Source organism: Dipodomys spectabilis, unplaced genomic scaffold (genome assembly GCF_019054845.1).
Source record: "Dipodomys spectabilis isolate Male_0828 unplaced genomic scaffold, ASM1905484v1 ptg000089l, whole genome shotgun sequence".
Taxonomy (NCBI): Eukaryota; Metazoa; Chordata; class Mammalia; order Rodentia; family Heteromyidae; genus Dipodomys; species Dipodomys spectabilis.
In genome coordinates this window covers 20,738,782-20,810,870 of record NW_024870766.1, presented here as the reverse complement: position 1 = coordinate 20,810,870, position 72,089 = coordinate 20,738,782, and positions in this window count along the sequence as shown.

Genomic DNA, 72,089 nt, shown 5'->3' with positions numbered 1-72,089 from the left:
GCAAGGTACAGGGAATGATTAGATTACTGTGTAGAGAATGTGATGAGGATACATTATTTTTGACCTGGTTGTTGGAACAGACTCTCTGAGAAGCTGTCAAGAAATATTTTATCAGAGAAAAGGAAGTAGGCAAGAAAGACTTTATTCATGACTATAACATGAGGTCAAGACTATAAAAACTGGACAAAGAAATTGAACCCAATTTTGCTGAAAGAAATACAGAAGAAATTTTTAGCAGTAGAATATGTTGGTGGAAACACCTATGTGAATGTAGGGTATATTTGGGGAAGTCATGAGGCCTTTTGTGTTTTGTTCATTATTCTTCATTGAAGTTAGGCTTTTATCTTCCCATTGAGTCTCAGATAGCTTCCAGATCCTTGAGAAACACATTCCTGGAGTATAAAATTGAAGAGGCTTGACAGACTCATGTTTTAAATGGGTCAGAGAAAAAATTTACAATTGCAAATTTACTAACGTGAATGTTCTGAGAAAGGGAAGGTCAAGGGCCATTTTGATCAAAGGTGGCATTGGAGCAGAAACTTCAGAAAAATAAGAGTTGTGAAGAGATTCCAAGCAAGAGCACTGTAGGCCGAGGTGAACTTATACTTATTTTCTGAACCATCTGAGCAACCCTTAGCACAATCTAGCTGTCACCTAAAATTATCTATAACATTTAACATAAAAGAAGTTGTGTATGTCTAGCTAGAAAATCAGCATCAGATTAAAATAGGAGTGAACCTAGTAACTAGGTGAATAAAATTTTACTACCACATATTGGAGAAGTAGGTGTAAAGGTCTATAGGCTTTTGAGGAGAATAAAGATGTCACGGTTGGACAAGATACACAGAGTCAATTGGTGTATTGTGTAGCAGTTGCATTTATAGTCATTTATCAATTAAGAACCAGACTGTGTCTGAGAAATATTTAGTTGGGTAATTTTACTGTTATATAAACATCTCAGCATATATTTACACAAAATAAGAGGGTCATTGTGGATGAATGCCATTTTTTTTTAAGTAAACTCTTTATTTTCCTGAATAGAATATGCTCTAAGAAAATAACAAAAATTTATCCTTAATTTATAAATCAATTGTTAGGTCTCCTCAAGAGAACAGCCCCTCCCCTCCCTCTTCACCTGACTGAAACCAATAATCACCTGACTGTCAATCACCTGACTGTGAATCAGCAAAGGATCCCAGATTCTGAGGTCACTTCCTCATCCACTGAGGTCACTTTCTGAACTGCCCCCGTGACACCTCCCTCAGACAGTGAGAGGTTCCCCAGGCTCTGAGATCACTTCCACATCTGCTATGGTCCAGCCTCCTACCTTTCCTTATATAATCTGGTTTAACATGAGACCCCCTCCTCTTTTTTTCTATTTCCTTTCTCTCTCTCTCTCTGCATGACTCCATCTTGTGTGAGTTGGCAGTTTGTTCACCCCCCAATAAACTCTTTTCTGCCTGAATAATATTTCCTGAAAGGAAACCAAGGCAGTTTCCTTTAGGTGAACCTTACAACAATAACTATGTTATTAATATTAATCACCAAATATTATGTGTTGTGCATACTGTATGTATTATACTTTTATACAACTGGCATCAAAAGTTTGCTAACACCATTATCACAAAACACACAAATAATGGTGTATTACTGTTATGAGAGATAAGACATCATTAGCTGAAAGAGGTATTTTAATTTTGTTAATATTATTATAGGACTAAATGGCAGTGTGTTATTGATTGAAATATTGTTCTGTGGAGCTACATTTTCCTGAAGTTCAGGAGATACATCATAGATAAAGAAACTTAAAAGTCTTCGGAGTATACCTAGCACTTGGAGCTTGGCTGTTTAATATCTACAGTATGAAAATGAAAAGAATAGCATTTATTTTCCTATTTATTTTTGACAGGCTCTGTTTAAACCCAATATTCTAATTACTTGAATTATCAGCTACTCAGTTTTTCTTGTAGTAAAACATTCTTGCAATTCATTCAGGATTGGATTACAAAACTGAACAAGTAAAAAAAGTACAAAATGAACTCTATAGTAACAGAAGAACCAAGGTGCTGAATTTGTTTTCAATAATACATTTAAAATTTCAAAAATATATATGAGATTCTAATAATTGGAAAATGTAGATTTGGGGGGTTATTAACCTCATTTCAAGGGGTATAAGACACTATATATTTTTCTTTTGTTTTACATTTACTGCTTAGACTAAGACTCATGCTTGGTAGTGGCTCCTATAAGAAATGTCAGCTGACTTGTTTGATATCTTTCCATGTATTTTTAATCTCTTCTTAGCATTAAATAAAGCAAAAGTGACTAGGCATAAATGAGTAATGACACTTTGCATTAACTGGCAGTGCTTTTTAGTTCTTTATTAACTTTAATCAGTGGTAGATGAAACTCAAGGGATTTAAAAAATAAATCAAACACACTCAGATGAGCTTTACAAAGAGAACATTTCCAACTGGTACTCTATTATTTGATCTTCTGATACTTATTCCATATCTTTTACCTGCATAATGAAAAGTTATCAAATATAAGGTCAGATAGGGATATTGTGTGTCTACTGTGTACTTAGCCTGGTTCTAAGTGCTGGTATTGCAATTGCTTACAAAATAGATAAAAGCCTCTGCTATCATCAAAGCAAATGGGCAATAAATAAAATAAATACAATAAGTGCTATAGATAAAAGTAAATAAAGCCGGCTTGGGGACATAGGTAGTGCTGGGTTAAGGATGTTTGTAACCAAATTTATAGAAAAGTGATAGAGAGGTCTTACTGGAAGGACTTGGAGCACAGATGTGAAGGAGGTAAAGGAGCAAGCCCTTCAGTTGTGCCTAAGGACAACATTGCAAGTGACAGGAGCAGGGAGAGCTGACATGTTTAGGCAGAAGTATGACTGGGGTGATCAGGGATCATCAAGGAGACCAGTGTGTCTGGATCCAAGTGAAAAACAGAGAGGGGATAGGGACAGAGAGAGAAAGAGAGGAGGGGGAAAGAAGAGAGAGAGGAGAAGGGGAAGACAGGAAAGACGGAGGGGGAGAGGGAAAAAGAGGGCAAGGGGAAGAGGGGGGAGAAAGAATGTCATTATTATGAGACCAGATTTTGAGAAACCTTAGGTCATTATGACAATTTGGCATTGTATTCGGTGGAAAAAACCCAAACACTGGAGATGTTAAACCAGAGATGTGACACCAGTGGACTAGGACTCACACTTTGAAAAGGACACTTTCCCTTCCGTGCTTAAAGCAGGCAGTGGAGGCAGGCAGGAAGATAAGCAGGAAGAAAACCAAGTGGTTGATATAGTGAGACAGGTGGAGGGATTATTAGAGATGGATATGTATCATAAGGTTAGCGGTGAAGATTAAAGGATTAGAACAGAAATGCCTTGAAAGTATGTGTAGTGGCATTTGCTGACTGTGGATAAAGAAACCAAAGATGGCCTTAAGGTACCTGACCTGTAGAATGGAGGAATGGGAGAATGGAATTCCCATCAGTTGAGAAATGCAGCTGTTTCCAACTGCAAGTGAGGTGAGTTTGAGGGTGAAGATTCCAAATTTGTTTTAGGTATATTATAGTTAAATGTGAGAAGTGGAAGTTCAGGGAAAGGTCTAGGAATATCTGGAGTTCATCTGCATATATTTTATATTAAATGAATAAGTAAAAATAAGTGAGTTTCCAAATAGTTGAAGTGCTCTATCTGTGTGATGAGGCTGGAAAGCCAACGAAGCATCAGTAAAGGGGACAAAGCAGAGACAGAGGTGAGAGTCTAGCAGACTATGGTGTTCTGGGACCAAGAGAAGGAGACATGAAGAAGAGGAACCAATTCTTCCAAGCCACACTGATGGGCCAGAAGCAATGACCCCTGAGGACAATCACTTGCATTTAGCATGTAGCTGCCACTAGCAATTTCATTGAAGGAAGTCCAAGGAAATCCAAACCTGGGCTTTGGAGTGATTTATAGAAGAGGATACATTGGCATCAGTGAATATAGAAACTTCCTTGCTATAAAGGAGAGCAGTGGAAAATGTTTTCAACTAATGATAGTAAGATTTATTTTTCAAGTATTTAAGGAAAGTTTTAATATCCAGCAAGTAATTCTTCATAGCATTTTGAAAAGGTAGGAGGACATAGGAACCTATCCTGGTAATTTAGAATTTCTTTTATTTTTATTTATTTTTTATTGTGAAAATACTGTATAGAGGGGTTACAATTAGATGGACAAGATAATGAGTACATTTCTTATCAAGCATTGTAGCTTCCTCCTTTGTTTCCCCTTCCTATCCCTTCCCAGCCCTCCCCCCTACCAAAGTTGTAAAGTTCGTTTTCAACATGACAACTTGTACTTCTCATTGTTGCGAAGGGTCCACCTGTATCCTTATTTACATGACTTGTTTTTCCCCTTCCCCTCCACAAATTATACCGACATCAAATACAGTGAAAGCATGGGTTGGGTTATACTGTGGGGGGGGACATACAAAGCAACAAAGAAATAATCTTATAAATGCGTTAGAAACAAATGCATGAAAGAAGAAAAAACATTTGAATACATATCTTAGGGTTCATTTTCCTAACATCACCTTATCTGACCTTTTCTGCTTGACTCATACATATACTAGATATTGCAAATAAGGGAAACCATAGGACCTATGTTTCTTTGGGCTTGGCTTACTTCACTTAATATAATTTTTTCCAAGTCTTTCCATTTCCTAACAAATGGGGCAATGTCATTCTTTCTGATGGAGGCATAGAATTCCATTGTGTGTGTGTACCACATTTTCTTGATTTCTTTTTGTAAAGCCATGTTGACTAATACTGAATGTCAAATCAGAATTTTGAGCCTCATGCCACAAATAGGAAATACAAGACATCCAGTATTAACAGCCATTAATGCTGCTCAGAAAAGTGCTTTGCTTGTATTCTCAACTTCACTTTAACCACTTGACATATAATTTAATATTTAAAGACAGTAGCTAAATTATTTAATAATATTTATAGAATGCTCTCTCTCTGGGTAGACATACTTCACACAATAGTTTTCAATTAAGTAGAACTCATTTCCTACAGTTCATGATAATTTACAATTAACTAATTAACAATTCAGCAATGTAGATGACATAAGGAGGAATAACCTGATAATTTCTCAGTGTGCAATTATACCCATTAGTAATACTAAACCAACTATATGCCAGATATCCTGCTTAGTTGGTTTACATGTCTCTATGTTATGGATAAAGGAAAAACATTGAGATAATATGAAGTTTTTCTTGTATATTTTTATTTTTTTCAAAGTAAAGCTCAAAGATTATTTCTTTTGTTAGGTAGTGGGAGTGGCATGCTTGGTAAAATGCAAAGAACTCAGAAGAAAGTCCCAGACAGCAATGAACAGCATTAAACACTAATGCTTGGACTCAAAAGATTACCATAATTTTCTTTCACTTGTTTTTCTTTAGGACATAGATCAAAGCCATAATCTGAAATATATGTCTGTATGTGTGCACTATATATCACAGTATATATATATATATATATATATATCATAATTTACATATATATAACATAGATGACCCAGTGCAAAATATATTTAAAAACCTGAAAGCAATACCATGCTGATTTTTATTTTGACTTAACAGAATAAGAAAAGAACAATGCTCAACTAGGAAGGATCATACTGATAATAAGAATTCTTAAAAATCAAAATACTTCCATTCCTCTTTCTCCTTACCCAGAGGCTAAATATACAATATCCTGAGAGGATTCATTATGAGAAAATGTCAATCACAGTTTTAATAATATACTTTAGAGGGAACTAACTAGGAAGCAAATTGGAAGATAAGACTTCATCTTCATTTTCAAATATGTGGTCTTTTATCTTCTTACAGAAAAAGTATTAATCAGTTTATTGTAAATATATCTGAACCACTAATTTTGCAGCATCCATGTATAGTCCAGGATTTTGTGTATATATGGTTATGAGACCATCTTGTCCTAAACTGTGACATCATCTCTTCAAGATGGTGACATAATTGCTTCCAGTAAGAGTACCATAGGCCCTGATGTAGCATTGATAGACTTTAATAGAAGTTAGTTTCACAATACCCATGAATCCTTTAACATCTTACTTTTTATAAACATTTTCAATTCAGCCTGATTTAACCAAAGTTTTGGAATTCACTAGCTGCAGAAATCTTTGTTTGTAACATTACTTTCATTGCAAATGCTAGGTTGTACAGTAAGTAGTACACACAAGAAGACCCAAGAAATTCTTGGCTACCTGTATCTCCCTTGAGGATATATTCCTTATTAATCAGTCTCTCCTCTTCATTAATTCTTACTGTAGGAGAGTCACAAATAACTTTAAACATAGAATATTGGTGAAAGAATGGTAGTTTACCCTAGCAATGGTGACCTAGTGCTTCTAGTGATTGATTGAATAGTATCCATATTTTGGTAAAGAGATTTCTCATTTGGGGCCCCTATTCCCTGGAGCGGGCTTCCTAGCCTGGGCTAAGGGGGAGAAAGATGTGCTAAGCTTCCTCTGCTGCAACCATTTCTGTAGGCTACCTGTTTTCAGGGATTCCCAGGGATATAGCTCCTGCTAGGAGCACTGCCCTTCCATTCCCTTCTGTTCCCTCCCTTTCCCTCCCCTCCCCTTCTTTTCCCTTCTCTTCCGTGCCCTGCCCTACCCTGTCCCTCTTCCTCCCTTCCTTCCTTTCTCTTTCTTTTTGTTTTCCTTTTCCTTTCTCTTTCTTTCTCTCCCTCCCTCCCTCTTTTCTTTCTTTCTTTCTTTCTTTCTTTCTTTCTTTCTTTCTTTCTTTCTTTCTTTCTTTCTTTCTTTCTTTCTCTTTCTTTCCCTCCCTCCCTCCGTTCCTCCCTTCCTTCCTTCCTTTCTTTCTTTCTTTTTCTTTCTTTTCTTTTGCTTGTTCACTCTTCCTTCCTTTCTTTCTCCCCTCCTCTTCCCTTCCCTTCCTTCTTACTTTTCTTTATTTCTTTCTCTCCTTTTATTAAGATGAAAATTATGCTTACTAATGACTTTTTAAAAGGTATATTGATATTTTAGAATAGGGGAGAAGAGAACTATCAGAGTTAAATCCTAGAGTAGTCGGTAAGATCTATAGTTCAGTGCTGAAGAGACCAGGAGATGTTGCTCTTGGCTACAATATGAAATGGATAGTCTCTTTCTCCCTGCTTCATTACCCCACAGTTTTTCTTATCTTCTCATCTCTACCTCTGTTTCTGTATACCTAGCTATACCTTTACCCCTCAGAAAATGGGTTAAGGTCTTCTACTAGAAATCAGAAAATATAAGCATAAATAGAATTAGAATATCTTAATGTAAAAAAAAGTTAGAATAAAAGTAGTGAGCTGGCTGCCAACAGCTCACACCTATCATTCCAGATATTCTTGGAGGCTGTGATCTAGGAGCTGGAGATAAGAAACCAGCCCAGGAAGAAAAGTTCATGAGACTCTGTTTCCAAAATAACCAGCAAAAAGCTGAGCTGAAGGCATGGCTCAAGTTATAGAGCCCCAGCCAAGCAAAGAGAGCAAGCTTTGTGTTCGAATCCTGCTAATAGCAAAATAGAAATAGATATAGAAATGACTTGGAAAATCATCTAACTGAGTATTTTAAAATATTTAAGTAGTCCTAGGGTAAACAGAAATTTCCTTTTATCCCAGCTCTGATTGTTTAATTTTAGTCAAATTTCATAACCTATTAGTAGTTTAATTTCTTCAGCAGTAAAATTAAAGTTGTGAGCTCAGTATCTAAAAAATCTAAATTCCATGTATTTGCAATGGATTAGCTAAATGTCTTCATTTTGTCCTATAAATTATTTACTATTTCACTAATAACTAATTTACTTTTTGTAAAGTTGTCTCAGGTATGTAATCGTTGATTCTGCTTGTTTTGTGTAAACTGCTCTTAACTTTTAGAATGCATCAGGTGAATACGTTTGATAATGTGTCATAGTATAACTTACAGATGACTAAGAATTTATAGATTTACACAAGAGTTAAAAATCTTTTTTTAGGGCTGGGAAGGTGGCTCAGTGGTAGAGTGCTTGCCTTGCATGCATGAGGCCCTGGGTTTGATTCCTCAGCACCACATTAGCAGAAAAAGCTGGAAGTGGCACTGTGGCTCAAGTGGTAGAGTGCTAGCCTTGAGCTGAAGAGCTGAGGGTCAGCACCCAGGCCCAGAGTTCAGGCCCCACGACTAGCAAAAAAAAAAAAAATCTTTTTTTTACTGTCCAACTAACTTTTCTAAAAACAATCAAATACACAAAATAGGGATAGTTATGAAAGGGAACTATTTGCACATACATAAAATTATTATACATGGAAAGTTAAAATAGTCTCTTAGTTGTTTACATACAATTATGTATGTAAAGATACATACATAAAGAAAAGAAAATAAATAGATAAAGAAAATAAATATTCAAATGACATAGCTAGCAAGATCAATAGAAAGCCCACGGATTGGGAGAAGATCTTTACTAGCCATACAACGGACAAGGGTCTCATATCTAAAATATACTTGGAACTCAAAAAATTAAACCCCCCAACAACAAATCCTCAAAGAAACAACTGCCCAGTAAATAAGTGGGTGAAAGACTTAAAGAGAAACTTCTCTGAAGAAGAAAGTAGGATGGCCAATAGACACATGAAGAAATGTTCAACATCCCTAGCCATAAAAGAAATGCAAATCAAAACAACATTGAGATATCACCTCACCCCAGTTAGAATGGCAAAAATCAAGAACTCTAACAACAACAGATGCTGGAGGGGATGTGGACAGAAAGGAACCTTACTTCATTGTTGTTGGGAATGTAAACTTGTTCAACCACTTTGGAAAGCAGTATGGAGGTTCCTCAAAAGACTTTACATAGAGCTCCCCTATGACCCAGCAATCCCACTTTTGGGCATTTACCCTAATGTTTACAAACAAGACCACACTAAAGCTACCAGCACAACAATGTTTATTGCAGCATTATTTACCATAGCTAAGATCTGGAACCAACCCAGATGCCCCTCAGTAGATGAATGGATCAAGAAAATGTGGTATATATACACAATGGAATTCTATGCCTCCATCAGAAAGAATGACATTGCTCCATTTGTTAGGAAATGGAAAAACTTGGAAAAAATTATATTAAGTGAAGTAAGCCAGGCCCAGAGAAACATAGGTCCCATGGTTTCCCTTATTTGCAATATCTAGTATATTTATGAGTCAAGCGGAAAAGGTCAGATAATGTGATGTCAGGAAAATGAACCCTTAGATATATATTTTAATGTTTTTTTCTTTCATGCATGTGTTTCTAACGCATTTATAAGATTATCTCTTTGTTGCTTTGTATGTCCCTCCCCCACAGTGTAACCCCTGCTTTCACTATATTTAATGTCAGTATAACATGTGGAGGAGATGGGGAAAAACCAGTTGTTTAAGGATACAGGTGGACCTGTTGCAACAATGAGAAGTACAAGTTGTCATGTCCAAAACGAGCTTTACAACGTCGGTGCGGAGGGGGGAGGGGAGGGGGAAGGAGAAGGATTGGGATTGGGGAGGGGGGAGGCTGGGAAGGGATGTGAAGGGTAAACCAAAGGAGGAGGCTGCAATGCTTGGTAAGAAATGTACGCATTATCCTGCCCATGTAATTGTAACCCCTCACAAATAAAATAAAATTAAATTTAAAAAAAAAAAAGAAAAAAAGAAAATAAATATTCATAATATTGGAGTGTAAGTTCTTTTCCTTACCAGAGTGAATATAGTGACTATTCATTATGTTCTAAAATATAAAATGGATGAAAATTTAATATTCAGATGATTCTCCAAATATTCTTATTGATCTCTCTGAAGATCTTTCTCTTATTCCAAATCAGCTATTAGTCTTTAAAAATCTTTTTTTTTTTTCTTTTTTTGGTCCGGTCATGGGGCCTGAACTCTGGGCCTGGGTGCTGTCCCTTAGCTCTTCAGCTCAAGGCTAATGCTCTACCACTTGAGCCACAGCACCACTTCCGGCTTTTTTCTTTTTGCTTATGTGGTGCTGAGAAATCGAACCCAGGGCCTCATGCATGCAAGGCAAGTACTCTACCACTGAGCCACCTTCCCAGCCCCTAAAAATCATTTTACTGCTAACTTTCTTACAAAGTCACAACCTTCTTGATCGTCTCAGAGCATAAAAATTAACTTTCTATTTTATTGATGACAACTCAGCTTTATCTCTAATACCTGAGTCTATATATCTTTGCATGTGCACTTTAAAGGATGACTGGACAGTGATCTTAGTGAGTGCAGTATATGGAAACTAAAAAAAGTTAATTTCATAGAAACATAGAGAAAATATGTGTTAACTAGAAGCCAGGGTCCTTGGAGAAAGGGGAACTGTTGGTCAAACTTTCATTTTGAAGGGATAACTATTAAAAAAATAAGGCATTATATTTGAGGGATCATTCTACTATAGAGTTCTGAAAATAAGAACACTTCTTCCTAATGATCAATTGATTTTTGAAAATTTTCTCTGAGGAATAACCTAAAAATAAGGCATGAAAAAAAGCCAAACAAACAAAAATGTTTACCTGAATTAGGAAAGGGAAGGGGAACAACAAAATGGTGAGACAAAGGGGAAAGGGCAAACCAAAGCAACAGCGATACTCACAAGACAATATGGTAGACATGAACTGTACAACTTGAGGGGGGGTTAGGAGACAGGGTAGGTGGGAGAAAATTGAGGGAAGGGGTAACAAGTTTGACAAGAAATGTACTCACTAACTTATGTATGTAACTGTAACCGCTCTGTACATCACCTTGACAATAAAATCAAATTTTAAAAAAACCCAAAAAACCATAAAAATAAAGCAACAGACGAACAAAAAACTTCTGACTGACTAGCTTGGTTAGACAGCAAGAGACTTTGTTAAATAATCATAGCATCTAATATACTTTTTCTAGCTTAAAGCCTTAAGTATATCAGTTTGGTTTTTGTTCACTAAGCATGTAAATGCCCAATAGCTACTGCAATCACTCTCAGTCTGGACTAGATTTTTGATTGGATCTTAAAATGTATTATTAGGTATTTATGCTCAGTGATCTGTCATTAAAGATAACCCAGCCCAAATCACATGAAAAAATCCTCTCAAAATTATGTTTTAATCTACCCGTCTTTCCTTTTCTCTCTTAAGAGCCAGCCTTCCTTTCTGTATTCTCTTCTAAATGGATTCCTTCCTCATTGACTTCTGGAAGGCTAACAATTGAGGATACTTCCTTTTAATCTGGCATTTAATTCATGGCATAATTGTCTCCAGCTGCATTCCTGTATTTGCTGCTTCTCTATGATTAGATCCTTTAATTCTCTTTCCTGAAACAGCAACATTACTTAGAGTTCTTACTGATCTGTCAGAAGAATGACTCACTACAGGTCAGTAGATAATAGATCTAGGAGGTGTTAATACTTTAATTGACTTTTAGTATATTTTGCATATAATAGGATAAAATTAAAGTAATTGTAAGATAACAAAGAAATAAATAGATCTGAAGTTAAGCCTACAGTATGATCATAGGGTGATAGACACTATCATGGTATCAAATTAAGTAACAATTTTCTGGAAAATCACTATATATTAGACCCTCGTTCTCTTAGATTCTGGTATTCATGGTATAACAAGTACAAAATATGTCCTAGGTGAGATCAAATGATAAACATCTCACTAATAGGTATTATTAAACTTTGACAATGTGCAAAATTAATAGAAATATGAAGATCAAAATTAGAAGGTATTTTGCACTGTAATGTTTTGTGTTTTATAGTATCTATGATAAATAAGAGTATTTGTCATATTTTAATGGTAGCACGGATTTAAGTTGCTATTTAAAATGGATTAGTAATTGTTTCAAGTTTTCAAGTTGTGGTTTTAAGTCTAAATTGATGGCAGAAATTAGGCTTGATTCATTCACTATGCATCCTAAATCCATTCTACAGTACAAACAGGAGAAAGTGAAAGCTATATTTTTTCAAACATCTTGTCTCTGTGGCTCTACATGTAAAGTAGCTGTACTTGACTGTGACGAGAGATTCCTAACTTGGCCTTACAAAAAAAGCATTTACTACCTGTATACAGAAGTCACTGAGGCACAGTAGTTTGGGACCAATAGCTACAGAGGAGGCTTCCAGATCCAGCAAGTGATAGCTTTCTAATTAGATATTTGCTAGTGGAATACTGGGTCTCTTTAAGAGATGGCAGTGTCCAGCCACTTCCTCATTCTGTACCAAACATTTGTGAAAGAAGCAGAAGCTCTCCATTTTCCATCCTGCTCTGTATTTGAATGTGCTGCCCTCTCCCTAGGAGACATTGATAGAAAAAGCTGAGGATAGTGGCCATAGTAGAGCAGTTGTACTGTGACCCTCTCTCAGGGGGCCAATTATCATTCCTCAAAGTCTCCAGGGGCCCAATTATCATTCTTGGAAACGAATCAGCCCCCCCCCCCCCCCACACACACAACCAGACATCTCAGGAGTAGGCTGGAAAACTCCAGACTACATGCCTACAGAGCCCTCTGGTATGTCTCTGATTATGTGCCTAACCTTAGCCCTGTAAAAACTGATCCTTCCCCTCCTAATCCCCAAAGGAAGGGATAAAAGGAGACCAGCCAAAGCAGACCACTGACTTCCCGGTCTAGCTACCCACTCCTCTGGATAGCCTTTCCTTTTCAGTTCACAATAAACTGTACGCTCGGGTTTTTAGTCTCATTTCTATACTGTCCCAAAGAACATGTACCCAGTCAGCCTCCTTCCTCCTGCCTGATCTATGTACTTTAGTTGACAGCTGCCATTCAGGACTACATAGTCCTGAATAAGTTTGGTCACCTTCCTATGTGTTCTTTTTCATACATTATTTTCAATGTATAACATACTCCATGATATTTCTTGGTTTGTCTATGTCTTCATCATCCCTTAAGAGCCTTATGGAAAACTGGGGAGGTGATGGCTGAAGTGATAGATCACCTGCCTGACAAGCATGAGGCCTTGAGTACAATCAAACTCCAGTACAATCCATTCAACATCCATCCATCCATCCATCCATCCATCCATCCATCCATCCATCCATCCATCCATCCATCCAAACCAATGAATTAGTTAAAAATGAAACATTGTAGGCTGAAACTTTGTATTTGTCTTCAACTGTGAAATTTCAGCCCTAAAAACCATAGCCTACTATGTGGAGAAAAGCCCAAATAAGTGAGCTCTGAGTGCCAATATGAGGCCTCAAACAACAGTTTGGCCTTTCCATAAAAAGACTACACATATATGTGAAGCCAGTCCCAAAGGGAGAAACCTAATTACTCTGCAATTCAAATGAAGTAGCAATCTAACTCACTCTCATACATAGCTTTCAAGAATATCAGGCCTATAAAGCACCATCAAATTCCCTCATTCTTTCTTTCCTAAGAGCCCATTAACTTAACAGAAAGGAGGGCTTGTTGTCCAGCTCTGTCTTTGGGTGACGGAAACATTTTGCTAACTAAATATTTTAAAAGGGCATAGCTAAATTAAAATGATGAAGCAGAATGATCTCTCTCGTGGCTTTTCCCCTTGTAATTGTCCTGCTTTCCTGTTCGGTTATGACTAGAGAGGGAGCAGAATATGGACTCTAGTGGTTGGGAGATTTCTAACTTTAAAAGTTAGAATTAGGAAATGGACATTCTGGATTTCTAGTATAACCATGATACAAATTTTCACTGCAATCAATTCTTGTGTCAGCAATAGTTATAGGTTTTAATATCAACAGTTTTGCTGCAAAGAAAGAAAAAAAATGTAACACCTTGGAAAACTTGGCTGTTACATGCTCATGAAAATACTTGGCAAATGAATTATGAGTGGCTCTTTCCGTCTGAATCAATTCAGTTTGTCTTCTATATACCTATTTGCACAGCTAAAGATAATTTGCAGTGTCTTCTTTTTCTCATGAAATAGAATATAAGTGCTAATTTATATATCATGATAGAATAGTTAAGATGATATCTACCTGTTGTCTCAGAACTTGGAACAAAACATAATTGTGGCTGGGAAGGTGCGTCAGTGGTAGAGTGCTTTTGCCTCATATGCATGAGGCCCTGGGTTCGATTCCCCAGCACCACATAAACAGAAAAAGCTGGAAGTGGCACTGTGACTTAAGTTGTAGAGCACTAGCCTTTAGCTGAGGAGCTGAAGGACAGCACCCAGGCCCAGAGTTCAAGCCCCATGACTGACCCAAAATAAAAATGAGTAAATAAAAACATAGTTGTTAGGATATAGAAAAATCTTTTTTTTAAAAAAATTGGTCTTTTCTCATGTTTCTTAATTGGATTATCTTAGATTTATCTTGCATATTGACAGAACAAAGTGCCAGAGCCTCTTACTGCATATATTCTAATTCTTGTCCCTGGGTCACTTGTGTCCTGACTGGATTGGATTGCCTAGCATGGCTCTGAGAATCATTCAGTTATTCAATAATCACGGTTTGTTTGTGTTTCTTCCAAATCCAGCACTGTTTCAGACACCAGAGAACCAGTGATGGAAGCCAAAGATACAGTGCTGATCCTTGCCTTTTTGTAGCTTATGAACTTGAAAAGCAATATGCATACCTAAGTTAAATAAAGAAAGGTGCATAATTATTCTGAAAGATACTGGTGAGGTATTATGAGTTTTACCATACACACGGTGCTTTCTGATCTCATGGGTTTCAGTATCCCCAAGTGTAACTGGGCTGCTCCAGGGTCTCCTGAATTTTTGCTGAGGTGGACAGTGTCCAAGACAGTTCCCACCCTGTGCTGATAAGGTTACACCCCATTTCCAAACATGTTTTGGTACTATAATGTTCTTTTTCCTCTCAAAGGACTCTTTATTATTGAAAGAGTAGTACATACCTTAATCAGAAGTTTGTATTTGGCTGAATTTTATTCTCTTATGTTTCTGGAGAATACACAAAAATATTTACCCTCTTAACATACATGATTAAGTCATGGTGGTTTTGTCTTAGATTGAGAAAAGAGCTCTATACCAAAGTGATGAACCTAGCACTTGCTTTGAATGGACAAAAATTAGAAAACTGGGCAAGTAATTTAGATTTTCTGGATGATTTACAAAAACAGTAGCAGCAGTATAGATAGTTATCTCAAAAAGTGCAACAGTACTTGGGGTTTATCTTAGGGAACATGGGTTCTAATCCAGGCGCGGCCACACACCAACATTGTGCAAGGTATGATTGACTCCTGAGTTCATCTCCAACGAAGCTGAACTTGTTGTGCCTCACTTGTGGAAGGACGTGAGTTCTACCTGGAAACCATAGAACTGTGAATCCCCACCCCTAATACGATAATAAGTAATGGGGTCCAGACTTAATACTAGTAATTACCAAAAGTGGGTAACAGCATCCTTCTGAAAGTTACAGAAGAAGACTCTAATAGAAAGGGTAAATGGGCTGACCCAAAGTCATGATAGTACTCAGTAATACAGGAATGACAAATGAAGTCATTAGACCCAGAGTCCTATTACTTCTTTAAAACCAAGAAGAGAAAACTTATGATGTGACTTATGATGTGACTTGTAATTCTTATCATTAGAAGGGCATTCATGCACCTGTGGAGAGTCTTATAAAAGTAGAGGACCTCTCAAAATGGTTTGATTTCTGCTCTCATCCATGACAACTGGCCTATTTTAACCAGCTTTGCATGCTGTATGTTCCCAGAGTCCCTAGATTAACAGGAATAAGTGAGTGATTGAACACACCTCATTTGGTCTATCACAAATTGATAAACTTATTTGAGTGTTTGCTGATGTGTTAGCTCTCATAGGGAGAATATAGACTTTGGTGATGACTTTCTAAAACATATGAAAATTATCACAATAATGGCTTAGGAATGTTGGTTAGTTTGTTCAGTATTGTCTCCAAGGAAACTCATTTTTTCCTTTACCCTGTGAGTTACTGTGTGGGAGGGATCCAATGAAAGGCCCTGCTAAATTGTGTTAAATATTCATTTGCTCACTTTAGCATCTGGATAAAGACTGTTTCCCACTTTGGAAGATATATCTCCAGAAGGAAGTTTAATTGACTTGGTGAACTATCTTTCTCCTAAAAAGAAAGATAAGTAAATAGGGACCATATATTTTCTTATATTATAAAAACATTAAAAATACCATAAAGGGAAATCAAGGTAGTAATGGATCGGTAAAACTTCCTAGATAGTTGTAATATTTCTTCAAATACTTCCGCTTAGCAATATTGATTTTTTTTCTATACATATGTATGCAGAAATATACAGGTGTTTACAATCTTGGCATAATTTGCAATGAATTTTAAAGGTGTTAAAAACAATAACAGCAAACCATGCATGATTAGCATTTCAAATCCAAGGTAGATAGGAAGGAACATGAGGAAACAGCAAATTATACTTTCTAATAAGTGCATTGTTCTGCTGAAAGGAATTATTGTATTCAGTGACAGCCAGTTCTGTGATGATGCATTCTTGTATAAAAGATTTTTGTTACTTTGGTAAGCAGTTAACAAATAATGCTGAATTTTCTAGGAATATATACCTAATTTCTAGGAATACATTTAAAATTGTTTGCTATGATAAAACTTCCACTAGATTAACTGAAAATTGATTTTTATAGTATTTGAATCTTCCATAACTCTTCTATTTAAAAATTTCCAAGCCAGGTGCTGATGGCTCACACCTGTAATCTAGCAACTCAGGAGGCTGAGATCTGAGGATCCTGGTTCAAAGGCCGCCCAGGCAAGAAATTCCGTGATACTCTTATCTCCAATTAATTACTAGAAAACCAGAAGTGATGCTGTGGCTTAAAGTTGGTAGCGTGCTAGCCTTGAGCAAAAGAGCTCAGGGTATAGCACCTAAACCTTGAGTTCAAGCCCCATGACTGAAAAAAAAAAACCAAACAATTTTAGCTAGCTGTATAACTAGATCAATATGAAAAAATGAAGAAATAGCACTGGGGCATAATTTTATGTTTTATACCTGTTGCATTTTTCACAAAGAAACATTAGTTAGCATCTAGAATTCACAGTTAACTCGTCTCTAAATATGTAAAGTTTTACCATGATGTCCATGAATAACACATGACCAAATGCTTACCTTACTTATTTAGTTTTCAACTGGACCAAATTTGATAAGAATGTTTTATGGAAGGAGTAACAAGTTATTCAGGAGGCTAAGATATGAGGATCACAGTTTGAAGCCAGCCTACGCAGACAAAGCCTAGTGACTTTTATCTCCAATTAACCCAATTAACCAGCAAAATACAAGAACTAGAAGTGTGGCTCAAGTCATTGTATGAGCAAATGAGACCATGAGATTGGAAGTTCAAGCTCCATTTCTCCATTAACAAACAAATAAATCTATTGAAAAAATGGGTGAAACCAAGAATGTTGGAGTTACTGAAATTTAGGTGTGTAGAAAGTGTGCTCTGTAAATAACCTAGTCTCCTGCAGAAACAGGAAAGATAATATTTGTTTATTCTCAGTATTTATTTTTGCTTTTCGAGCTGACATTCAGTAAAAACTTTTGGAGTGAAAGACAGGATTTGAGGCAGTGGGCCAGGCCTATATCTCAGACTTAGAAAGACAGAAAAGGATCTGCAGACAGAAAGATTTTGAAGACAAAATGTTATACCCTAAAATTTTGCCTGAGCTGATCCTGAACTTTTAAAATATAACCCTCTGCTTTTGGCTCAATCATAGCATTTTTTTATTTGATAGCAAGGCATTTAAAGTTAATTCTTCAGAATACTTTTACATTTTCCTCATTCATCTTTGAGAGATTTCCATCTGGAGTTAATCAGAGGAAAATAGCAGCTATGCTTTTCATTAGATTTTTTTTTCTTTTTGGTCATGTGGTTCGAAACAATATGACTTGGTACTTAGAAAAGTTTACAATTTCCTGTCTTGTTTGTCTCATTGATATATTTATATATAGTCACAACTTTTCTCTTTTGCTGAGGGAGTTCCTAGACAAGGGTTTTCTGTCGCTTTGGTAAATTAATGGTGTCCTGCTGAATAAGAAAGAATGAAAGGCAGAATAGTCTTTTGTTATCGGCATACACAGTCCAATTTTCTCCTGATATTCTTTTATCCATTAAGTTTCAGTAAATGATTGTCCACATACAAAAGGATGAATAACTATAAAAGGCTTTTGCTTAGAAATACACTTCTGTACAATAGCGCTTACCTTTGAAGATGCAAATCTTATGTGAAGCTTATTTATTTCTTGGCCACTAAGGATTTCTTTTATTGGTCCTGTTGGAAGCACATTGGACTTGCTGTTCTGTGGGGTTTTGTTCATCTGGAAAGGTGTTGGACAAAACATGGATGCAATTATGATCTGTGATCTGTGATTCCCTGAACTTCCCTATTTTTCTGGGTCTTTTTTCTAGAAGTGGCTTCTTTCTTCCCTGGTAGAATCCATCCATGCTGAGGTCAAACACTGGTATGGAGATTTCATCTCCTTTTCTTCAGTTCAACCATGTCTTTCAGTTATTTGTTTGTTTGTTTATTTATGTATTCATTCATTCAGGAAGTACTGGGGTTCCAACTCAGTGCTTCCCTATTCCTAGGTAGGTATTCTGCCACTTGGCCCACATATCCAAAAAATCTGCTTACTTTTGAGAAGGCAAATCAGTTTGGCATGCTTACATACTTTTATTGACAGCAGCCTGACTGGGCCAGCTGAATAGATCTAGGTAGATCTAGTTTTTTTTGCCATGGACAATTATAATACTAGAAGTTCAGATAATACTTTTAAAAATAATTTTTGTCTATTTGCAATGTTGTCTTTCACAGTGTCAATGTGCAAATTATACTGACAAAGTGAAATAAGCAAGGAAGGAATTATCTTGGCTATTGCAATTGCACTCTACTCAAGGGTGAGACTGTTCTTTGATGTTTCGTTTGTTTTCCTGCTCCTAGGTTGCTGGTTAGCAGGGCCCTGTTTGTGTCCCAGCTCTTTGGTTATAATGGCCTACAATGCCTCATAATGTTCTCACTCTGCAGCTAGTTGCCAACAGTTTTGCCTTTGGGCTTTGTCTTGTCAAGATCCTTGTCTCTAGAACATGAGAAATGAAGTTCTCCAACAACAAAGGGAAAGTGTGAGAATATTGAGTTTATTGGAGCAAGAGGAAAAGAAATAGCTTTCACAGGGCAAGAGGGTCTTGATAGATAGTGGCGGAGTCGCAGGATTTTTATCTGTATAGCTTCGGGTGTTGCTCAACTTTTATGATATCTAGATGTTTGGAAGGGTCTAAAATATTTTGATTGGTTATGGTCTCTTAGTCATTGGGGTTTAGTATACACCAGTAGTTTGTAAATTAACTGAAGTTCCTATTCAGGTGCATCCTGCCTTCTCTTTTCCTGCCTCTCTGGGTAAAAGGGGAAGTTTGGAATGTTGAATGTATTTCTACAAAGCAGCTAGTACTTTTCTAGTTAGAGAAATTTTTCTCTGGCCAGTTGCTTAATTGTCTTCTTGCACTTGACTAATCTACATGCTCACTTATATATATGTATGTATGTATGTATATATATATATATATATATATATATATATATATATATATATATATATATACACTTTAAAGGTGATGAACAGAGGGGTTACAGTTACATAAGTAAGGTACCCCTCCCTCATTTTCTCCTGCTTACCCCTCCCCCCTCCCCCCTCCCCAAGTTGTAAAATTCATTGTCAATATAGTGTCTAGTGAGTAGGTGGGATTACTTTTATAGGTACTAGAGCGAGCTACTGGAAAAGTACTGAAATGGGTCAAGGAGGGTGTTGGTCAACAGAATGTATCTAACATGACTTAGTCCTGAGTTGGAAAATATTTCTTCCTTTCTTAATTAGGCCAATTGTACTTGCTAACAGGTGCTCAGGAAGTTAGAAGTTAGTAGCTTCTTTTCCTCCCAGAGAAAGTAGAGCGTAAGTCACTATCTTCTTGGATGACTGAATTTCAAAGAGATAGGTTTTAGGGTAACACGTCCATGGGCAGTTGAATTGGCTAGAAGCTTTTGAAAAGATTTATATCCCAAAGGGATATAACATAAATTTCTAACTTTTGGTTAAGCAATGGTCTAAGAAAAGGATCTTGGTGAGCTTAAGTCTAGAGAAAGCTTATTTAAAAGTTTAGTCAAGCTATGGAGACTGCTCAGGATATCTTAGTCTACAGTCATATTATAGTACCTATGAAGCCTCACTGCTTCTCAAACAACCACCTGGAAATCTGTGACAGTCTGGACTAAGCATGGATTCATGTCCATCTTTGTGATTCATTTATAAAATTCTCTAGGTAAATAGAGCTAAATATATATGGTCGTGGGGCCTGAAACTCTGGGCGCTGTCCCTCAGCTCTTCAGCTCAAGGCTAGTGCTCTACCACTTGAGCCACAGTGCCACTTCCGGCTTTTTTCTTTTTGCTTATGTGGTGCTGAGGAATTGAACCCAGGGCCTCATGCATGTAAGGCAAGTGCTCTACCACTGAGCCACCTTCCCAGCCCTCGAGCTAAATATTTGAGAGCATTTAAGCAATCTACTTTTGAAAAAAATATTAAAAAAGACTTCAAGCCTCTAAGTCTACTTGGCAGTACCAAATTAGAAATCTTTCGTATCCATGAAAACAGTCCCTTAATGCTATTTTGATAGCATTGCTATTAGCTTCAAAAAATGATGATCATCTAAGAATAAGTAATTCTATATTCTGTAATTTTAACTAATTCTCAATTCTTCTAAATTAGAAATGTGCTTTTGTGATTAGTAGTCATAACACATCTCATTTTAGTGCTCAGATATTCTACACTTAAAATAATTAAGAATTTGTGATTTGAAGGGCAGAATCAGTGAACACTTAGTATGTTACATAAGTTTGTGTGTGAACTAGGACCAGAATGAAGTGTGGTTGGTTAGATATTCTACTAAAACTCTACTTACTTATGTGCTATTTTCATCACTATTGTGATAGGAATTACAGGTAATTGCTAAGTTTAGTGTGTTTTTTTGTGTGCAAACAAAGTTTTAGCATATTTTCCATTTCCCTTGCAGTTTCTTTTAGTTCTTAGAATCAACTCTTAATATGATACTGTTGGGGAAAGGAAATATCTTTTATTCCCATTACAAGGCCATGGCTCAGATCTCTATAACAAAAGACAGATTAACAAGAGAGAAATATATATTAGATTTATTTAATGCAGAAACTTTCATAATTAAATGGAGACTTGGAGGAATATGGAAACCTGTGTCTCGTCTTGTCTTTTCTTTTTTCTTCCTTTTTTTTTTTCTTTCTTTCTTTCCTTTCTTTCTTTCTTTCCTTTCTTTCTTTCTTTCTTTCTTTCTTTCTTTCTTTCTTTCTTTCTTTCTTTCTTTCTTTCTTTCTTTCTTTCTTTCTTTCTCTCTCCCTTCCTTCCTTCCTTCCTTCCTTCCTTCCTTCCTTCCTTCCTTTCTTTTTTTTTTGGCCAGTAGTGGCATTTCAACTCAGTGATTCATGCTTGCTAGGCAGGCACTCTACCAATTGAGCTACAGTCCAGCTTTTTTTTTTTTTTTTTACTTTAGCTAGTTTTCAGGTAGGGTCTTGAGTGTTTTTATAGGCTAGTCTCAGATAGCAGTCCTCCTACCTGCAAGCTGTCTTGTAGCTAGGACCACAGATGTAAAATGCCATGCTCATCTTATTGATATGGACTCTCATCAACTTTTTTTGAATGGGCTAGCCTCAAATTGCAGTCCTCCCAATCTCTACTGTTTGAGTAGCTAGAATTACAGGTTATTATTTTTGATTGATAAGTGGCTACTTGTAGAGAAGTGTGATTGGATAGAAAAGATTATAACCTCATATTAATAAGATATGACCTAATATTAATACAATTAGTAGACTATTACCTAATATTAATAAAATTAAGAGCTATTTGTTTGATTTTCTTCTAGCTACTTGCATAACCATAATGTTTCTTTTCTTGTGGAAACCTCACAAATGAGGGTCTTTGACTTTGCTTGGGGAAGAGTTAGTGACTTTTTTGCTTTGGCAGTTTTCTCAAATTCTTTAACTTAAAATACAATGTGGTAGCATAACTTGAATCCCACCCAGGCTTCACCAAGAAATCAATACAAAAGAAATTTGAAGCTGGACGCTGGTGGCTCACGCCTGTAATCCTAGCTACTAAGGAGGCTGAGATCTGAGGATCATGGTTCAAAGCCAGCCATAGCAGGAAAGTCCATGAGACTCTTACCTCTAATAAACCACCAGAACACCAGAAGTGGCTCTGTGGCTCAAATGGTAGAGTGCTAGCCTTGAGCTGAAAAGCTGAGGGACAGCGTCCAGGCCCAGAGTTCAAGCCCCATGACTAACCAAAAAAAAAAAAAAAAAAAAATTGAGATAGGTGACTTTCAGGATTTATTTTATCTCAGTGTAGGTCAAATACTTATAGAGCTGATAAACTGTCAGCAATGAGATTATTTTGAGTGACAAGTCTGTACCAAGTAACAAAATAGTTTTATATCTATCTATCTATCTATCTATCCATCCTGGGGCTTGAACTCTTGGGCTTGTATACTGTTACTGAACTCCTATTTTCTGGTTTTGTTTTTTGTTTTTTTGGGTCTGGTCGTGGGGCCTGAACTCTGGACCTGGGCGTTGTCCCTCAGCTCTTCAGCTCAAGGCTAGCGCTCTACCACTTGAGCCACAGCACCACTTCCGGCTTTTTTCTTTTTGCTTATGTAGTGCTGAGGAATTGAACCCAGGGCCTGATGCATGCAAGGCAAGCGCTCTACCACTGAGCCACCTTCCCAGCCCTGAACTCCTATTTTCTGAAAGCTAGTGCCCTACCACTTGAGCCACAGTGCCACTTCTGGCTTTTTCTGTGATTAATTGAAGATAAGAGTCACATGGACTTACATGCTTGGGCTAGCTTTGAACAGCATTCCTCAGATCTCAGCCTCTGGAGTAGAGGATTATAGGTGTGAGCCATTGCTGCCCAGCTTAGGTTTAAATTTATAGATTTATAGTGACAAGGTATACCACCTTACCTTATTTTTACAATAACTTGGTGAAGACCGCTACTACTCCTACTATATGTGTGAAGAAACTGAGACACAGATATACTTGCCCTACGTCACATGATATTAAGCTTCAGAAAGAGTATTTGAATCCAGGCAGTCTTCCTCCATAGCTACTAATGATTAAAATACATGCCAATCAAATAAATAATTTCAGTGTTTGAGTAATGCTATATAAAAACAAAATCAGGGCAGTATGAAAGAGTATACAAATGTGGTTTGCCTTCAGAATGGATATTTAGGGTAGGTTACTTTGAGTGAAGATGTAACATAAAGGTTGGAGTTTGAATCTTAGATAACTCCATCAACTGAATGACTGTGTATATGTCTAGTCAATCCTTATTGTCCTGTTCATTACTATGTTTATACATATTCCTGTGACATTCTACTCTTTCCAGTGTTGGCAATTATTTTTTCACTGTAAAAGCCATGGTTTTGGCTGAAAGTAAAAGTTACCTTCTTGTTACTCTGAACTCATGTCATTTAGCGATTGTGTGAAAGTTGGTTGATAAGTGCTGCACTTGATTTAGGCCTTGTTTGCATGATTTGGCCAGTGAGCCATGCTGACACTTGCTCAGTTGTACAGCCCTTCCTTTTCATCAGAGATGTTTCAGGCATCTATCTATAGGGCAAGTCACTGGATAGCACAAGAATATTATCATGAAGGCTACTCATGTTGGTGAGGGGTGGGTGGTGAGAAGAGCAGGCTGGGACCCTGGGCTGATAGTGATCAACTCTGATGTAGTCCATGAGGTGCCAGACTGAGAAGTCTCTTTCATTAGTGATGATATGCTGATTGTTCAGTGTTCAAACATATTCTCTCTTTGGGAGAGTTTAAATAGAAACTATAAAAGTAGAAAGAGATCATTACTATTTGCCTACAGACTCTAAGACAGGCATGAGGGACCTTTCTGAACACACACTTCTGTTATTCAATCATTGAGAGGCAGTCCTCAGTAAGAATAAACCTAAGAAAAGAAAAAGGATTTACATTTGATATGACTGATCAAGAGCCAAGGCTGTGATTTATCTTCTGCAAGGAGAACATCACTGGGAGTGCCAATTCCTTGTATAGAAAATACTCAAGTCAGTGTTAGAATCTGGAGAAAGGAATAGAACCTGAGGCAAGGCAAATCCCTCTTGCTAAAGTGACGTTTGAGGAACTGAGGCTTTGTAGTAAGAGAATGGAAAGCAATGATCGGCAAGTTGTACAGATTGCTATCTGAAAAAGGAAACAGAGATCAAACCCTGGAGAAAGTGGAAGAAGCTTGTACTCTGTTCTGTATGACCTGAAAATGACGTGAAGGCTACCGAGAGGCGAAAGAACTTTAATTCACAAAGATTAGGTGTTCAGGATAGACCTGTACAACCCAAAACAATTTCCTTCCATCACATTTGCCATCTTTCTAACTTAGATACCCAGAACACAAAATATCTCTAATCATTTGAAAGAAGAATATGGTATCTTAGAATAGGGTGCTAATATAGTTAAATGCTATTCTTTAGTAAAAAAAAAAAAATCCCTCAGAAATTTTCAACCTAAGACAAACAATAATTTTTCTTTTGCTGGGTATTTTCAAGCAGGAGCCATTACTTGAAGCCATAGTGTGAAAGTATTTATCAAGCATTTAACTAGAGGTAGGTTTAATTGACTTCTAATCTTCTGTTTCTGGGAAACAAGTAGGTAGAAACAGAAAAGGAAAAAAGTTTTTAATTCTTTGTTGTGCAGAAGAACTCCTGCATGATTAAAATTGAATTCATTATGACTCAGCTTTGTCTTAGTACTTTACATATAATGCTTAGAGGAATATAAGTATGCATTTTGTTCTATTTTGTTGCTCACACTTAGTATTTCTTATCTTTTCTTGGAAATAATTCAAGTTGATTCCATTAAATACCTTTGTTTCCAGATGCATTTATTTACTGAAAAACCTTGGTACATTTGGAAACAAAGCATAATTTGGATGGAAGTTTCTCTTTTGAGTTTGTCAAAAATTCAGGGCTATAATTTATGACTTCTGAAGCTCATTTTTGTATAAATTTAAAGAAGCCTTTAATAAAACACTTACCTACTTAAAAATAAGTGTGATACATTTTCTGTAAGCCCTTCTTTACAAGGACTAGGAATCTATATCATTTATCTATTCTTAGCAAGTAAAAAAATCATTGTGGGAATTTACTTAAATTTTTCTAACAACACATGAAATTAAAACTGGGAAGAATCGTTAATGACATATAGCAATACTGAGACTAATATGTTCATTAGAACTTCCACCGAGTAAAAATTAGTTGTGCATCCCTGAATGGTAACTTTTAGAAATGGTTACTTTTTGTTTGATGTGATATAGACATTGCTATTAAAATTAAAAAGATCTTCATGTTGGTATTTAAGCTAGTAACATCCTGTCTAGTTCTATCACAAAGCTTTTCCACATTATTTATGTTAGAGTTAGTAGATCAGATATGGCTCTTAGTATGGGCTTTCTCTTATATTTATTTCTTTTTAGTCTGTCTCTCATTTATTCTCTATTTCAACTTTATCTCTTCCTCCTCTTTATGCACATGGTATGCATGACTATAATATAGGCACTGCAAATCCACATAGACAAATGAACATGTATAGACATGCATAGAAAATTGACAAACAGAAATGTGTGTGTGTGATAATTAGCTAGCTAGACACTTCAGTGGAAATCTAGAGACCGCAAGGTGAGTGGAAAGAATGTAAGAAGCATTAGTAGTCCAGGAGAAAGAAGGTTTAGATTACCTAAAGGAAGATATATGAATTCACTGTCAAGGTGTAGTATCTATTGTGTGGTGTACAATAGAAACTACACATGGAGAAGGTACACCCTTGGAGCTGAATTTGGGGCAGGAGGAGACATATGTATTCTGGGTCTTTGCACCTTGGAACCACAGGACCAATATCTTCCCCAGTATGCAGCAATACAGCCAAGTTTCCTTCCTTGAGCTTCTGGTTCACCCATTGGAGGCAAAAACCTCTTTTTGGCAACTACATGCCATATATTTCGAAAAATAGAAATGACAAGAAAAACACAAAGACAGGAATATCTTCATATTTACCGGTTTTGAAAACACCTAAAATGACTAACAAAAGGTCAGCATTTAGATGACCTAAAGAGAGGGGGATTTCAGACTGGTTTTAGGGAGACATGAGGTAAACCTGTTGCTGCCCAGTTTTTTTTTCAATGTGGTAACTTCTACCCTTTGGGGCTTTAGGGATGAGCAAATCTTAATGTGTGAGTTTTAGAAGGTATTTGAAATTCGTTAGTGTGGTGAGTGCCATGCATGTAATACACGCCTTAACAGAAGTTGGCTGGGATTGAGTGACAGCAGAGATGATAAAGTGGTGATGAAGATAATGGTGATGCCTTCACATCTGGGGAAGTTTTGCAGCCGAAGGAACTGCTCTGCCTCATCCAGGACAGATTTAGCACTTGGAAGAAAACATTGGGGATAATTTGTGTCTGGCCTAAATGATTGTTTTCTGTCTTCATGCCACCAAATTACTAGCACATGCTCTGGAGGTGTAAGATAAAATACATCTGGATAGGCTGGGTTCCAGAGACTCATGCCTCTAATACGAATTATTCAGGAAGATGAGATCTGAAGATCAGAATTTAAAGCCAGCCTTGGCAGGAAAGTCTGTGAGACTCTTCTATTCCATTAACCACCAAAGAGGCAGACATGGGGATATGACTCAAGTGGCTGAGCACTAAAACAGCTCAGAGACAGTGCCTAGGTCCTGAATTCAAGCCCTAGGACTAATACACACACACACACACACACACTCACAGACACACAAAAATACATACACAGGGCTAGGAAGGTGGCTCAGTGGTAGAGTGCTTGCCTTGCAAGCCAGAGGCCCTGGGTTTGATTCCTCAGCACCACATAAGCAAAACCAAAAAGCCGGAAGTGGTGCTGTGGCTCAAGTGGTAGAGCGCTAGCCTTGAGCTGAAGAGCTGAGGGACAGCGCCCAGGCCCAGAGTTCAGGCCTCACGACCGGACAAAAATAAAATAAAAAAACACATACACATAGACTTGGGAGATAATAGGGAAGATTTTCTATTAGGTACCAATTCTTGTATAAGCCTGCTGACTTAGACCTTCATGGATTTCAGGCACTGTTCCCCTTCACAACATGGGTTATCTGGTTATCTCTCACAGTTGGCTAATAATGTTAAGATATAAAGAGTCCTTTTTTCTTCAATCATTTCCTTTAACTCCTTTACTTTCACTCAAGTGTTTCTGAGAACTATGGGTAATTAGTGGATTCAATGGCATTTCCAGTACTTGAAGTCACTCATGAGTTGACCTTTGAACATTTCTTCAGTGTAAATAACATGTTTTTCTCTAATGTTTCTTTACAGACTATCTATCTATCTGTCTATCTATCTATCTATCTATCTATCTATCTATCTATCTATCTATCTATCTATCTATCCAGTTTTATGTGTATATATGCATATCCACATACACACTAATATAGATTTGGACCAGTGTTTATGGCTCTTCTCTTGATCTCTAAATAGTTTTCCTAAAGCAACATTCCCATTGTAAGATGGGTTTTATCTACAGCATCTAGCACACCTATGAATGTGGCCAATGCTCTGTAAATAATAGTTGAAGGAAGGTAGGCAGAACAGAATAAAGAAGGGAAAGATGAAAGGTGACAGTAGGGTAAAAGTATTGGCTTGTGTTGTTTGTAGTAGAGAAGTGTAGAAAGAACTCTGCTAAAATACATCTTCTCTCTGTATAATATCTGAAATTCTGTTACAGACTGGACATGATTTCTGACTATTATGCGTGGCTCTTGCCAGGTGCCTCTAGAATGAGTCATTACCACCTCAGTGAGATATGGGGCTATTGTTTTTCATCTTATAGAATGGATGGAGGTAATGTCAGAGTACCTATTTGTATGACAACTATGCAGTTGATATCAGTTATACATATGAGAATGATGCCACACATAAAGGCAAAGTGCCATTAGTCCATGTGTGTCTGTCCTAGGCAAAGAGAGTTGGCAAGGCAGGAATATTCCTTTTGAGGCTATATTGATAGTAATCCTGTAAAGTATATCTTAAGATAATGAAAAACAAGTCCTTGTACTTAGAATTTATCTCTAGAAAGTGAAACCCCAGCTTTGGGGGGGGCCTCAAAGGAAGTTCAATGGAAGTTCACCATCTCATTTGAGAAGCACCAAAGCCTCTGCCCTGTAAGCCAGCATTTCCACTTTATTGGTTATCATGAATTGTATTACCTTGGGAGGACTCTCAGCCATTCCAAGTATCTGCTTGGCCATTAAAGTTATCTGTGGAGGTATAAATTATGGTTTGGGTTCATGCCTTTGGTTACCAAGGAGCCTAGAAGTTGAAAGGTCTTTCCAAATCTTATTTTTTGCTATTTGTTATGTTTGATGTGATTTTGAAGAATACAAATTTTGTGGGTTTTTTTTTCTTGAATATATATATATTAGTTAGATAGAAACTACATTACTGCAGGTCTGAGGAGTTGTTTGGAAGAGAGTAAAGGGAAGACAAAGTCCTGAGTTAGAGACCCAGATACCAGTGTTTCTCTGTGAGTTACCCTGGCATTTTATTCAATCATGGTAGATCTAGGCAGTATACAAGATTTTTTACTTTCTGACAAGCTTTCAGCAGGTGTTGACATTGAGCAGTAAGAGCCTGATGGTGAATGAGGAAGCATCGTCCCCAGGGAGGGCCAGTGTAGAGCATATTGCTTCGTAGTGTGCTATGTTTACTAGGTTTGCAAACAGACCAGATGCATTATTAAAAGCTCCAATTTAAAACTAATCCAAAGGAGAAACAATGGCCAGTGCTCATTTTCCTCTTTTTTTCCTATGCACCTAGGAGTCCTGGTTTATCACAGGTCGTTAAAATATTAATACTCCAAAAGAGATACTTTCTTTGATCGTGTGTTAGCAACAGCTTAAGTTATAACCTTCCACTGTCTTCAGAGCTAATGAAGGAGGCAGGAAAGATAACCAGGTCCAATCACTTTTATTGACTAAACAAAGTGAGCTCCCTGCTTTCCTTTTATTTCAAGACATTCCCTCTTATCTGGCTTCATAATAACCATGATGTGATTTCCATGACCTTCAGTACAGCTAAAGGATACTAGATGATTTTTGTAAGTTTGGGTTAGCATTTTAAAGACAAAAGGAAGCCTACAGAGGCTCAAAAATCCTATTGTTATCTGAAGAAATTTTCAATTTTTAAACCATTTAGCATATAGATAGATGTTGCATGATGATATGAGATTATTGAATGAGATCTACTCTTGGTAGAGTAGACAACTTACCAATAAAAGTAAACAGCAACACTTTGGATACTTAAAATATTTTATGTTGTTTCCCTTATGTTATCTTATCCAAGAAAACATAGAGGCACTAGTATTTGTCTCATATCACAGAGGAAGGAAGAAGCCATGGCTTGGAGAAGGGAACTGAATCAATATGATATAGGTGATGAGCAACAAGCCAAGATTCAAACCTAGGTCTGAATTCAAATATATCTTCTTAATCACTAAGCTCTCAATCCATTTGGAGCCACTAAAATTTGGGTAGCGATTATAGCTGATTTATAGGTTATGACAAAGGAAAAGAGCATGAAATTCTCTTTGGCATTCGGCCCTTCCTTTCTGGCAGTTACCTATAGTCATTTTTGGAAGTAAGTGGTATATAAATTTTGAATAAATAAAAATTTAAAATGCCCTCTACTCACCTGAAAGACTTCTGAAGTACATTCTATGTTTCTGAAGTACATTCTATGTTTTTGGAGAGCACAAGTATGTCCTGGATCCATGATCCTCAGGAGCAAAGACCAATATATTGTGTGTCCTTGGGGGGTCTCTGTGGGGATGATTGCAAAGCACCTGCAGAAATCAGTTGCTCAGAAATCAGTTGTTGGTTACTATGGTCTGGACCTCAATGATTTTCTTAGATTTGAATCACCTCACGCACAGTTGGTAAATTGAGTATCTGGTAAATCAAAGAGCTGGTTCAGCTCTTTGAGGGGAAGTGCAGGTGAAGCAGATGTGAACGTATTTCATCATGAATTAGAATAATGTATTAAAGAATTCTGATGATGTCTCTATCAATAATAAGTGCTTTCCCTACCTGTGCCTGCAAGCAGGAAGCACCAGGTAAATAAATATTGGAGAGGATCTTCTGATAGTCATGCTGGGAGAGATCTAACCTTACCATTTTCCTTTATTGGGTCTATTATTATTTTTGTTACTGCTTTGGTCACAAAATCCTAAGATAGCCCTAATTTTATTTTCTCATGAATCATGTTCCTTTTAGTGACCAATTTTGCAGATTGTGAGATTGTTCAAGGCAAGCCTGTATTGAATGAAGCTAGGCTGGAGTGACAGGTAAGGGGTTCTTGGAAAAGCATCATTTTCTTTCTTTAATAAAGACTTAAAATATGTATACTTGACCTAAAGCTGCTATCTTATTCAGTAATAATAGCTTGTCTTGGGGTTGAGTATAGGAAACATAGGCTAAAGGAGGACTTTATATTATAAAGCTTATAACAAAAAAATCCTTTTGATATCAAATTAAATAAGTAGATTAATAGGATCACACACATAATCAATAAAAAAGATAGGATCTATGTAATAAATTTTTAAACATCATAATTGTATTTATGAATGAAATGTACCACCTTTGTCAGCTGATGAGATCCTATAAGTGAAATAATCTTTTTTTTTTTTTTTGTCGGTCGTGGGGCTTGAACTCTGGGCCTGGGCGCTGTCCCTCAGCTCTTCAGCTCAAGGCGAGCACTCTACCACTTGAGCTACAGCGCCACTTCTGGTTTTCTGGTGGTTTATTGGAGATAGGAGTCTCACGGTCTTTCTTGCCCGGGCTGGCTTTGAACCGCGATCCTCAGATCTCAGCCTTCTGAGTAGCTAGGATTACAGGCGTGAGCCACCAGCGCCCGGCTAAGTGAAATATTCTTATGGAGACTGGATGAGTCTCATTCAGAAACATCAAGTCAAGCACCTGTACAGTATCCAATGTTGGATATTTCTATTTTAAAATAAAAATACCTACCTTTTTTGAATTAAATTTTTATACTATTTTCTACCTAAGAAGTACTTTTACCATCAGTATATTGATAAGGAATACAAAGCTGGAAACATTAAGTGATTGATAAACATCAATTCTAGGATTTGATTTCCTAGTAATAGAACTTCAACTCCACTCTGGTGACTCTAGTTTAAAGAACAATATTCTATGACCCTAAGTAATTCAGCTGCTGAATGTGGTATCTTTTGAAAAATAACCATTATATATTCTCAGATGAGTAAGAAAGCTATTTCAAGAAATTTAAATATTTGTCATATTCATTATAGATGATATTAACTTTTTACAAAAGATGTAAAGATGAGGGAAGAAGTTTAAGAACTAAGGAGATAGAGAAACCAAGCAGTGCTTTTAAAATTCCCCATATCCCAAAAGAGAAAATAAAGGGAAAGTAAGCAATTGGATGAATTCGGTTATTTAGTGCTTATTCTTTAAAAATAGGCTAAAACTATGATTTCATATTCCAAATCCAATTGTACTGAGCAATAAATTTTGCTTAAGTCTTTATTTCTTATGTCATTAAGCCACTATGACATGGCTTATGGAGATGTTTTTAGAATCAAGTGGTTGCCTATGTAGTAATTAATTGTCTTTCTCATATTCTGAGATTATCTTTCTATCCTATATATTATTTAAAACTTGCCTGCTCATGTATAGTAATGTGTTTTGGCCAAAATGTGTTGTATCAAGATTCTCTTAACCTCAGAAAAAAATATTGACCTATAATATTAACTTTGTAAAATGATTGTCAATGTCGAGTTTATTTCCTGAGGACTCTAATTGATTTTATGACAGCTTATTCAAAGAAGGTGAAGTGTATAGATGATCAAGGAACTACGGGATATGTAAATATTGTGCCATATATACCTCAGTTTTGATCTTGAGCATCAATATTTATGATGAAAAAGTAGCTAAGTGGAATTGGAACTTTTCCTAGAACATCTGAATCAAATACATGGATTAATCAAATTTACTGCATCATTTGGTATGAAGCACTTACATTATTCATTCATATTAACAAAATTGAACAAATAAATTCAAATTATTATGTAAAAGTGAGTAGCCTTCACATTCAGAGTTGTGAAAGTTTTGACTCAAAATCATTAAAAGCCCTTGTCAAGCTGGGCTCCAGTGGCTTATAACTTTAATCCTAGCGATTTAGGAGGCTGAGATCTAAAGATCTTAGTCCAGGCAGAAAAGTCCATGAGACTCTTATCTCCAATAAAATACTCAGAAAAGGCCAAAAGTCGCACTGTGGCTCAAGTGGTAGAGTGCTTGCCTTGAGCACAAGGAGACTCATAGGCAGCACCCAGGCCCTGAGTTTAATCCCCAGGACCCAAAACAAAAAAACACAAAAAAACAAAAAACAAAACACAAAAACCCCACACCAAACAACAAAAACAACAAACCCAATACCAAGCAACAAAAACAACAAACCCTCTGTCATCAATTGAGAATGCTGAAGCTATGTGAAGGTAGAGATATTATATCCTATGTGCTTATCTATGTTTTGAGCCTCCAGTAGTTATATAAGGCCAAATATCTGGTCCGAGGTTTTGGGAGAAAAGTGGCTTTACCACTTTTGGACCGAGGCAGTAAAATGCCCATGTTAGAGATCTTGTTTTTTCCTCCCCTTAAAATGGGGATCCACGGATTATGTGTTCCAGCCCAGTGCTTTTCACATGTTACTGGGTTATACAGATCATCAGAGGCTCTTTTTAAGATTCAGATTTTCAGATGAGTCTGAATTGGGATCTGAAACTCTGTATTCCAATAGTTACTGTTCATGCCAGCGATGTTAATTTGTCAACCAAAATTTGAAGAGCAAGACTTACATAAAAACACTGTTAAAGTAAAGAAACCTTTCCCAGTATGGAGTAAAGCACAAAATTGGGGATGAAGTGTGAATGAAGTAAACATTGGATTGGGGCAATAAAAACTACAAACATTTTGTTTAATCAGCATAACCTAAACTTGTGTGAATAATACAATAGCCATATATATATATATATATATATATATATATATATAATAAACACAAAATGAGTTTTTCCTTGAATCTGCCATATTTCAGGTAATACATTTTTATATACTTGCATACCACCCAATGTATTAAAATTTATGTTAACTATAGCTTCCACATATAAGAAAACACATACCCTTTATCTCTCTGAGCCTAACTTATATAACTTAACATAATTTTTCCAGCTCTTCCAATTTCTTTACAAATGGTACAATTTCATTCTTCCTAATGGATTAGTAAAATTCCATTGTGTATTTATACCACATTTTCTTGATCCATTCATCCATTGAGGGGCACCTGAGCTGATTCCATGTTTGGCTGTAGTGACTAGCACTTCAGTGAGCATGGTTGTGTTGGTGGCTTTACAGCATTTTGATTTGTAATCTTTTGGGTAAATGCCCAAGAGTAGAATTTCTGGATCATACGGTAGTTCTATGTTTAATATTTTGAGAAGCCTCATACTGCTTTCCAGAGAGGTTGAATAAGTTTACAGTCCTACCAACAGTATATTAATATATATAGGATTTCATTTTAGCTGCATCCCCACCAGCATTTGATATTTTGTTTTCTTGATAATGGCCATTCCAACTGGGGTGAGGTGGAATCTCAGTATTGAGTGTAGTCTGGGGGAAATGGGTAAATGAATGAAGAGGAGAAACAGGGAGGCAGGAGTTTGGGGAGAAATGCAGTCAAGAGTTCAATGTGTCTTCTACAAAATTAAGAAGAGTAAGGAAAAGGGTAGGTAGGAAAAGGATCAGTGAAAATGTTAGAAAGGGTGACATCAAGCAAAATGTATTTTATTCATAAACTTCTTTTTTAAATGGCAACTTCTTTGTACAACTACTTAACGATAATTTTGTGAAAGATTTTTTTTATTAGAAGCCTGGTGCCCCTTGGTCACTTCTGTAATCCTAGCTACTCAGGAAGCTGAGATTTTAGGCTTAAGGTTTGAAGTCAATTCCAGCAGACAAATCTGAGAGACTCTTATCTTCATTTTACTAGCAAAAAGCTGGAAGTAGAGATGTGGCTCACATAGTAGAATACCAATCTTGGGTGAAACAGCTGAGCAAGATTTTGAGATACTGAGTTCAAGCCCAAGTAACAACCCACATAGAAAAAAGAAAATTTTATTAACCCATATTAGTTGCTTTGGGGATTTCATTGGGACATTTCTAAATATACAATTGTCCCCAATAAACTTACTCCCTCCATTTCTTTCTCATCCTCTTCCTTCTTTTCTAAAAATAATTTCAATGGAGTCACTATTCTATTTTCATGCATGCATATAAAACACCACCATCCACCATATTTACCCTCTCAATTTGCTTCCTACACTTCTACTTGTACCTGTCCTCTAATGTAGCTTGTCTTACTTTCCTGTGACTTTTTATTTTGGTTCATGAGTTTATACAATTAGCTTAAGAAAATAGGAAAAGAGAACAAAATATATGCTGTGCTTTTTGGGAAAAGGAAGTGAGGGACACATTAGATTTAGGCATTTTTTTTCATAAGAACTTAGGTTTCCAATTACTAGACCACAACACTAAATTTTGTTCCTTATTGATTTTTTATTCTGTTCATGCTGCTTATTATTCTTGTATCACATTTCCTTGTAGTCATAAATAAATTGATATAAGTCCCTAATAAATTTTATTTTATACAGTGAAAATTCACATATAAAAATGAAAATAAACCCTATAGCAATTGGGACATTGTAATAATGAATTTTAATTGGATAATATATTAGTAAATCTTGTTAACTGATATCAATCATGATGATATTTCAAATTCACAAGTTAGTAAAATCTCAACACACACCACAATATTATCATATCCTTACTTATATGCATACTAAGAATCACTCTTACAGTGTTTAATCTTGAATTAAAAATAGTCAGAATATTTTTATGTAACCCAAATAGCAATATGAATACTTTAATTTGGGTAATTAGGTATTTTTAAATCAATCACATACATGTCAAGGTGATATTTGGTTTAAACATTTCTAGAATTATGTAGGAAGTATACAAAGAAGGGCTATTTAGCTCTTGAGAATAATAGAATGTTAATTTATAGAACTTAGATTTGATTTCAGCTCTTCTTTATTGAGATTGAAGGCTCATGGCATAAATTAATTTGTAATTTTACTGAGGAATGAATTTGACTTTGCTGTCTGTGACTTACTGATTTGCATAAATAGTACCATAACTTGTGAGGAAGCCTCTGAACTCAAGGACACTGACATTCAGGGACTTTGCTGGTTTCAACTCATTCTCATTCCCATGGAAACAGTATTAGTTTAGAAGGCATTTGTGAAAGTATCTCTTCCTAGTTGAGTCAAAAATTTAATTCTACATGAAAAAGAGTTTAGAGTTTTACTCCCAACACAATAACAAACAACCAAGATGTGCTTGAGTTGGTGAATAGATAAATAAACTATAATCCAGTCAATGGAACATTATTCATATTATTCAATAATAAAATAGTAAGTTAAAGGTGTTAAACTAGGAAACTGGCATGGAAGATCTTAAGTGCCTGTTTGTGAGTGAAGAAAGCCCATCCCCAAAGCCACAGATGGTAGGATTTCAACCCCATCCTAGAGAAGGGAAAAGCTATGGAGACAATAGATAAGTGATTGCCAAATTCACAGTGAAAGAATAAAGGAGGAAGGGAATAATAGAACACAGGAAATTTTCTAGGCATTCGAAATATTAATTTATCGTTGGAGCATCAAACAGAATACTTTCATTGCCTATAAATTCCATAGTGGGATTCCCAAAATGCCTTTTCACACATTTATTTGTGAAAATTAGGCATAAACTTTTTATTATATTGACATTGCATTTCTCCTCCTTCCTCTTGATATTTATACCTACATTATTTTTAAGTCCTGTATGTTAACTTTTAGCTTTGAGAAAAATAAAAAGTAATAAACCCTCAATTAGCAGTTTAAATTTTGATAACATTCTTGGTTTCCTATTGTAGAAGTTCTATCTAAAAAAGGAAAATTGAAATGCATCAATGGGTTCATTCATTGAAGCCATTGTGCATATCTTTCTTCCATTTTATGGTCTTTTAAAATAGAAAAAGTGATTTAAAAAGATTTTAAGAGTGACATTCTGGATGTATTTGTGTGTATACACATATTCAAATCCACTGTTATTTAGATGTTTTCTATAAAATAGTTGTTTTCTCCTATCTCTGAGTTTAATTTCCAACTTTTTTAGTATTATATATCATTTAACTTCTGGGAAACCTCATTAAACATTAATGATAGAATAACTGTTTAAAGTCAAATACTAGGGCTGGGCATTTCAGATGGTACATACCTGTAATCCCAGCTACTCAGTAGGTAGAGATAGGCAAATCATGGTCTAAAGTTTGTTCTGGGGAAAAAGATAAAGACTTTATTTTTTTTTAAAGTAAAACAAATGGATTGAAGCATGGCTCATGTGGTAAAGTGCTTGGACCTGATTTCAGTTTCTATTATTGGAAAACAAGAAGATAGAGATGAAGCTCAATGATGGTCCAGTACTGGGCTAGCATGCACTAACTCTGGGGTTGGTCTTCAGTACCACTGGATAAAATAAAAGTCAAATTATATTTTATAATTATTGTAAAAACTTTTTTGAGTTTCCAGATCAACATATGAATTTTTCTCATGTACATGTTTTTGGAGAAAACCATATCAGTATACACACCATGTAAGCTACATTTTAGAAAATGATCAAATATTTGAATATGCAAGTGGATAGAATATTAATTCCATTAAAACAGCATTCACTTTTATCAAGCTAAGTAACATCATATTATAGAATTAATGTAAAACAACATTCCATCAGTTGAGAATTCTATAACATCTACTCTGCTGAACTAGATAGCACTTAATGTTTTGGACAATAGAGGTGTCATCTTTATGGTAATACATACAATGTAATTTTCTGCAGTAAGTGCAATTTTCTGGCTGAGCTATCCATCTAGAGTCATTATTGAATGATGATAAAAATGATTGCTTTGTAATAATAAGGCTCATTGCCAATTCATTGGTTTCTCTTTTCCTCTAGTCACAATAAATGTACTTAGAGCCATTTATAGTTTGGGCCAAATTTTCCCCACATTTTAATTCTGGAATATAGTTTGCTAAAGGCTTCTTCTCTTTCATCGACTGACCTTATTTAGTGACCCAAGCCTTTCTTGCTTTGTGATTCAATGTCAAGGCATAGATTTCCCATTGGTTCAGATAACAAATCAAACAAAAGTAGACTTTAGTGAGGGAGTTGGGTGCACAAACCTGTCTTTAGATCACTACCTTCCAGAAGATTAACTACCTGCCTTATTGTTTCACTCTGTCTTCCTTCTCCTGGATTTGGGCCAGTTGAGTCTTTTAATATTCTCTTTGTCATAGTGACTGGGGACTGTGACAAAGGACTCTGTTCTCTAAAGATCTTTGCAAATAATTGTGCACACACAATAAATTTTGAGTGAGACTTGATACAGAATTACATTCAAAGCTGGATTCATGGTGGTCTTGGAATTGCTCCCAGGGAATCATGGAAATGAAAGATCTTTCTCCTTGTGCCTGTCAACATTTTCAGTGCGGACATCTTGCCTCCCACTTACCATCTGTTTCTCACCTCACCTCTCAATTGTAACATTTTTCATCTTGTCATTGCTTCCATCAACCTCTTGATTCAGAAAGGAAACACTATAAATTTAATATAATCTACAAATTCTAGCATTACCTTTGATGTTAATCATTCTAACAACATGTATTCAATACTTCTATATGCCAGGTTCTGGTAAGATGTTTCAGAAGATGCAAAAGAGACATAAAACTCTCTCCAAGTATTGGTACAAAGAGCTTATTTTAGGCTTAACTACAACCCCTGTGTGGAAAGGAACAACATGTCATAGCAATTCAGAAAGGAACATTTAAAGGAGATAATGGAATCATCCTATGTATTGTATAGCATAACATAGCATAGCATAGCATGTATTCATGTTCCCAAATGCTTGTCTTTAAAAAAAATTATTTTATTGTAAAGATGCTGTGCTTGTCTTTTTTGATAGTTAATGTTTACTCTGCTGCATAGTCATTACTTTTTAATTATAAGTTTGAAATCCACTACATATTAAAGATTAAATAATTTCTACTACAAGACAAATCCTAAGAAGAATTCATTTTCTTTTACATCTTTAAGTAGTTGTGCAAAGAGGTTTCAATTCAACATGTCAGTTTATGAGTACAATGCCCCTTGATCAGTGTCAACCCTCTCATCATTCTTCTTCAATTCTGTCACCATGGGAAGGATTACTTAAGTAGTTTTATTTTGTGTTCAGAAAATGAATGAGCCTTTGGACCTAGAGGTTTCACTATTACTGTCTCCACTTAAGGCATGTTTCCATCAGCTACTTATTTTTTTCTTTCATGCTGTTACAACATTCTGTTTATTTCTCCATTATAGAATGTGACTTTTGCCAGCATTATCTATTTCTATATTGATCCTCATTAGATAATAAGACTTTAAGGACAGGAGTTGATACTCAGCATGCCAATTTTCTCAGTATTCATACAGTGCCTGAAAATTGTAGCCTCTCCATTAATACTTATTAAATGAATGAAGAGGTAAACAAATTAATAAGGGAACCTAACCTACAGTGCATGTCTGCTGGAGTCTGTGACCTGGATTTCCAGAATGACAATAATTAAATGATGTCTTTGAACAAATCTTTGCCAATTGGCTGGGAGGGGCTTAGAAATACTGTGTCTGAGTAGAAATGCTTAATAAATTCTGAATAAAAGTCTGAACATTACAGACTTTTCTGGAATGTGGGTGTGAGGGTACAGGTACTAGGGTTTGAATTCAGGACTCCAGTCTGTCTAGGCAGATATTCTATCACTTGAGCCTGTTTCGCTTTACTTAATTTTTTCAGATAAGGCGAATGCTTTTTGCTTAAGACCAACTTCAGAACACCAAGTTTGTATCTATGCTTCTTGCAGACAGGCCCATACTGTATTTGGTTGTAGGAAGAACTACAGCCAAATTCTTCATAATGTTATACATTCAACGTGTATCAAACAAAGTGGCCTCTCATGTTTATTCCACCATTGACTTAGACCGTTGCTTCCCAGTTCTTCATAGTGCACTTAGGACCACTTATTCTATGCACATAAGACTTCATACATATTTTGTTTACCTGTTTAATATCATTTAGTAGAATTAAAATTGTGGGCCAACGTTATGCTGGTAATTTAGGCATTTGATATGTTACTCTAGAGAGGTAACAAGTTTACACTTGCACAGTGACAGACACACACACATACACACAACTGTGCTTATTACTTGATAGCTTCATAAAACATAATTTTATAGTGATACTTAATGTTTGAACACTAGTGCGATTAACTTTTTGATAATGTGTGCTGATAATTTGTGTCTGTCTATATGGTATCAATTGCATGGGTTTTCTTGAAAATCAGATTTTTTTAAACAATAGCTAAGAAGAAAAAAAGAAAGTAATGTCTTTGTAGTGAAAAAATTATCCCATGTGGGTATCAATAGTTTGTCAATGTATACTAAGGAGACATGACAGATAAGATAATTCAGCTGATAAGGATGAAAGTTTGTGGAGCAATTAATGAGAAAATCCTATGAAGATGCCAGCAGAATTATTTAAAATTAAAGCTAAAATGGTTATAAAATAAATTGAATTGTCGGGCTGGGAAGTTGGCTCAGTGTAGAGCGCTTGACTTGCATGCCTGAGGCCCTGGTTCGATTCCTCAGCACCACATAAGCAAAAAGAAAAAAGCCGGAAGTGGCGCTGTGGCTCAAGTGGTAGAGTTCTAGCCTTGAGCTGAAGAGCTGAGGGGCAGCGCCCAGGCCCAGAGTTCAGGGCCCATGACCGGACCCAAAATAAATAAATAAAAATAATAAATAAATAAATAAATTGAATTGTAACAGGGAAATCCGGATAAATAATGAAGAGTATCATAATTATATGACATACTCTATTATGATACTAAGATTTGAAGAAAGAGATGACAAGATTATGTTTAGCATAATAAGAATATAAAGATCTAAAGTGGACCCAAGACACATGGGAATTTGCTATGTGAGATAGGATTGCAAATCCATGGAGAAAATATTGGTTATTTTATTACATGTTGGTAGGACAGCTGTGGGGACTCTCTAGAAAATGAAAATAAAATTGAAATATCATCCTTTAAACAAAATAAATCTTAGATAATTAGATAGAGGCACAAAACAAAGCCATATAGCAGTACAAGTAAATATGTAAGATAATTTTTTATAAACAATGAATGGAGAATTTTGTTCTACATATGACACTACATGCAGAATTCATAAAAAGTATGATTAAATTTTTAATGACGTGTGCTGTCTAAACTATCCGCACAGAAAGAAAACTCAGCATAAACAGACAGCAAAATTCTAACTGTATTATTAAGTCCTGCTATGAAAATTAATACGCACAAGATTCTGCGAGTTAGCATAGAACTTCAGACACAATTGAATAATTACACTAAGGTCATAAAAAATAAATTCAACTGTGTTATAAACTTAGTGAAACTGTACTTATAGAAACAGAAATATAACTGAAAACTAAGGGAAAACAATATCTTTTTTTACATTAGCAAGGATCAAAACACAATGTTGTTGATAGTGGCTTTGAGAAACAGGCACTGTCATATCTGTGAAAGCTCATTAGAGGAAAATTCACTTGGGGTTACAATAATATATATATATATATATCTATATACATCCATAAATAGCAATAATATTTCCAGGAAATTACCATACATATGTTCCTGTTCAGTTACAACTTCCTTAGATGCATATTATTTGTTGCTCTGTAATGAAAAAAATTGTAACCTGGCATGTTCCCAATGATGTCTAATTAAAATGCATTTTGGTACAATTGCCACACAATGAAAAGTTCATACAATGCAAAATTTTTGCTAGGTGACAACTGAATTTTTAAGTGTGAAAAAAATCTGGTGCCTATTATATAATTATAATGTTACTTGAAAACAAATTACGAATGTGTATTTTGATTTAAAAAGGATAATATATTTTTATTGCTTTTGAGAGATTGCAATAGAAACAAGAATTGGAAAAATAGAGCAGTTTAAAAGTTGGAAGGAGAGGGTTTTATGAGTTTATTCAGTTTGCAATTTTATTTGATTATTCAAGAGGAAGAGTACTTTCCTTGAGTTAGTGTCGCTTTTTAACATTTCCTTATAGCCTTTTTCTTCAAAGACAATATTATGAGTTACAGTTTAATACCAATGGTTTGGTTTCTCTCAGTACCAAATACACTCTTAATAGTATATACTGCTGATAGGATTTATAAGAAACTTACACATCCAGCCAGGAATATTTCTTTTCTAATTCTTTTAGGTGCATTTCACTTGTCTTCAAATAGATCAATTGCCGAAGCAGGATTTCCTCCAAATGAAAGAAAAAAATTAAGTAACTTGTTTAAAAACATAAAGACAAACTTGTGATTCAACCTAACTGGATGACCAAACCCTTCCTCTTCCTACCTGTTTTCTTGTTTCATCTCAGCTTGGGAGTGAAAGTCTTCCTCCATAGCATTGGAGGACACATCCCTGGACAATTTTTCTTTCCCTCTCTCAATATGTGTTACTTTACTGCTCAAAACAGGTACCAAGGTCTGGGAGAATCAATTGTAGACATGGATCAGATTGTCAGAAGTCTGTCCATATTAATCTTTTCTAAGTCCATGTATTTATATAATGATTTTTCTTTTGATACATTAATTTGTGTTTATCTTGTGACTTTCTTTAATGTTTCTTCTCATTTTTAAAAACTTAATAAATTTCTTCCCAATGTTTTCTTTTAAAATATTATAAACATAGTTTTAAATATTCATCATAGAAAGTTCTTGGCTAATGTTAATTTTTGTGCATGTTTTTAATTATATTCTGAAATGTATGATTTATATTTTTATTTTCCTGACGTAACAGTTTTAATAAATGTATGTTTTGTCAAGTTTTCAACTTGGTGTGTGTTTGTGTGTGTGAGTGATATTTTGCTGTTAATTATGTTTTGATCAGAAAAAGTGATGGTACTATGTACCATTTGGGAATTTATTGATTTTTCTTTGAGATTTTTTAGTGTTACTTTTTTTGTTGCCAGTCCTGGGGCTTGAACTCAGGAGCTGAGCACTATCCCTGAGCTTCTTTTGCTCAAGGCTAGCACTCTACCACTTGAGCCACAGTGTCACTTCTGGCTTTTTCTGTTTATGTAGTACTGAGGAATTGAACCCAGGGCTTCATGCATGCTAGGCAAGCACTCTAACACTAAGCCATGTTCCCAGCCCCAGTGTTACTTTTAAAAATATTTATTAGGCATTTAAAAATCATCTCTCTTATTTGTAGTAGCCCTATTTCCCCTATGAATGATACATATTTTTTTAATTTGTTTTTCTTTTATGTATTTCAGGACTCCAGTTATTAAAAAATGAAAGATTAGACCATCACTGTTTGCCTTCTATTTACGCAAAATAGCTGTGTATTATCCAGGACTTGTAATTTGTGTGATGATGACCACGTTGGTATGGGGACCAATGTCATGGAATAATAACTGTGAATACAATGCTTGTGAGGGCTCGTAGAAGGCCAGAATATGAATGAGTAAGCTAGGAGAATCTCACAAAAGGGTTCATTTCCTTCTCCAAAATGAGCATGGCTGACCTTCCATATTTTTCAGAAATGAAGACTTGAAAGAATAAAGAATTAGGCCAAAGTCTTCTTCCAAGGGATTATGTGACAAAAATGTAGTGCCCAGTCTTAAGAATTTGTTTAGTCAACTTTCTATAGCAAAAAAGGACATTACTCATTTTGTTTTGACATTCTCTGCTCTAGTTTTATAAGCACTATAAGCATTGTGTGTATTTTGGGAACGTACTAACTTTCCAGTCTGTAATTCTCTCCATTTTTCTTTTTGTAAAAAAAAAATAGAATTTCTGGTTTACTTGGTAAAACATTTTCATCCCCAATCATACTGACTCTTGCTGACTTTTTTTTTTAATTTATTGCTTCTCTCTATTGTTTTCTATCTCACAATTATCCAGATGTCTTTTCTTCCTAGAACATGTCTCCTCTACTCTTGAGCTTACCATATCCATTTTCCATATATTGACTGTCAATTTCTCATGAGACTCACAGACATCCCTGGTAAAAAGAAACATTTGTACTGCAGTGAGGAAGTATATCTCCAGATGAGCAAATGAGGAAAGTGCAGCTAGAGGGATGGAGGATCTGGTGTGTGTCCTTCACAGATGAGTCTTACAAAGAGTATAGTAAATTGAGACAGGGCAAAGTTTATGACATAATGGTTTAGATTAGTGTCAGTCTCAAAGTCAGTCTTCAAAAACAAGTTGTGTGATTCGTTGAGAGTCTTAGCTTTGGGGAACAATGTCTGTGCTGGTTTTGTTTTGTTTGGTCTCCATGTTGTTTAAGCTAGGAATGGTGAAGTATGCTGGATACAGTGGTAAGTAACTGTATACCACGGGGTATATAGTGGGTAAATTAAATTGATCTTAGTGTTCATGGTAAACATTTAAATGCCACCAACAACTTTCTTTCCTAATATAATCTCACTCCCAGGATCCTTTTAACTCCTCTTTCTCATCATAGATTTTAGTATATTTTAGTATATTTCAGCTAAACAGTTTAATACAATAAGGGCTGTCGTGATGGTTGGCTCTCCCTATCCACCATACTACCTCTGGTTTCAAAATTGGATCAAAACTTATTAATGGTGCTACAATTTATCAAATTCTCCCATGTTTCCTCTAAGTACACTATGAATATGTTCATCTCTGAAAGCTTTTTCTTTTGTTAATTTTTAATATATATTTTGTTGTAAAGATATTGTACAGAGGGGTTACAGTTACATGAGTAAGGTAATGAGTACATTTCCTATCGAGCATTGTTAGCCCTTTGTTTTTCCCCTACCATCTCATCCCTCCTCACCTCAACTCCCCTCCCTGCAAAGTGGTAAAAAGTTCATTTTCAAAAGAGTGTCTTGTACATCTCATTGTTACAATGGGTCAACCTGTATCCTTGTTTCAGCATTTTTTATTTCCCTTCCCCTTCCCATATTAGAAAAAGGTATATACAAGATTCAGGGCACCAGAATCAAATACGCTGACAACAGAGGTTATACCCTAGGGGAAGAACATACTAATGTATTTATAATGTCCCATGTGATTTTTTTTTTGTTGCTTTGTATGTTCCTCCCCCATGGTATAACCCCTGTTTTCACTGTATTGGATGTCGATGACCTGCATCTTGTATATACAATTCTCTAATTTGGGAAGAGGAAGGAAAAAAAAACAAAATGCTTAAATAAGGATACAGTTTGACCCATTGTAACAATGAGATGTACAAGACACTATGTTGAAAATGAACTTTACAACTTCAGTGGGGTGGAGGGGAAGGGAGGGTGGTTGTGGAGGTTGGAGGGAAGGGATGGTAGGGGGAAAACAAAGGAGGTGGCAACGATGCTCAATAGGAAGTGTACTCATTACCTTGCTCATATAACTGTAACCCCTCTGTACAGCATTTTTACAATAAAAAACGTTTAAAAAAGAAATAATAAAAATTTTAAAAAGCAACCAAAAATCACATAGTACATTATAAGTACATTAAAAACAACAGCAACAAAGATCTCTATCTTGGGGTTCATTTCACTTAGCATCATCTTATATGGTCATATGTACATAGCTAATGAGCTATTCTGCTCATCTGATAAGATTATCCAAGATATATACTCGTTATTGAAAATAAGGAAAACCATGGGACCTATATTTCTTTGGGTCTGGCTTACTTCACTTAATATTTTTTTTTCCAAGCCTTTCCATTTCCTAACAAATGGGGTGGTATCATTCTTTCTGATGGAGGTGTCCATTCATCTACTGAGGGGCATCTAGGTTGGTTCCATATCTTAGCTATGGTAAATAATGCTGAGATAAATCATTGTGCTACTAGCCTTAGTATGGCTTTGTTAGTGATAGTTTGGGCAAATGCCCAAAAGTGGGATTGCTGGGTCATGGGAGAGCTCTATGGGTAGTCTTTTCAGGAACCTTCATACTGCTTTCCAGAGTGGTTGAACAAGTTTACACTCACACCAACAATGCAGTAGGGTTCCCTTTTGGCCACATCCCCTCCAGCATCTGTTGTTATTAGAATTCTTGATTATAGCCATTCTAACTGGGGTGAGGTGGAATCTCAATGTTGTTTTGATTTGCATTTCTTTTATGGCTAGAGAAGTTGAGCATTTCTTCATGTGTCTATTGGCCGTTCTTCTTTACTCTTCAGAGAAGTCTCATTTTTTATTGTGAAAATACAGTATAGAGGAGTTACAATTACATGGGCAAGACAACAAGTACATTTCTTATCAAGCATTGTTGCCTCCTCTTTAAGTCTTTAACCCTCTTGTTGATGGGGAGGTTGTTTCTTTGAGGATTTGTTGTTGGGAGAGTTAATGTTTTGAGTTCTAAGTATATTTTAGATATGAGGCCCTAGTCTGACAGCCTTTCCTTTTTCTACTTCTACTCACCGTAGCCTCTTTAGATATCAACTCCACATGCTGCACTCCCTCTCCCCTAGGCCCACTGCAGAGGACATGGTTGGAAAATCTGCAAGAAGAAAGAGAACTGTACTTTTTCTAAATAGAGTGATGAATACTAAGTGCTTTGAGATAGTTGCATTTTGTTCCATGATTTGAGGATGCGTAGACAGTTTTCCATTTTGTACCTTTGCTTTCTGTAGAAGCAATAGATGAATGTAATTGGAGAACTTCTGTTATATGAAAGAAGATAATTAATATGAGTTAGTCATTACAAATTGTGCATAGGTATCAAATTATCATAATAGATCCCATAAAATTATATAGAGTAAAAAAACTTCTTAAACTTTTTCAAAATGTTATTTTAAAAGAATGATGAAGCAAAAAAATAAATGTTGAATTACATAACAATATCATCATTATTTACACGTTTTCCAAGAAGGAGTGGAGGGAAAGAAGTAGAGAGTTATTTCCTTAACCTGATTCTTCCTATTACTTATGTGTTTTATAGATCATACCTTATACTATCTTTCCTTATAGAACATTTTGAGAATTTTCCAATCCTAAATTTAAAAGGATGAGGAAATGGGTATTTATATACCCTTCACTTACAATTCAACCACTTAAAAATGTTGTAGAACAGTCTAAATACTCAATGTGTGTTTCCTGAAAGCAGTTAAATCCTCCTACATCTTCCTAACCCTGCCAACACTGCTGTGTATTGATGATTGGTGAGGTAGAGATATGGCATAGCATTCAGTTAATTATTTTTTCCTTTTTGGCATCTAAGATGCTATACTAAAGAAGGGTGTGATACTTCAAATTTAAGTAAAATTAAACATTGTCACGAGAACTTCATGTTTCTTCATTCAAAAAGTATTTTGGAATGGTCTACTTATCTCTGGAAATAGGATCTGAGAATATGTTGTGGATGGTGTTGGTATTTACATCTAGTTTTGAAAAGTAAAGGCTGTATTTTCCTACCCAAGTTTTTTCAGTTGTCATTCTCACAGAACTTCAGGACTCAGAGCATCTGAGACAGAAGCCTTCCTTTCTCCATGGTGTGGGGATCATTGATGAAGTGACTCTAGGTAGAAGAGAGAAGAGTTTAAAAGGTTCCTAAACTATGCCAGCAGTCATACCTGCCATAGCTACTGAAAAGTGAAGTATCCAGGAGAGTCAAAGAAAATAGCCACATCTGAGGAAACAAGTGAGTAGAATGTAAGAGGGAGATGTTGGACAATAATATCAAAGGCTCTTGAGAGGTCAAGAAAAGTAAGGACTGAGAACTGCCTTTTGAATACTGGAAGTCTTTGGTGACTTTTACTCAGAAAGGTATATTGATCATTGAGCAATAGCTTGAATGGACTGAGCTTCAATGAGAATGTAAGAGGTATTAGAGACAGAATGTGGACAAGTCTTTCAAAGTGATATTTCACGAAGGCAAAAGAGATCCTGGTCTGGAACATGTGCCTGTGGAAAGTGTTCTTGATTTAGAGAAATTACAAAATATTTCTATGCTGATAGGAATGATCAAGACAGAGAAAATTGATATACAAGGAAAAGTTGTTTAAAGAGTATTTACCTCCACCAGGTGAAAGGGTTTGAGAATTAGTGTACAGACTGATGGAAGAGAATTTGTGAACATGTACTTCCCCAAATATTTTACACTAAAATCTAGATTAAAAATCCCACACTTGCTCCATCTAATATTCCAATATGCTGAAATGAAAAAATAACACATTAATTAATTTGTCCAATGTAAAAGTCAGAGAATATAGTACAGGGCCACAGGTACTGGCAGGTTAAATATGTCATTGGAAGACCTCTCAAATTCTTTTAGTATTGCTTAACTGTTATATGAATTAGGAAAATCATTTGTTAAGAGTAAGCCCAGGAAGTAAGTATAAACATTATGTGAAAGAAAAGGTATGAATTAATATCTCTAAAGGGTGAATAGATAAATTATTAAGTATATTAAGTAACTGTAATGGGAGAGGGGCAGAGGTATGTCATGGTTTTGGGTATAATACTTTTTTTCTCTATGGCATTGAAGCAATTTGAGAAAGAAGGCAAGAATAATTTTGTTCTAATGGAAAGGCAGAGGGGAGTTGGAATGCTCTGCATCCCTAGGGCTTCCAGTTCCCTCTTTGACCTTGAAGAAGTAACCATTTGCCAGAAATAAAAGGTACTTTTTTTAAAAAACAAAAGAGCTTAAAAGAGAGAATAAGAAGCCTGTGTCAGATAAAGCCAGTGAGAAAATGCTGTTAAGTCTTTGAATATTATTTTCGAGGGGCAAACTCTCCTGCTAGACTGTTTAGGTTGCATGTACTCCCAATTTTCCAATGGATGAATTAAGAATCACTGCAGCTAAGAACTAGAGATTATCATCTATATGGACTCCTCAGAAGAGTCAATTAAAACTTGTTAATATTGGGATTAAAGCATGTAAGCCTGGGAAGAAATTACTGTTGCTGCAACAAAAATGTTAGTGAAATAAATTTAGAAACTCAAATTGTAATCTCTCTTCCCTTTTAAAATTTTCTTTGTTACTCTCTTTATGTAGTTATACAAAGGAGTTTCGAGTCAACATTTCAATTTATGAGTACAGTGCATCTTGATAAATGTTACCCCATTACCATTCTCCCCCATAATCTCTTGTAAATTATTTAGCATAGTCTCTTTTCCTCCTGATTTTGACATATTTTCCCAAGTGAATTTGCTACCTATTCCATTTTTCCTTATTAAGTAAAAGTTTCCATTTCAATGATTTAAAAAAATTTCTAAAAAATAATTTTCTATATATCTAAATGTTTCAAAATCTACAGGCTTGGATATTCAAAACTCCAAAAATAAATCATAAGCTGATTTTGAGAATGAAATATAAATAAGGGTAGTAATTCCACTTGTCAAATAGAGACATTAGCTTCTTAAAGAAAGATACGAAAGTTATAACAAGAATCCTTTTATGCAGAAAACTCCAGTCACATTAATAAAGGTAAGCATGATTGGCAGATAGATTTCAAAATTTTACTTAATATACAGAATAAAAATTAACTTCTTTCTCACTTGATAACTCCTACAGACTAGGCAGTTGGTTTTGATCCTCTTTCTATGGCTATTCAGAGAGGCATTCACAGTATGTTTCTATCAGCCTTTAGACCTCCGAATTATCAGTAAACCATTAGAATACATTGAAAGAACCTAGTTCATCAGAGTTCATGACATTTTTTTTGTATGCCAGGCACATGAAGCATTTTAACTTTGTATGGGCAAGAACTCAATCACATGAGTGTACGTAATCTCAAAATATTCTGGGAATAATAAGTAAGCAATATTTCTTTTTTTTTGAAGTAAGCAATATTTCTAAGAAGAAGAAGAAAACAATTTTTGTGAACTGCTTATAATATGTCCTATTAATGAAGGAGAGAGTGACCATGGGAAAACAGGGACATTGGTAAGATTTTGGTCACAAGAAATTCTGGCAACACACACACACACACACACACACACACACACACACACACGCGCACACACACACACATGCCTATTCAACAATATCTGGCTTATATGACTTTCAGGGAGAGAACTGGTAGTATCAGAGAGAAGGTCTGAGGGAGAAATTTCTTGTTAATTTACTTTCAATCTTTAAATTTCATAGAAGAATAGAGAATATATAGGATATGAAACTCATTGAATATTCATATGCTCCAAATTCTCATCCTCATACTTTAGACATGACTTATCCAAAAATGTTACATTAAAAAGTAGCATAGGTCTGATTACCTGTGCCTTTATTAGGCTTTGCTCTGGTGGTGAATTTGTACTTACTAGGTGTGTATGAACATTAGCATATTCATAAAATGTCATGAACATGTGTCTGATTTGGGCCTTGAACTCGGGTCCTGAGCATACCCCTGAGCTTTTTGTGTTCATGGCTGGCACTCTATCACTTGAACCACATGATGTCTGGCTTTTTAGTGGTTAATTCAAGATATGATTCTCACAGACTTTCCTACCCAACCTGGCTTTGAACAGCACTCCTCAGATCTTAGCCTCCAAGTAGCTAGGATTATAGTCATGAGCCACTGGTGCTTGGCAAAATGCCTTTTCTTTTGCTGTGAATTCAGATTAAAAAATAAGTAATATATGCTTTAAAGCAATCACTACTTTGAAGTCATGAAAGTTTATATTTACACGTCCTTCAGAAATTTTACCCACTATGAGATCAAGTGTTGACCTGTTTATCCTCCTGCTAGAAATAACAGAAATTTCCATTTCCCTTAGATTGTCCACAAGAATAATAATCAATGTGCCAGTCATGTCTAAAGTTCTTCCTAGGGCCAGGAAAGGGCTTCACTCTAGTTTCTGATATGTGAGAGGGAATTCTTTATAGCTATTCTATCTAGACACCAATTAGTAGCCAGCTGATGTAATTAATATAAAGTAGAATTTAATTGTTAAGAAATGCAATGTAAATTCTTAAAACTTGTTTGAGGAGAAAGTAACATTTTTTACTGATTATAAACTAAGATTTTTCCAGACTTATCTTTACTCTCATCATTTCTGCCTCAGGATTTCAAATCCTAAAGTTTACTGTTCACGTACTTGCTATAATTATTCTTACAGAACTCAAAACTAAATTCTACCACAGTTGGAGACTGATTATCTCCCGGGCAATAAGCTTTATTTCCTGTGTAGTTTTAAAGATCTAAGTGGGGAGGGATTTTGTTCCTGAGCTTTTGGTTTACACAGAGAAGAAAGAAAATTGCATATTATTTGAGATTTAGAGTGCCTATATTATCTTGTTTAATCTACAGTGGACTTTTTGCTTTACTGTCTACCAGGTAGAGCTCAGCATCTGTCACAGCTATGCCCAACAAGATACTAAACTCTAGGAATTAAACTCATGACCTAAACACAACTTTTATCAATTTAGACTAACTGTAGAGGAGCTTGTGGTTAAATAGATTAGGACTGTGGCAAAATAAATGGCATTTTAGCTATTATTCACCCTATCCTCACATGTATAGTAGTTGGGGACTTATACTTGTTTGTGTGTGTGTTTGTTTGTGTGTGTTTGTGTGTGTGTATGTGTATACACATGTACTAAGGCTTGAACTGAGGCCCTGGGCTCTGTCCCTTACCTTTTTAACTCAAAACTGGAACTCTACCACTTGAGCGAAAGCTTTACTTCTGTTTTTTTTTTTTTTTTTTTTTTTTAATAAATGTTTATTTCAAGTGGGTTATTTGATTTTTTTCAATACTTACTTACTTACTTACTTTATTTATTTTGTCAGTCATGGGGCCTGGACTCTGGGCCTGGGCATTGTTTCTCAGCTCTTCAGCTCAAGGCTATCACTCTACTACTTGAGCCACAGCACCACTTCTGGCTTTTTCTGCTTATGTGGTGCTAAGGAATCGAACCCAGTACCTCATGCATGCAAGGCAAGCACTCTACCATTGAGCCACCTTCCCAACCCTCACTTCTGGTTCTTTATTGATCAGTTGGAGACAAGAGTCACAGATTTTCCTGCCTAAGCTGGCTTTGAACCCGGATCTTCTTATCCCGGTTTCCTCATTAGGTAGTCTTAGAAACATGAGCCGCCTGGACCCAGCTGATTAAGTTTTTTTTTTTCTCATTCCAAATGTGAATTTCTCCATTTATATGAAGAAAATAATCATCATTTTATTCTCCATTGATACAAAAGTATAGAATAAGGGACCAGCAGGTAAGTAATCTGAAATCTCAAGCCCTATTTTAGCAAAACCAAACCAAACCAAACAAGCAAACATCTTTGTTAGGGTAGGATGAAAAGGTATTTAAGAAAGAAGTTGGAGTTCACATAAGGAAGAGCGAATGTGAAGAAATCTTTATTGAAAAGGCAGATTGCATATTCAGGAACATTTGACCCCTGCAGATGTAATCTTTCATGATTGAATATATGACTTAAGATACATTCATGTTTGGTAAACTATGAAGTAGACTGATAACATAAAAGTTCCCATAAGTTTCCCTGAAGTGTTTTCTAAGAAAAACAATTTAAATGATAGCTACCAAGATAGTAAAGCAGAGATATTTAGATGTAGAGTTGCAAGATAAAAAGTAATCTGCACTTAACATATCTTGATGTTTCTGGTCACTGTACCTGACTATGAAGCCAGTGCCAATGAGTAGTCCAGAATGGATGACTGCTTCATGAATGTCAACATTTCCTATATCTCTCAGCTTATTCTACTGAATACTAATGTAGGGTAGATATACATAAAGGCTTTTAAGGGAAACATCAGTCCTACTGAATTTCAGATACCATTATCCAAGGCTTTTATATGATACTTTTGCCTTCCTGAATAAATGCAGAGAGACTAAGAAAGAATTAGTAGTCAATACCTAGTGGTCATGTGATCATTTGCCTGCTTATTGAAAGCAGTAACCTTGAACTCTTGATGAAATGGAAAAATAAACGACTAAACTCATCTCCCAACATCACTAATCTTTCTAGGAAATTCTTTCACCAAATGCTCTGCTGATAGAGATTATTTAGAGAAGCAGGAGAAAAGATATAGTTCAAATCAAATAATTTCCCAGGCTCTCTATACTACTCTGATAACTTCAGATCTACACGGAAAAAAGCAGAACAGCTGAAGGCACCCTGGCTTCATGCAAACTTTGGCAACTGTGAAGACAGAATGGGAATGAGCTTTGTTCACCATGCACACAGATCTCTCAAATTTTTATCTCTTTAAATTTGGATATTCTGAGACAGTACTGGACAGCTCTAGTGACCATACAGCCCCTTGGCATTGTTAGTTACCAGAGTTGTTATGATAAAGCACATATTTGCTTGTGCACTAAATTTCCTGGTTGCTAAGCATGTCCAGGTATTATAGTATACTCTGGTCTTAGAACTCTCAAGAAGTTGGGGACATGGCAACATCATATGGCTTTAGGCCATAAGGTCTTCTGGTATGTCATCTCTATCAGTGTGAGAGCAAAGGATCTTGTACTGACTGAATGGATGTCACCAGTACCCTGGCAAATTTGCCAGGCCTCAGCGAATTTTGCTTCTTTTGTTTTCCATTTCCCATTTTCTAGTTTCAGACTAAGAGAATTTTATTTGGATCCTACCTCTCAATAATTAGGATCTCTTTATGGTTTCTCATACAGTTTTTATCTTGTCATTAGATGTTTCTTTTATCAAATCTGGCATTTTTGCATAAATTAAAATATTACAGATAAGACAGGAGTTCCTTTGTGCACACTTGCTGAGTTCTCCCATTCTTCCCAGATCATGCTATTATCTTGGACTTGTTATTTGTTATTTTATCCCTGTTACAGATTAATGCTAAATACTGATGTATACATAAACTATTTTATGACTTTGTTATGAGATTTATGGAATTCATTGCTGGATAATTTATGTTTTTTTTTCAAAATTATGATATTTATTTTTATACATATTGGCATAATTTTATTTTAATTTCTGCAACCAGTATTTCTATACCACTATTTATTTGTTCATCCTTCTGTTACTGGTTATGTGAAAACACTTATTTTAAGCAATATGGCAATGAAAATTATATGATAGGCTTCTTCATACAGATGTACAAGAAGTATCTGCAGGGCTGGGAAGGTGGCTCAGTGGTAGAGCGCTTGCCTTGCATGCATGAGGCCCTGGGTTCGATTCCTTAGCACCACATAAGCAGAAAAGAAAAGCTGGAAGTAGCGCTGTGGCTCAAGCGGTAGAGCACTAGTCTTGAGGTGAAGAGCTGAGGGACTGCGCCCAGGCCCAGAGTTCAGGCCCCACGACCAGACCAAAAATAAAAGTATCTGCAGTTTACACCAAGAGTAGAATTGCTTAATGAAAATGGGACACACATTTATTATGCTTATTTATAAATACAAAAGGATTTGGATTTCCCCCCTCTTTTAAAGTCACAAGTTTTTAACCATAGCACTTCAAAAAGCCTTTTAAAACCCACAGCTTCATGAGTTTGGTAAGACTTAAAGACTTCTGCTAATCTGTGAAGTTATATTTTATGTGTGTGAGTATATATAAAATTATACAACTAACTCCTCATGGAATTCAGCTGTTCTTTTGAACAGCTTGAGCTTAATATTCTTGTATATTTTTTATTTTTTCCAATAGGTCACTTTCCTTTTTTTCTTTTATTGATTGTAGGAGTCCATTATAAAGTTCTTAATACTAATTTTTAGACAGTCATGTGTGGATAAATAACTTTTCCCAGACCAAGACTTTGTAATATTTTGTGTGTGATGCCTTTAGTAGAATTTAACATCTAAGTTTCAAGGCAGATTTGCTAGTCTTTTCCCCTGTAGAATTTATAATCTTTATATTTTATTTAAGCAGAATTTCTGCTCAAAGGTCATAAAACAATGCCCTTCTATTCACCTAAAATTTTCAATGGTTTTCTATTTGACTTTTTAATTTACTGAATTTTACCTTTTTCTGTAGTGTGAGCTTAATGTCTAGGCTTGTTTATTTTCACATAGATAACCAAATCTTCCTCTACAGTGAGTTGAACCTGATTCCCCTTTTCCCAGGACTTGGCAACACTATGTGTGCCACATGCTAACTTCTGCCACTTCTTCACACACTGATGGAAGGTTCTGTTTCTAGACTCTCCCTTGACTTCCTTCAGTGTTCGTTCCTACCTACACTAGTACCATAGCCACTCAAGTAGCATAGCTTAAGTGTAAACATTGATATCTTCTGGTCAGTTATCACCATGTTGCTCTTCAAACTCAAGATTGTCCTGACTGGTCTGTCTTCTATGTTTCCATGTCAAATTAAGGCTCCTGCTAAATTTCCTTAGCAACTGTTAGGAGTTATAGTAATATATTATTTACATGTATAGGTTAATTTTGCGAAAAAAATTGTCATCTTTTACCTATATATTTCCCTACATTCTCAACGTTACTTTCCATAATTCTTATATTTTTATGAAATAGCTTATGTGGTTTTATTAGGTATTCCTAAATATATCAAGGCTTTTGTTCAGATGGAAAATGGTATCCTTTTCTATTAATTAATTAGCAACATGTCTATTACACACTTTTGTTGTTAATCTTGTACCCACTCATCATGTTGAAGATTTTGAAATTATCATGTATTTTCCCCTGAAGTTCTTAGATTTTCAACCATATCATCTTTAAATATGGAGAAGGTTTTATTCCTTTGTAATTCTTAGTTGTCTTCCTAGTAGAAATGAAAACAGCTCATATAATTGTCCCTCACTTAAAAGAGATTACCATTAATTTATCATAAAATATATTCACAATCATTGTTAGAAAACACATATTAGGGCTAGATACCAGCTCAAGTGGTAGAGCAGCAGCTTTGACTTCTAGCTCTAGTCCTGGCACATAATTTTTTCAGAAAGTGAGTGAAAAAACATGTCATGATCAGAAAGTCAGCCCCCCCACCCCCGCATTTCTTATTTGCCAAGAGTTTTCATGAATGAATGAATGAATGTAGAAATACAGAAAAGTATCTAATAATTTTTCAGTACATTAAAATTCAGTTTTTAATATTTGTCTTTGATGCTTCTATCTTTTAGTTGTCCTTTGAAATAATTGTAGCTTTACATGGAGTTGACAGAAAGAATTCTGTAAGATACCACATCCTTTGCTCAGCTAACCCTTGTGCTACCATCTGCAAAATTACAGTGCAATGTTACAACGATTGATTGATTCAATCTACTCATATTTAAGAAGCTTTGTATGTACTGTTTTGGCTGATGCAATTATATTTCATGTATAGATTTAAGTAGCCAGAACACCAAAGTCAAGATAGTCAAGGCACAGCATAGTTCCACTACGAAAATCCATCAGGTTTTGTTTATATAGCTCCAGGTGTCTCCCTCCTTTTTGGTAGCCCCTGACAATGACTAATCTGATCTCCATCTCTATAATTTTGTTCTTTTAAGATTGCCTCATAAATGGAATCATATCTTATGTGACCTTTTAAAATTGGCTTCCTTTTCTCTCTCAGAATAATTTCCTTGAGATAATGAAAGTTGTTTATATCAACAATTTATTCTGTTTTATTACTGAGTAGTATTGCATGGTGTTGATGGTTTGCTAAATCATTTCTTGTTGTAGGAGATGTGTATTAGTTAGTTTTCTCATGTTGTGACAAAATGTGTGACAGAAACAACTTAAAGAAAGATTTATTTTAGCTCACAATTTCAAGAGGTTGAAACCTGCATGACAAGGTGTGTGTGTGTGTGTGTGTGAGAACAAAGCAGTTCACCGTATGGTATCCACGAAGTAGCCACACAGAAAGGGTTCAGGATCAAGATTCTACTAAGCACACATCCTACTATAGACTTCCTCCAGATAGTCCCATCTCTTAAGGCTTCCAGAATCTCTCAAAATAGTGCCACCATCTGGCGATCGTGTTTTTCAACATCTGAAACCAGACACTTGGGCTGGGTTGTTTCTAGATATTTGCTATTATGATTATAGCCTCTATGATTATATGATAACAAATACATCTGATTGAGGAAACTAGGCAGGGATGGGTGTAGTTAGTCCTTGGGTGGAAAGGAATGTATTTTGAAATTATTTTGTGCTCATATATAAAATTGCACCAACTGGGTGGTTAGTGTATACAGTTCGCACAGCTATCTAAAGATTAAGTTATAAAAACTTGAGGTTTTTTTTTTTCATTTTGTTTTCTCATTAGAAAATACTGTGGTTATGACTATTACTTCTTTAAATAAAATTCCCTTCTTTACTAAAACCTATTTTATTATACTTAAAAAGGACCCCCTTGATTTGAATCTTGATCTTGATCTCCAAGATGATAATAATTAAATCAATGGCTTAGAAAGATTTCTAAGGTGATTTAAAAATTTCTGTGTTCTTTCAGAAGAATATATTTAGAGGTTGTATGTGTACTAAGCCTGTGTAAAATACTGTAGTATTCATGTAGCAAGATTAGGTAAAATGGAAAAAGCAGTACTGTTGTTAGTAAAATGAAAAAAAAAAACCTGTAAGAAACAGGTTTTAAGGAAAGGGAAGGAGAATGAGGGAACACATGAGAACATAAAATTGAGATGATGGAGGAAATTAGAAGCATCTGCAGCAAGCATTGGACACAAAGCTTAAGGAGTCAGGAAGAAATAAAGAAGAGGTGATAAATTAGAGGTGATGCAGAAGACAGAGAATTTACATAGTCCCAGCCTGACATCACTGTTTCCCTTCCAGGGTTCCTTTTGAGGTAGGTTTAAATATATGTGTGTTAGAGCCCCCATCCTCTGTAACTTGCAGGGCTGGAGCATTGCCGCAAACACATTGAGAGTGATTTTGCTGTGACAAAATCAGTTTGTGAAAGCAGGGGTGAGAGAGAAGACCACAGGTGAGAAACTGTGTGGGAGAGTTAGAGACTTACTGAAAGCATAACTATAGAAGATAAAACCAGAGATTCTAGTAGAGGGGATAAATGCAAGGTCCACATGGGTGAAATTCTCTGAGGCCACATTTTCGGAGAAGCTTAGTTCTCTAGTGGGCAGATCAGAATAAAGATGAAGACGTTTTCACACAGTTTGAAGGGAGGAAAAATGAATTTGGCTTAAAGGGAGCATTATAGTGTTCCTTGTTTCTTACTCTGCATGATTTCTGACATACACTAGTGCTATTAAAAATTCATATATTATACCTTCTAAGTCCTTTTAAGTTATAAGGATTGAGTTAGGGTCTGAGTGTTTCCCAAGGTCTCACAAACAACATGACATCTTAGCCATTATTGAATGTTCATGTACAAATGGCAATATTTTGGTAGATAGGTAGAGACATGGTAGAGACATGGCACAATATAGGTAGAGACATGGCACAAAGAAATATGGCAAAAGGTCATAATTATAGAGAAAAATTGAAGACATTGGAGACTTATTTTCTGCTTTTAAGAAACTTCACCTTGATGCCATAACCTAAAAATTATACCTTTGATATTCATGTGTGTGTGTGTCTACCCAAAGATTAGCACTTATCAGATAATTTTCTGTCAATAGCAAAGAAATGAAAATGGAAAGCATGGTAACACTAGTCATGTGACTATGATTTAAAATGCTAGAAAAGAATTTTAGTTTATCATTTCATACAAAGTACATACTGCCAGGTGCTGGGGGCTCACATCTGTAATCCTAGTTACTAAGGAAGATGATAGCTGAGGACTGAGGTTCAGAGCCATCCCAGACAAGAAAGTCCAAGAGACTCTTATCCCCAATTAACTTCCAGAAAGCCACAAGTGGAGTTATTGCTCAATTGGTAGAGTGCTAGCCTTGGGAAAATAGTGCGGTAAAAATCCCCACGCTGAGTTCAAGTCCCAGTACCCCTCCCCACACCACTGCACAAACACATAAATGCACATACTAACAAAATACAGATTGGATGAATGTGTAAAGGAGAAAAAAACCACAGTAATAAAAAGTAAATGAACTATAATTTTATGCAATAATTAAATGAATGTTGGCAGCATATTATTAAAGAGAATATTTCAATTAGTTATATAAAAGAGAACAAGGGGAATGATAGATACAGGAGGGCAGGAAGAAGCAGAAAGTATGTGAGATAAGAATTGTTACGGTTCTGTGTTCCCTATAGTTAATAATTCAATAATACATTTTAAAAATATAATACTATAACTAAATAACCAAATAGCTAGGTAGGGAAAAATGAATGGACTAATAGTGACAGAATTTTACTAATCTAAAAACCTACTGGGATTGTATATGCTTATACAGAAGAAAAGTAAAGAACTTATTGTTTAGGCTGCAGAACACAAAAAGAAAAAGAAAAAAAGTGGGACACTTGTGGCTTATGTCTGTAGTCCTAGCTACTCAGGAGGCTGAGATCATTCTTTGAAGCCAGCCCAGGTAGAAAAGTCCATGAGACTTTTATCTCCAACTAACCCTCTCCCCCCCACACACAAAAGCTGGTAGTGGAGCTGTGGCTCAATCAGTACGCAACTAGCTTTGGGCAAAAAAGCTTAGGAACAGTGCTCAGATTCTGAGTTCAAGCAACAGGACACACACACACACACACACACACACACACACACACACACACACACACACACACACACACACACACACACACACACAGAGCTGCTGACTAAATCACAGCCCTTGCATCTCAGTCAGAGAATGTGGAAAAGCAAAGAGCCTAGGAGGAGCTTGTTCCTCTGGTGTGACCTAGAGGAAGGAAATCTTCTAGTCTTTCCTATTTGAGAGCTTGAGAGGGATGTATCTGCATGGTATTTTCACAATTAAAAACCATAAAAATAAAAGCAAAAAAATACTAGAGCTGCCTGTTAACTAAAAAGCAAATCATCTTTTGCATTAAGACTAATGAGAACCATGTAATTTGCTGCTTCTTTCTCTCTTTGTTCCCATGACTCTCCAGAAATACAGCCTTCATGTGATGGGCATACATTGCATGTTTCCATAGTTACTAAGTCTTCTTGCATCAGCGTCTTGACTATAATTTTTGTATCTGTTATTTTATTAAATTATTTGACTGTGTTTTAGGTATCATGAAAAATTTAATTATGTTCTTAATGAAGTGGGATACTTATGACAAAATAATGTGTATGTGTGCCACAAATGGTGAAAGCCCTCAGTTTGGAAATAGTGAAATAAGCTCTCAGGCTAGCAAACACCACTTGGATTTGAAGGCAAAATCACTCTCCTTGGTAGCAATGTGTCAGCTATTTAATTTCAATAAAGAAAGATGTCTGGGAAGCAATATTGACAACACATTGAGCAAGAAACATATTTAGTTGAAATACTAAACTGAATAATTGACCTCACCTTTTGGATGCAGATTTTGGAAGCATATGTTGCAGTCTGAGAGGATCAGCTTTGAGGAAAGACTTTAAAATTTCTATGCCTACATATCATCATGAAAAATAGTTGTGTCCAGAAAGATAAAGGTGTCACCTTTTCTCTCATATGGGGAAGCTAGAATTAGCTTATAAATGTATAAGTAAATACATTGGGTAGTATGCAAGTGTATACAAATGCATTAACTGAAGTATGGTAGATTCAAGGGAGCACTCAAAAGACGGTAATTTCTTATAAAGGCAAAGTCAAAGTTGAACAAAATAAACACCAGTATGTGGGTACCTGAAAGGGCTAGAGAAGGGTCAACAGGAAAGGGGTAGAGAAATAAAGAGAAAGAACTAAAGAGAAGAACCAGGAGAGACTGCAGTCAAGAATTCAATGTGTATGCTACAAAATTAAGGAAAGTGAGGGAAGGGATGGGTGGGCATGTTGAAAGGGGTGATATTGATCAAAACATATTGTATTCATATACTTCATTGTTAAGCGGCAACTCCTTTGTACAACTACCTAAAGATAAAAAAAAAAAAGAAAATTTGTATGTTTCTGGCTTCAAGGTTGTAGCACCAAGTGTGTTTTGTCCCTTTCTGCTTTCTAATATTAATCCAAAATAGTAATAATAAATAAACAGAAAACAACCACAACAATTGCCACAAAACTTCAAGTTTAGGGTGTCTGCTTTGACTCTGAGGTCTTTGATTCATTTGGAGTTGATTACAGGGTGATATGAAAGTATCTAGCTTTAGTTTTCTGCAAGCGATTAACCAATTTTGCCAACACCATGTACTGAAGAGGCTGTCTTTCTTCCATTCTATTTTTTTAGCTCCCTGATGGAACATTAGATGGCTGTAGGTCTGTGGGTTCATTTCTGGGTTTTCAATTCTATTCCATTGTCCTGAGGTCTGTTTCTGTGCCAGTACCAAGCTGTTTTGATTACTGTGGCTTTGTAGTAGAGTTTGAAATTTGGTATTGATATTCCTCCAGTACTGTTCTTTCCCTTAAGGATCGTTTTTGCTATTTGGGGTCTTTTAATGTTCCATATGAATTTTTGGATTGTCTCTTCTATTTCCTTCAAAGCATACACCCTGAAAATATTACAGGACAGAATAGGAGAAACCCTAGGTCTCCTTGGCATAGGCCGAAACTTTCTTAATAGAGACCCAGAAGCACAAAAAAGACAGGTTTTAGAAATGGGATTGCATGAAATTTCAGAGCTTCTGCTTGGCAAAGGACATAGCTAGCAAGATCAATAGAAAGCACACAGATTGGGAGAAAATCTTCACTAGCCATACAACAGACAAGGGTCTCATATCTAAAATATAATTGAAACTTAAAAAATTAAATCCCCAAACAACAAATCCTCAAAGAAACAACTGCCCAATAAATAAGTGGGCCAAAAACTTAAAGAGAAACTTCTCTGAAGAGGAAAGAAGGATGGCCAATAGACACATAAAGAAATGTTCAACCTCTCTAGCCATAAAAGAAATGCAAATCATGGGGCTGGGAAGGTGGCTCAGTGGTAGAGCGCTTGCCTTGCATGCTCTAGGTCCTGGGTTCGATTCCTCAGCACCACATAAGCAAAAAAGAAAAAACCGGAAGTGGTGATGTGGCTCAGGTGGTAGAGCGCTAGCCTTGAGCTGAAAAGCTGAGGGACAGCGCCCAGGTCTAGAGTTCAGGCCCCACGACCGGACCCCCCCCCCCCCAAATAAAAAAAAAAGAAAGAAAATGTTGTATATATACACAATGGAATTCTATGCCTCCATCAGAAAAAATGACATTGCCCCATTTGTTAGGAGATGGAAAGACTTGGAAAAAATTATATTAAGTGAAGTAAGCCAGGAGCAAAGAAACATAGGTCCCATGGTTTCCCTTATTTGCAATTATTAGTATATGTCTGAGACAAGCAGAAATGGTCAGATAAGTTGATGTTAGGCGAAATGAAGCCCAAGATAAGGACTCAAGTGTTTTTTCTTTCTTGCTATTGTTTCTAACATACTTATAAGGTGATTTTTTTTTTTTTTGCTTTATATGTCCCGCCCCCATGGTATAAGATGTTGGTCTTATTTGGGGAAGGGAAGGGAAAAAACAAATTGTTTAAATAGGGATACAGGTGGACCCATTGCAACAATAAAATGTTGCAAGGGAAAAAACAAATTGTTTAAATAGGGATACAGGTGGACCCATTGCAACAATAAAATGTTGCAAGATGCTATTTTGAAAAACGAACTTTACAACTTTGGGAGCTGGGAAGGAGAAACAAAGGAGGAGGCAACAATGCTTGATGAGAAATGTACTCAATACATTGCCCATGTAGTTGTAACCCCTCTGTACGGCATTTTCACAATAAAAAAACTTATTAATAAAAAAATTCAAGTTTAAACTTGAACTAGGAGTCCTCAGTCGTTGTTAGGTTGTGAGAGCCAGTCTAGTTTGAGCGACTTCCTGAGCAGGCCATCTCTGCCTGCCTGTGGAGGGGCAGCTCATGGAGTCAGTAGGGGAACCTACCTGTCTTTGCTGCTGGGGAAGTTAGGGTTCAAGCTGCGTAGAGATTTAAAGAAAGCAAAAGACAGCAATATCATTTGTGGGGCTTGTCCATCTCAAAACACGGCCCTCACGTGGACAGAGAACTTTTAGAAGTCTGTGATACTCTACTCAAGAGTTACCACTCCCTGGAGGAATAATCTAGAACAGTAGAAACACCAACAAAAGAGCTGCCAACACCAAGAACAGAAATTTTAGAAAAGTAGTCAATTCAGGAAGCACAATGATGTCTCAATGGTAAACTTATCAGCCATTGGAGAGATGCATGTACAGCACAAAGATATACACATTCTCTTGTGTACACTTTCCCGCTCTAACCAACTCAGGACCATGTAACATTTTCATTATCTCTAAGTTTTTCTAATTGAAAGTAACAGAATTGATTTTTTTGTGTGTATGTTCTGGTTCTGGGGTTTTGAATTCAGGGCCTGGGAACTGTCCCTGGGCTTCCTTTGCTCAAGGCCAGTGTTCTAACACTAGCTCTGCTTTCAGCTTTTTTTTGTTCTTAAATGGATGTAAGAGTCACACAGATTTTGCTGCCTAGGATTGGTTTTGAACAATGATCCTCAGATCTCAGCTTCCTGAATAGCTAGAATTACAGGCATATACCACAGGCACCTGGCTCAGAATTGAATTTTTAAGACTAAGTTTCTATAAAATAGAATAAATGGTTTATATTCAGTGGAACAGGAGGTTCCATGAATATTATAAAAAATACATACAACCTAAATTCAAGAATTGAAAGTTGTGCAGTCTGAAAGATTCAATGGGTTTCAGTATTAATAAACCTTATCAAAAGGGATATAGAAACACCAGATATAAACATCAGGATACAGAGAATATCTCAAGTTTCACAGAGAAAAATGCAAAGTTACACAGAAAGAACTTGGCATTAGAATGCTGTCAGACTTGTCAAAAGTAGTATTGGAAGCAACATGATGCCTGGATAATGTTTCCAAATTCTGCACAAAATGATTTTAATCCAGCATATATTTCAAATGTGAAGGTAACATGAGGACATTTTATTGATGTGGTTTTATTGATATAGCTTCTCTAGACTCCTTCTTAGGAAGCCACCTGAAGATGTGTTCCATCAAAATTTAGTTAAAAATGGAGAAAAATACAAAATCCAGGAAATAATCCAACATAGGAGAGAGAAGTGAGAATTCTGAGGGCCTTAGTTTTAGAGTTGTAGGATTGGAAAACAATCAGGCAAGAAAAAGATCAGAACAGGAGAAAGAAAATAGAACAGAAAAATTACATGAAATTTGATGTCAGAACTGCACAAGAGGTTTGAAGAAAAATAAGCAGGTGGAAAAATAAAGAGATAGTTTGTACGTGTGTGAAAATTAGGAAGATTATATACAAAGGACACATGTAATCATAGTACACAGAATTAGGCAAACAGTGAAATCGTATATGCATAATCATATCAATGAAAATACTAACCATGGATTTTACAACATTGCTATTTTTAAAAATGAAAATACTAACCATGGATTTTACAACATTGTCATTTTTTTATTGGGAGAACAAGAAAAAGGAAAGGAGACAGGGAGAAAAGCAACTGCTCATGCCTAATATTTTTAACTGTATTTTTTTTTTTTGTCTTTTCTTTTTTGGTACTGGGGATCGAACCCAGGACGTTGCACTTGCTAGGCAAGCACTTTGCCACTGAGCTACATCCCAGCCCTCATGCCTAATATTTTGATGAAGGTAAATAGGATTGATTAAGGATGAGATCAGATATAAATTTCACCACCATAGATTATTTATTTTGCTTTTCTAAATAAGACAGAGCTGCTGATTCTTGTTTTAAGGTCTTGTTTTAAGATCAGGAGACTATGTTATGACAATTCCCAAGAAAGTGAGTAAGTGTGTAAGACTTATTGTAACTACATTCCTTCCCTCTAGTCTTTGCTTTTAGGGTACTTGTTTACTTACTGCAGTGTATAATTTGAACACATTTTGGGTCTCCTATTTCTCTTTATTCTTAGATTCAAAAAAAAAAACCAGAATGCAATGCCTTCAGACATGAGCCTCTAGCTTGTTACAAACCTAATCCCACATTATTTGCTGCCTAGAAAACCAACAACAACAACAAAACATGAAGTGCAAACTCTTTAAATTCTAACACTCTCTAGGGTTGAGATCTTAATAATGTTTCTAAACTCTTTATCAAAGTTTTTAATTGAAAACTATATTACTTAGACTATTAAAACTAAAATCACGCAAATAATTCTACTTTAAAATAGTAAACCCTGCTATTTCAGGTTCTTACCGAAGTTCATGCTTGGCTTATGTTAGGACAGAGTATTAAGTAGATTTTTCACAGATGCCTTTCCATGCCATCCCTTGATCCAATCCTCTGATTATCCTGCTGACCTAAACTCCCTTTTCCAGTCACAGTAAAGCAACAGCAACAACAACAAAATATAGAGGTACTTGCAGGACACACCTATAACTGATCCGTCACAGCAAAGCAATGCAGCCTTTCTCCATGTTTCTTTCTTTCTTTCTTTCTTTCTTGCTTGCTTGCTTGCTTGCTTGCTTGCTTGCTTGCTTGCTTGCTTGCTTGCTTGCTTGCTTTCTTTCTTTCTTTCCTTCTATCCTTCTTTCCTTCTTTTTTGTTGGTCGTGGGGCTTGAACTCTGTGCTTGGGCGCTGTCCCTTAGCTCTTCAGCTCAAGGCTAGTACTCTACCACTTGAGCTACAGAGCACTTCTGGTTTTCTGGTGGTTTATTGGAGATAAGAGTTTCACGGACTTTGCTGCCTGGGCTGGCTTTGAACCGTGATCCTCAGATCTCAGCCTCCTGAGTAGCTACAGTAATGAGCCACCAGTGCCAGCTTCCATCTTCTTTCTCACATCTGTCTCATTGTTGGTATTTCAGGCAATTTATCAAAGAATAACCCCTGCTGAATAGGGCTCTGTACTTATTTCTAGGCTCTTAAAACCTCATACTTTTGTACACGTGTGTATGCTTTTGTATCATTTGGGCTACATATATTTTCCATTTCAAAGAATATAATGTTGTTTACCTATACAATATAAGAGGGGGGTTACGGAATTGAAAAATTCTCGTCGTTTCTTCAAACAATGTAACTATTCAGAATTTAACTTCCTTTAGTAAGAATTTTTCCAGCACTTAGGTGACTACACATGTGTTTTTTGAGCTGTTTGTTCTTTGTCCTCTGGCTTAGCTTGGGGTTGATGAAATATGAAGTAGTGTTGAAATTGCAAAATATTAGTAAAAGTTTGAAATTTTATCAGAAAAAGTTACAATTCATCAGCTTAAAGAGTTCTTTAGGAATTTTACATGGAATCAACTATCCTGTGATTCTGTTCAGTTATTTTAAATACAATTTCCACCATCCCTTGTAGATATATGTAAACATTTCTTAAGAAGCAGGAAACTTTGCCATATGCTTCAAGGATAAAAATAATGGCTTTCAAAATTTGGTTTGTACCAATGTTGGCTATGACTAAACCTTAGCATGTTTTAGTTGTCTTTTATTACAAACTAAAATGGAAAAATATTTAACTCTTTCCCCCTGTTTGTTCTTTATCCTCTTGGTAATTACAAACTTTAAAAATCACTTTCTTGTATATACATTTTTCTAATTTGGGAAGGGAAATAACAAAATGCTGAAACACGGCTACAGATTGACCCGTTATAACAAGAGATGTACAAGGCACTATGTTGAGAATGAACTTTACAACTTGGGGGGCAGAGGGAGGAGTTGGGGAGGTGGGTAGAGAAGGCATGGTAGGGGAAAAACAAAGCAGGCGGTAGCAAAGCTCGATAGGAAATGTACTCATTACCTCATTCATGTAACTATAACCCCTCTATACAGTATCTGTACAATAAAAGTATATAAAAACCCACTTTATTCCAAATTAACATTGTACTTCTCCTAAATGGTGGTTCTTTGCAATGAACCCTATTTTTCTTCTCTCATTTTGAAATAAAAACTTAAAAGCAGCCTTACATTCATCAGTGCTCTGTAGCAGAGAGGGAGTATGGTGTGGGAAGTCACCTGCTTCAGTCTCCAATTTTCGGGCAGGAACATGCTACTGATTTTGTTATCAAATGAAGCCAGCTGTAGTTTGAGATAGCCTATTAGTGAGAGAGGTTGCTATACCCAATCAGCAAGTAAATAGGTAAGGGGAATCTTACTTCATTTGATGTGAGGTTGACAAATGAGAAGAATGTGACCTTTCAGCATGGCCAACAATAAGGTAGAGAAACACAGAAAAAAATCAGTGGGGCAAAAATCAAAATGTGCCTAACTTGCCTCCCTTCTTGATTCAGCTTCATATGCACCAACGTTCTGGCCCAGAATGCTCGTATTCTATATCAAGTAGGTGAATTTATTGCAATCTTACTTTAACCTGATCATATAAATTTGTCTTCAGACATGGTATGATCATTCTATAGATTATGGAGACCTAAAGTCATTGTGACTATTAACAGTGGTCCCACAAATGTTACTTCAGATCATTAGGATAGTATTTGTTCTCACTATTTTTCAGAATCACTGATACCTCTGGTCTGAAGAGAGGACCCCTTTTCAATTGCCTAAGCTAACTTCTCTGTTTCCATATACAGGCTTGAAAAAGGGAAATTGCTATAAGGTTGTCTTCTTTTTCAATTGTTATCTAGAAGCTGTGTATTACCACCCCCCGGTATTCTTATTATCAATTAGTTGTACAGGGTGGAGGGGGTTCATTCTAACATGACTCAAAATGCATATAATGTACCTTCATCTGATTCAACTACTCCATTAGTTTCCTTTATCCTCCCTCTCCCATTTCAAAAACCAGTCTCAACAACCTTCATTGTTTTCATACACGTACACTTATATACATGTACAATGTCAGACCATACTGACCCTTTTTCCTTGCCATTTGACTTCCCTTCACTGTTATCCATATCCCAGACAGGATCTTCTTTATAATATGAGCATTCATTTCCTTAATGTGTTACCTTAATTATTCAATTATACTGTGGCATTTCACACATGCAGTACTTTCATCAAATGGAGCCTCAATTACTCTCACTTTCCCCAAGCTCCTTACCCTCATATGCAGTAAGTTTACTTTTGCTATCTTAATCTGTAGATACAATGTATTTTGGTATTCTGCACTCTCTAACATTCTTTTTAACTCTCCCCTCTTAATCCTCTCATAAAACTTCATAATTACACACATGTATATACACATGCATGTATGTATGTTTTATTCACACATATATAATCCCATTTACATGTTTGTCTTTTAGGCCTAACTTTCAACTATGAGAGAAAACATAAAATCTGTTTCCTTCTTGACCTGTTATGCATTGCTTCATAAGATAAGCTCTAGTTCTGTCCATCTCTTCGTGATACAATTTCATTCTTCTTTTTGGCTGAATAATACTCCATTGTGTATATATACCACTTTCTTGAACTACCCCTTAGTTGTGGGCATCTGAGACATGTCCATAGTTTAGATATTGTCAATAGTGCTGTAAAAGACATGGGTGTGTAAAAGCCTCTACTCACATTCCTTGGAATATATGCCCAAGAGGGGTTTGGCTGTATCATATGGAAGGTCTATATTTAGGATTTATTGAGTAGGTACCACACTGATTTTTCACTACTTTACCTTTCAAATAATAGTAAATGAGGGTTCCTTACCCCCATATACTCAAAGCTTTTCAACATTTATTGATAATGTTTTTGATGACAAGAAAAGGTCATGGTTACTGTTCTAGATTCAAACTTTGGCTCTGAGGTCTCAAGATTAACAAGTGAACTTTGATGGTTGGTTAAGTGTTGACAGTTTATAAACAGCTAGGCTACCAAAATATGTAGCTTATTAACCACAACAAAGGGTTAATCCACATAAATGGAAGCAACTACAAGATGGTATATAAGACTTCAGCATAACAATGAATGTAGGGACAGTCATGTTGATCCAGGCAAGAATAGATCCAGAATTGCTTTATTGCTGCTCATGGACCAATTACTCTCCACTGATTATACAACATTGCTCTGTTGTTAAAATTTTCCAAGGCTTGCCAGGCCTCGGTAGTACTTCTGGCTAGGTTTTCCTCTTTCATTCAAGTCTTCCTGTTGGCTTGGTAGCAATGAACCAATTTGATAACAATTACTAAACTTACTCCATAATGATTATCACTGGGGGAATCTTAAAATACAGATTCCCAGGGTAAATTCTGAGTCAATAAAGGGACTCACATGCTCACCCAAATGTGTGAAACACAGCACAATGAGTGAACATAAAGACTATGGTAGTCTAGCTGATGTGTATTTAGTTCAATAAAGTGGTATTTCATTTTATCTCCCTAAGGAACTAGAGGAAGGGGTTTCCTGAAATATTTAATTTTTATTCAGACATCCAGTATTCAATGACTGATTGTCAAATTCTTTGTTATTGAAGATGCATCTGTGGGGAGGCCAACACAGGTCCTCAAGATGGTTATGAGGTCAATGAATGGCTTATCAGGCTAGTTTAACACTATGTATAAAAAATCCAAACAGTTCTCTAAATTAAGAATTCCTTTCTAATTAACTGATGTTGATGAGGGAGAGTACTGGAGATTAGGTAAGATTAAAGTTTATCAAAGACAAGCTAAGGGACATGTGAGCATGTCTATCCAGTTACTCCAGGCAAAGCTGCATCTCAGACAGTTCTTCGGAATGAGTAGGATACAACTATAAGAAAAATGTGCAGTCAAGATTGATAGGTATTAAGCCAGATGCAGGTGGCTCCTGCCTGTAATCCTAGCTACTCAGGAGGCTGAGATCTGAGGATTGCAGTTCAAAGCCCAGGCAGGAAACTCTGTGAGACTCTTATCTCCAATAAACCACCAGAAAACCGGAAGTGGCACTGTGGCTCAAGTGGTAGAGTGCTAGCCTTGAGCTGAAGAGCTGAGGGACAGTGTCCAGGCCAAGAGTTCATGACAAAAAAAAAGGTAGGTATTTTATGTTTGGATTCATAGATTTTCTATTTCTAAGACAAAATGTTCTAATCATCCAAATTCTTAATTTATTCAGCCTATTATATAATTAACACACCCATTCAAATAATATTTTTCAATACATGAATTATTTTTGTACCAGTTGTAAGTTTTGCGTATCTTTAGAACCTTCACTTCAGTGAGATAGAAATCACAAACAGTTTTTAGCTTCTTCTACCTGCTTTTAGAATGGAAGTAAAATAATAACAGTAATAAGAAAAGCTCTGAGTTTCTCTTGAATGATTGAGAAATATTATAGAAGCTGTGCACAAGCTAGACATGTTACGTGCTCTTTTCTGCTCATTTTCTTTTATCGGATTAAAGATTTCTTTTCCCCAAGTGATTAAGCTGTTATCTCAACATTTTGAGAATCTGCCCTGTTTATATAATTACTGAAAAAGAATAAGTATGTTTTTAACTAAAAAGAAAATTAAGTTGTCTCTAATTAGGGTTAAAGAGACCCTAAATCAAATCTTATCATGTGATAAACCTGTATTCTCAGAAGCACCTGTCATGGGACTAGTCTCAGGGAGGAATCTTTAATGACTTTTTTTCTTTTCCTGGCAAGTCAGTAGCACTGAGGTGGTCAGGAGCAGCATCTTCCTGGGTGTCCTGGATGCACACCTTCGGCTTCACGCATCCACATGATGAGATGTATGGGAACATCTAATCTGCCTTTGAAATGTGGAGTTACCTTGGCAGGTTTGATGCATTATCTCAAACTTACAGAGATCTCTGGAGAAGGTGTAATTCTGACTTAAGTTGATTTTAATTCATTAAGGCAGAGGAAGTTTTATTAATCTAGGATAGTTTATATGAAATGAATTTCAGTTCTATGGTCTCTAAAGTCTGAAAGACTAGTTTGTTGACATATGAAATGATTTGGTAGAAAAGTGAGTGGCGAGCTAGAGAGAGTTTATGACGTCAGTATAGCAATGAATATAGGGACAGTGAAGTGGGTCTAGGCAAGGATAAATCTAGACTCAAAATCTGTTGTATAAATGTCTCCTTTGCTCTGCATTAGTGTGCATCATGTTGGACGGTTCACATGCAGAGGTATCAGGAAAGTTTATACGAGAGGAATCAGAAAAATACTTGTACAGATTAGTGATGCCTTGCCTTGCCTTTCCCCCTAACCTGTTAAACACCAGCACACCATTGGCAGAGAAAAGATTCCCTCCTTTTCTAAACGTAGGAAGCTCTCAGTTCATCCTCCTGGCTTAGGTGGGTCTGTCTGCACAGTTGAAACAAAGATGGCTCACAGGAAGTTTCTTTTTTTCCTATAAGAAAGCAATCAAAGCAATGCACACTGATAGTAAACAACTGTGAGTATTGTCATTACCATTCATGTCCAGGGTGTGATCTTATTAACAGTGATGAGGAATGATTTGAGTGTGACAGCCCTAACACTTATTCTTAACATCCCTTCTGCCCCTAGCACACCTGCCTAAACACCTTTAGATCAACAGAATATCAGTGCCAAATCCCTAAGCTAAGTGTTTAATCTTTAAATAGTTTGTTTCTTTTTGATCAGGTTTTATTTCTGTGGGGGAAATCAACCACAAATGTTCTCATAAACATCATCTACCAGCATTATTCTATAAAATGTTCCGTATTCACAAAAAATTCTGTATTTTTGGTGAGCAAGGCAGTAGCCACTAATGACTGTGTACATGAAGCACATGAAATGTAGCTCATATGAAAGAGGAAATAAAGTTGATTGTAGGACCCACAATTAGGGAGTAAATACTGTTTTGTACAATTCAGTCTAGATTTGGGTTTTATCTCTTTGTTTTTCTAAGGTATTTGTTTTATGTTGAGTACTTGATCATTCTCTTCCACCTTTAAAAAAGCCTTTTATTTTTAATAAATAATTCATGAATTTGAGGTTATTTTTGGCTAGGCTTGCAAATGGATGCTTGAGTCAAAATACTCACTACTAGGAAAACTTGTTGAGTAATTAGATCAAATAAATTGGAAATGTAATGTGCCTTTCACCTTTGAAGTCAGTGCATTGCTGTCAGAGTTCCAAAGCGACATTTGCATCTGATTACACACATTTGCACGTGTTAAATGCATAGTCTACGCAAGCCTATGCAGCTTTTGTGCCTAAGTTGTTCTTGGTGAAGAATAACCCTTAAAAACAATCTCTGAAGTAGGTTTGAAGTCAACATAAATTTACTGAAATATATCATTAAGACAAAAAGAGACTACTGACATAAACGAGAAGATAGATACTTATGAAATACCCAATTTATGCCAAGCATAATGATAAATGACTTGAGACTGATAATCTTATTCAAAAGCTTGAATAATTTCAACTTAAGATATAGACAGTAAGGGACAATGAGTGTGACTTGTATTTTACTGAAGTAGAGGTAAATCAACACCAAATACATATTTTTTAAATTGTGAAAATACCATACAGAGAGGTTACAATTGCATGGGCAAGGTAATGAGTGCATTTCTTATCAAGCATTGTTGTCGCCTCCTTTGGTTACCCTTCCCGTCCCTTCCCATGAGTGCTGATTATTATATGGTAAAGGAAATACTAAGACTGAAAACTAAGCAAACTCCATCATAGAACAGCTATTGACATGAATATAAATGACATCAGAATTTCAAAGAATATCATCATTTTATTGTCAAGATTTGGGTGGTCAGAGCATTAAACATCACTGTGAAGGGATAATAAATTATGGTAATATGACCATTTACTCTTAGTATACTAGTTGTAATAATAGTTGTTACATTTCAAATGAGGGCAACAGATGAGAAAACTGCATTTTGGGTACCTTA